The sequence below is a fragment of the Delphinapterus leucas genome, chromosome X (genome assembly GCF_059928025.1).
Source record: "Delphinapterus leucas isolate spDelLeu-1000000601 "Yukka" chromosome X, BTC_Dleu_Yukka2, whole genome shotgun sequence".
Classification (NCBI taxonomy): domain Eukaryota; kingdom Metazoa; phylum Chordata; class Mammalia; order Artiodactyla; family Monodontidae; genus Delphinapterus; species Delphinapterus leucas.
The window spans coordinates 1356650-1426757 of NC_143150.1; the positions used below are offsets into that span (position 1 = coordinate 1356650).

Below are 70108 nucleotides of genomic sequence, written 5' to 3' on the forward strand. Positions count from 1 at the left end.
GTTGTGGCCTCTCCCGTTGCGGAGCACACGCTCCGGACGCGCAGGCTCAGCGGCCATGGCTCACGGGCCTAGCCACTCTGCGGCATGTGGGATCCTCCCGGACCGGGGCACGAACCCGTGTTCCCTGCATCGGCAGGCGGACTCTCAACCACTGCGCCACCAGGGAAGCCCCTGTGTCTTAGTTTTTTAAGATTTGCTTTTTGGGACCAGAGCAGTTCTCACTGCAGGATTAATTTTTTTTAACATCTTTTTTGGAGGATAATTGCTTTACAATGCTGTGTTAGTTTCTGCTTTATAACAAAGTGAATCACTTATACATATACATATGTTCCCATATCTCTTCCCTCTTGCGTCCCCCTCCCTCCCACCCTCCCTATCCCACCCCTCTAGGTGGTCACAAAGCACTGAGCTGATCTCCCTGTGCTATGCGGCTGCTTCCCACTAGGTATCTGTTTTACGTTTGGTAGTGTATATATGTGCATGCCACTCTCTCACTTTGTCACAGCTTACCCTTCCCCCTTCCCATATCCTCAAGTCCATTCTCTAGTAGGTCTGAGTCCTTATTCCCGTGTTACCCCTAGGTTCTTCATGACCATTTTTTGTTTCTTAGATTCCATATTTATGTGTTAGCATACTGTATTTGTTTTTCTCTTTCTGACTTACTTCACTCTATATGACAGACTCTAGATCCATCCACCTCACTACAAATAACTCAGTTTCCTTTCTTGTTATGGCTGAGTAATATTCCACTGTATATATGTGCCACATCTTCTTTGGATTAATTTAATTAACTGAAATCTTCTGTGTTTGAGAAGGCTATAGTTCGAAACAAAGACTCATACACTATCAGAGTGGTGGTAGAATCTATCTGGACACTTGATTGGCATTTCCTCTTAAATATTGAGATATGCGTATCCTTTGACCCACCTTTGGGAATCTATCACAGAAAAACTCTTGTGTATGTGAACAAGGCAGCATTGACCACAGTGTTAATTACAGCATTGTTTGTCATTGTGAAAAATCGGTAGAATGTACATCAACAGGGGAAACGTTCAGTAAATCACAGCAAGTCCGTCCTGGTGGAGTACCATACGGCAGTCAGAGCAAAGTAGATAGCTGGGAACTAATATGGAAAGAGATGAAAGCAAATTGCAGAATTCTGGGAATGGCATATTCCTGTTTTTGAATACATTCTGACCATATGACCATGTGGGGAAAGGCAGAGTCACCAGCTGGAATGAGCCACCCTGCTTTCAATGTCATCACTGGGCATTAGGGAGGAAACCTTTCACTATTTAGATTTTAGATTTCCATGTTTTTTAAATATTTTCATAAGGAATTATTAGTTTTGAAATGTTTTTCTTTTGGAAAACATTAGTCTGCTCCATTCTTTTCCTTTTAAAAGCACTTACTTTACAAACTTTAATTCAGCAAAATTCTGTGTGGGAGGATTAGGCAGAGGACACCCCCTGAAACGGATGTGGAAGCCCAGAGTCAGGGGATGGGAGCTGATGGGAGGGCCTGTAACGGGGCACATGCTCTATTAGGAGAAGAATCTTTCATAGTCTTGGTTTTTTAAAACAACCATTAGAAATAGATTTTGAATTTGATGAAAAGTCTGCACCACTGTAGAGGACATCTGTGGGTTTTGTCACCCAGCATCCGTGTCCTTTCTCTTGGTACTGGTATCGTCATGTCACGCTAGAAATTCTCCCCTTTCCTTTTCTCTCGGCCATTATGGTTCTGATAGAGTTGACGTCACCTCTGATTCCAGGGCTGGGCATGTGGATCAGGCCTGGCCAATCGGAGGACTGCTTTCCTCCGGCCGTGGTGATCCCATCCAACCAGTGACACTTTTGGGGCTGCAGGAGGGCAGACTCGTAATGGACAGAGAGGAAGCTAGAGCAAGAAGACACATCTCAGAGAACCAAATCCTGGATCCAGCCATGCCTGAAGACAGGAACTACCTCTGTACCTTTCGGTTATACAGACCCAGAAATTCTCCCTTTCGCTTAAGCCAATGGGAATATTTTAGATTCTTTCTGTTCTACTTTTTTTCACTTGCAATAGCAAAGTCTTGACTATTAATGAATTGAGGGAATCATAATTTTACTTAATCATAAATCATAAATTTATTTATTTTCATAATTATATTTATTTATAATTGAGGGAATATTTTTGATTGTTTCTGTTCTACTTTTTTTCACTTGCAATAGCAAAGTCTTGACTATTAATGAATTGAGGGAATCATAATTTTATTTATTTAACTACTGTGGTCTGAGGACTTGGCCCTCGTTTATTACTTCAAGGGAGAAATAGGCCTCTTTTCTTGTTAAGGGATTAGCTCCTTGCTGATCAACTCATATTGTGGTAGAAAAGGAGACAGATGAGTCAAAGGAGGGGAGGGACTGCAAGGGGCAGCTGGAGGAAAGGGACAAGGAGAAGGACCTTCCCTTTCCAGACAGGGCACCCAAAATTGGCCCAGAAGTGGGCCACATAGTGGATATGGAGAAGCCTGTGCCTTCCCCATTATTTTCAATAGCTGTATACTATTCCACAGAATGCGTATACCATAGTTATTTTAACCAATCTCTTGTACATAGGCCTTTAGGCTACTTATAATTTTTCAGTATTATGAACCATGCTGAAATTAATACCCTGGTACATTTGTTTTTGTGTAACACATTATGTACAATAGGATTTTAGAAGGAGGCTTGTTGGGTCAAAGAGTAATCTCTTTTTAAAGTGCTTGATATGTATTACCAAGTTGCCCTCCAAAACATTTGCATCAATTTAACTCCAACCAACTGTGTATGAAAGTGTCCATTTTCTTACTTCCTACCCTCTATTTGTCAGCTTAGCCCGCCATAATAAAATAATAATAAAATACCACAGACTAGGTGTCTTAAACAGCAGAAATTTATTTTCTCATAGTTCTGGAGACTTGAAGTCCAAGATCAAGGTGCCAGCAGGTTGGTTTCTGGTGAGGCCTCCTCCTTGAGTTATAGACAGACACCTTCTCGCTGTGTCCTCACATGTCCTTTGTGTGTGTGTGTGTGTGTGTGTGTGTGTGTGTGTGTAGGGAGAGAAAGAGAGAGCTCTTTGGTGTCTTGTTCCTCTTCTTATAAGGACACCAGACCTATTGGATTAGGTACCCACACTTATGACCTGATAAATATAACCTTAATTACCTCTTTAAAGTCCCTATCGCCAAATACTGTCGCATTAGACAATAGGATTTCAACATACGAATTAAGGGGGGATACAATTCAACCCATAATGCACACCAAGCAGGACATTTTCAATCTTTTATATCTTTGCCCATAGTGTAACCAAAATCATATCTCAATATTGTTTCACTTTCTTTGATTTCTAAACTGGTTTAACAATATTCATATGACACCTGGCCACTGGTAACTCCTCTTCTGAGAACTGTCTATTCATATCCTTTTTTTCTATTTTTAATTGTAATAGTCATATTTCCCTTATTGATTTGAGAGTGCTCTTTATATGTTAAAAGTATCAAATCTTTGCTGTCATTTGAAAACGCTTTCCTTCCTCATTGCTTCATTTTAACTTTGGTCATAGTTCTTTTCTATATAGAAGGTTTTAAAAAACTTTTATAATGTATTTAAGTCATCGATCTTTTCATTATGATTTCTGTAGTTTATGTCCAATAGAAAGCCTTACCCACTGTAAAACTGTAAAATTTGTCACTCATAACATCTTCTAGTACTTTAAAATTTTAATCCACTAGGAATTTATTTGGGTACAAAAAGTGACATTGATCTGATTTTGTTTTGCCCCCAAAGGTTAGTCAGGTGTTGGAACGTTATTTATTTATTTATCTTTAGTTTTTGCAGTACGCGGGCCTCTCACTGCTGTGGCCTCCTCCGTTGCGGAGCACAGGCTCCGGTCGCCCAGGCTCAGCGGCCATGGCTCACGGGCCCAGCCTCTCCGCGGCATGTGGGATCTTCCCGGACCGGGGCACGAACCTGTATCCCCTGCATCGGCAGGCGGACTCTCAACCACTGCGCCACCAGGGAAGCCCTGGAACGTTATCTATTTATAACGTTTATAATCCATATTTCTCGACTGAGTTGAAATGTCATCATCACCAAAGTTTAACCCCCACCTTTGTTTATTCTTGCAATTTGTTCTTCTAGCTAATTTGGGTTGAGTGATCTGGGATGGCCTCTCTGAGGAAGTGACCTGAGGGATTCAGTACAGAAAGTTGGGATTGGGGAGGGAGAAGGAAGAGACAGAGAAAGACAGACAGACATTTGATTGGTTCAGCTTAAGTTGCCTTCCCAAGAATGCAGGGAATAACGTGAGGACTAGAAGGGGATGAGAGAGAGGAGATTAAAGCATCAATGGATTAGAGGAATGTTGAGTTGGGGATACTTGAACATTTGAGTTTTTCTATTTTTTACTATTATAAATAATGTTGTTCTGAATATTTTGTTTAAAAGGGTTGCATACACACATGTGCAAATATACACAGTCCGAGGTTTAGTGATGAGAGAGTTTTCAGGTGGAGTTCATAATTTTGCAAGAACTATGCATTCCCACATGACATATTTATCCATGTCTCTGTAATTATAGCATATTACCTGGTTAGGGAATGAAGGAACATTACTCTACCATGTAGTAGGGTGAAGGATAGGTGGAGAAAGGCCAAGATATGTGTCTGCAAAATTGACGTCCAAAATAAAAAACAAGTTCCATATTCTCACGGGAAGGTAGGGTTTATCAGCCAGGATGCCAGCAGTTGTGTCTAAGGGACCAAGCCAGAGATGTGACTGGAGAGAAAATGTAAAATTAAGTCAGAAGTCAGAGTGAAACCGAAATTGAAAGAGTACATTAAGAGCAATGGTGAAATTACTTGGATTACACAAGTCAGAAGAAAGCTGGTCTAGATTTTACTTTTTACAGAAAAATTAATTTCCAAAAGAATTAAACTTGAAATGGGAATAAATGAAAGCATACAATTAAATAGAAAATATGAAACCATAAAAATGAAAGGAGAAAACATTGATGAAGTCATTAATGCATGATACAAAACCCAGAAGCCATGCATGAGTAAATATGAATCAATGTCTGAACACAAAGAAATGTGAAACGTATTTATGGCAGAAAACACCGTGAAAGCATCAAACTGGGAATCAATTGGGATAATTCTTTATAAACGAGATAATAAAAAATGCAGGAGGGCTTCCCTGGTGGCGCAGCGGTTGAGAGTCCACCTGCTGATGCAGGGGACACAGGTTCGAGCCCTGGTCCGGGAAGATCCCCCATGCCGCTGGCAACTAGGCCCGTGAGCCAGAACTACTGCGCCTGTGCGTCTGGAGCTTGTGCTCCGCAACAAGAGAGGCCGTGATAGCGAGAGGCCCGCGCACTGCGATGAAGAGTGGCCCCTGCTTGCCACAACTAGAGAAAGCCCTCGCACAGAAACGAAGACGCAACACAGCAAAAAAATAAAATTAATTAATTAATAAACTCCTACACCCAACATCTTAAAAAAAATTTTTTTTAAATGCAGGATACAAAGTGCAGAAGGCAAAAAAATAAAATAAAATCGATGTCTAATTATACAAAAATGTTAAACTCTGTTATGAACAAAACACCATAAATAAGATGAAAAGACAAACGAGTTAGGAAAAAATCAGTGATACAAATAGTAAACTAAAGAAAATATCTTTAAAATGTGAAAAGAAACACCAAAACACTCTTAGAAATCAGTACATAAAAGACAAACAATCCAATAGGGAATTGTACAAATGACGAGAACATGGCATTCATGGAATAAGAATTATAAACAGCCAAATTGGTACTTGATATGATCTTATTAATGTAAAAAAATATTGTAAATGCAGGTTAGCATATCCTAGGAAAAAATCTGGACGAATACACATAAAACTGCTCATAGTGGTTAGTGCAGACACATTATGAGAAAAAAATGTATTTATTCATTCATTTATTTATTTATTTTTGGCTGCCTTTGGTCTTTGTTGCTGCACTTTGCGCAAGCAGGGACCACTCTTCGTCGCGGTGCACGGGCTTATTGTGGTGGCTTCTCTTGTTGCAGAGCATGGGCTCTAGGTGCGTGGGCTCAGTACTTGTGGCTCATGAGCTCTAGAGCGCAGGTTCAGCAGTTGTGGCACACGGGCTTAGTTGTTCCGCGGCTTGTGGGATCTTCCCATACCAGGACTCGAACCGGTGTCCCCTGCATTGGCAGGGGGACTCTCAACCACTGTGTCACCAGGGAAGCCCCCTATGAGAAATTTTAACTTTCTAAGAGTGCACCTTTCTGTAAAGCATAAATGATTTTATTTATTTTATTAAATTTTTTTTAACCATTTAAAAAATTGAAGTATAGTTCGTTTACAGTGTTAGTTTCAGGTGTATAGCAAAGTGATTCCATTACACACACACACACATATTGTGTTATATATATATATATACATATATATATAGTCTTTTTCAGATTCTTTTCCACTATAGGTTATTACAAGATATTGAATATAGTTCCCTGTGCTATAGAGTAGGTCCTTGTTGTTTATCTGTTTTATATATAGTAGTGTGTATATGTTAATCCCAAACTCCTAATTTATCTCTCCCCCTCTCCCTCTGCTATCCTCTTTGGTAACCGTAAGTTTGTTTTTTATGGCTGTGAGTCCATTTCCGTTTTCTAAATAAGTTCATTTATATCATATTTTTAAAGACTCCACATATAAGTGATATCATATGATATTTGTCTTTCTCTGTGTTACTTCACTTAGTATGCTAATCTGTAGGTCCTTTCATGTTGCTGCAAATGGCACTGTTTCATTTTTTATGGCTGAGCAATATTCCATTGTATATATTCCCACATCTTCTTTATCTGTTTATCTGTCAATGGGCATTTAGGTTGTTTCCATGTCTTGGCTACTGTGAACAGCGCTGCTCTGAACATAGGGGTGCGTTTATCTTATTGAAGTATACTTTTGCCTGGACATATGCCCAGGAGTGGGATTGCTGGATCATATAGTAGTTTGATTTTTAGTTTTTTAAGAAACCTCCATACTGTTCTCCATAGTGGCTGCACCAATTTACATGCCCACCAACAGTGTAGGAGGCTTCCTTTTTCTCCACACCCTCTCCAGCATTTATTATTTGTAGACTTTTTTTTTTTTTTTTTTTTTTTTTTTGCTGCATTGGGTCTCCATTGCCGTGCGTGGGCTTTCTCTAGTTGCACCTGTCGGGGTCCACTGTTCGTTGTGGTGTGCGGGCTTCTCATTGTGGTGGCTTCTCTTGTTGCGGAGCACGGGCTCTAGGCACACAGGCTTCAGTAGTTGTGGCGCGTGGGCTCAGTAGTTGTGGCACGCAGGCTCTAGAGCCCAGGCTCAGTAGTTGTGGCGCGTGGGCCCAGCTGCTCCACGGCCTGTGGGATCTTCCCGGACCAGGGCTCGAACCCGCGTCCCCTGCACTGGCAGGCGGATTCTTAACCACTGCGCCACCAGGGAAGTCCCCCCAGCAATGTTTTAACCAGTCCCGCCCCTGCCTTCTGGTGTCTCTGTTTGAGAGAACCACTGGCTTCAAGTACGACCTCTTCATTTCCTAGTGGCTTTCAACTCTTGCCCCAGAGCAGGAATGAGAGAAGCAGCAGACACAGACACAGACAGCTTTTCAGACGCTTCGTGACTGTAGGGTCCCAACATGAGAATGAGAGAGAAAGCGATTCACTCCAGTCCTAGGGAAAGAGGCTTTCCCCTCCCCCTCCTTGCTGGTCCCCAAGGCTGAAGTCACATCTCTGTCGTGTGACTCGCACTTTCACTTCCCACATGAGGGTTTTCGTGCCTTCATGCCGTTCGATTCTAAAAACAGTGCGGGGTCCTGGAAGCAGCGCCCACCTCTGCTCCTGTGAGGACATACGCTTGCTGTGCTCCGGTCACAGAGCAGACACACGAGAGGCCTGAGGCCACCTCCACCGAGGGCTTTGAAAGCCGCAGCCAAGGTCCTATCGACTCCAATCAGTGGACTCCAGACAATTTTGCTCACTTCCCTGCAAAAGAATTTTGTGAAACTATGACAGACACACACACACACACACACACACACACACACGCACACACATTTTTAAGCTAGCATCGGAAATTGTTCATAAGTTTAAATAGTGGCAAAGATGTGATTTCTGGCTTACTGTGAATATTCACAATTTAAAGCTACCCCTCCCTGCCTGTGCCTTGGGAAGCCTTCATTTACCCCTAGCAGGGTGCCTGCTTACCAGGGTTTGAACGGCAGTCATGAAGACCACGCAGCTTTTCAGAAGCCACTGATGGGCCTGGTTCCACAGGAAGCTGGCGCCGTGTGCTGGGGCGTGGAACGGGCTAGTCCTTACAGAAGGTGGTGGCTTCTCGCTGCCATCGGGGCTGACTCTGGCCTCATGGAGTGGCGCTGTGTGAGCAGATTGAGCCGTCTGGAGGACTAAGGAGAGCAGCCTCTACGCACGCAAAAGTATCCTGTACCATTGAGATACTGGCAACATCGTCCCCGGGGAAAAGGCCCCAACATGCTCTTCACTGAGAACTCCATAGATGGCATCTATTTCCAAAAACGGCATTGCAGCCCCCAGGGCATGAGATGGAATTGCCATGAACTGCCTTTGTGAGATGGGCTGAGCAGCTCAGTGATGGGAGTAGAGAACATCAGGAGGAGAGCCCCTTCCTGCTCTGCCTTTGAGCCAAACTTTGTTTTCCTGAGATTAAACCTGCTTTGGGATGAACACAGTGAGATTTTCACCAGCCCTCTCTTGTCAAATCGTAACCTGTTTGCCTGATTTCAACAGTGCTCTGGCCAACCACGATGTCTTCACTTACCTGAAGTTTGGATTTCTAGTTCAGCTGGGAAATGGAAAGAACTGTAGTCTCTGTTCTGTGCGTGCTTTCCTTTAGACGAAAGCCGGTAGGCTCAATCATCTGTGCCTTGAGGAGCTTGATAGTAAGGCGTTAAAACAGCCTTGAGGACCTAAGAGCTGTAGATATCAGGAGTCAATGGTAGGTCCTTCCGGGACAGGACGCTTGATCAGGAACGCCCTTGCACTTCTGCAGAGCAGGCACCGACCGCAGCAGAGAATGAACATGTGGGCAGAGGTGAGTCCTTCTTTCCCAGGGGTGTAGTCTAAATTTTCACTCTTTCCATAGCTGTCAACATTTCCTGACTAGTTGGTCCCCAGATTCTGAGGTCCACCTGGGACAGGGGCAAAGGACGTCCCTCTGGGCACAAACTTGCCAGGGACTCTGGAGTCCTCTGCCTCTGAGTTCCCTTGTAGCCTGTGGCCGGCCTCCCATTGCCCAGCGGCTCAGGGCTGCAGTGAAGTCAGCATAGGTCATAAGAAAGTCCCGTCCTCTTGCTTGGGACACACAAAGGACAAGCATACCTGGCACATCTTCAGCTAGACCCACCCTCTAGGGAGAGAGCGGCACGTCCCCGAGTCACATGGCTCACAGTACGGCTCAGGAAAGGAATCCCAACTTTCCGATCTGCAGTCCGGGTTGGGGGCCACCTGTGCTGGCCCTTGTTAAGCAGAGAGAGATTTAGGAAACACAAAAGGATCTTGGCAAGAGAACCTCAGGGGAAACAATTAGAGGTGTATGCCAACCACATTACTGACGTGAGCAGCCTCTGTGATCCTTGACCACACACCAGCATTAATAGACTGAGAGCCATCATTTGCTGTATACCTCCTCTGTGCCAGGGTGTATGGACGAATTTAGAAACTAATAGGGGACCAAACACAGACACGTGAAGCAGACAAGAGTCAAGCATTAGTCTGCTTACAGTGGAAACTGAGGCCAGACCTGACTGTGAGGTGGACCTGAGCTGGGGCCAGGCAGACCACCCGAGGCCCAACTCAACTCCACCCCTTCCCGGCTGGGTGGCTGCGGGGAAGCTAAGATGCTTCATCTCCCTCAGCTTTAGATTTGTCCTCTTCAACATGGAGCAAGTGATAGTGAGGGTGGTGAGGCCGGAGCCCAAGACGACTGCAGCACAGACGTTCTTTTTCTATCCTAGGGCAGTAGCCAGTCGGTCGGTTGGGCACAGTCCCCTCAGAAAGCCACTCCGTGGCAGTGCCCAGCTCTTGCCCTGACATCATCAGATGCGACCAGTATCAGGTGGACTTCTCCCCAGAAGGCTGCGTCCCCCTCCTCCGGCTGCCGAACCTCCAGCCCTGACCCTTCTCAGTCAGTGGGTGCAATTCCCCAAGGAGCTCTGCTCTCCTGCGCCCCTCGGCCCCCCATCATTTGTCGTTCCAGGAGAAATATGGACAGAGGACTTAGATCCATGTCAAGTCACGATTTGCCCAGAACGTCTAATTTTTCTGTGTTTTGTTGTATCGATGTTAAGATATCTTTATTAATCGTTCTGACCCAGAAGCCATACAGTTTCTCGATTCTGGGAAGGTGGCAGCAGAGGTGGTAACATCATTTTTGAATCTTCACAAAATCCTCATCTACTCTCCCAGCCCCGAAAGAGAAAGAGAAAGAGATACAGGAAACGATAGCAAACCCAAAAACCCAGGGTAACGTCCACAACAAAACTAGGTGACAAGGTATTCCCACAAACTCCAAAATCTGGGTTGGCTGAGACCAACCCATCCCGGCTCCAAGGTCTGTGGACGCTTATCCCCCGAGGGAAGGAAGCAGATGGGGGGAAATCAGGGGCACGGGGTGCCTGGTGGTCCTAGAAATCCGATGCTTACCTACCTACAGGTAATTTCAACTGTGGAACTCTTTGTGGTTGCCAAAATACAAGGCAGGAAAATAAAGAGAACCCATCAATCTGTCACTAAGAAGATTAAGAGGTACAAACTACTATGTACAAAATAAATAAGCTGCAAGGATATACTGTACAGTACAGGCAATGGAGCCAATATTTTATAATAACGATAGGTGGATTATAACCTTTAAAAACTGTGAATCACTATGCTGTGCACCTTGAAACTTATATAATACTGTACGTCAACTATACCTCAGTAAATCAAAACAACCATGAAGAGACTGTTAAGGGAAAAACAATCAACCAGATTGCTTCATCATCACGTCCTAACCGAATACAAGCACGTGGTTCCACGAAGAGGCCTAGTGTCCCGACCCACTGCCCGTAAGGTGAGGAAGCGGGAGCGGAGTTCCTTCCCTGAGAAATGAAGGGAATTCTGAGGCTCCCCACTCAGGACTGCATGCCTGCCTCCTTGGCAGCACAATTTCTAAGAAACTTAAATACAAATATGAGCACTTAAGTTGAGAATTTGGGGGAGTGAAGAAGGGCCAATAAATAGCATACCTCTTCCCTGCCGGAGTTCTGAACCACTTGAGAAATACAAGAAAAGTCCCAGCAGATGGGGAAGCAAAGCCTCTACACTGGTAAGGGCTGGTTTGTGAATACAGCTAATTCCCTATACCCCACACAGTTAGACTCAGAACAACCCATTGGAGGGAGTGGAAAGGGAAGGAGAAAGAGACCAAATACTCCACACTGAGAACCTCTGACAAACTCCCCCTGGTGAGGAAACGTGGACCTCTGGACGCTGCTCACCAACAGTGTATTTCACTGCATCTCCATGTGGCATCTCTTTCCTCGAGGAAACCAGGGGAGACACACAGAGTCTGTGATTGTGAGTGGTGTGGCAGCTGCGCTGACACTGCCTTAGAACATCTAGGAATTTGCAGAGGCGGCAGCCCCAGTTACTTAGGGCCCTTTTGACGTGCCTTTCTTCCAAAGTGCTGAATTTATGTTTAAAACCTCTTACTTGCCGTCCCTCCCTTCGGACCCCACGTGCCGGTAATGCTGGCACTAAGGTGGGCATGCGCATTAGCTGGAGGAAGACAGCATATCCTCAGCCCCGCGCTGCCGCCACATCAGGTCACTCATCGACGCTGGAGAGTTGCACGGTGCTTCTCTCCATTAGATGGCAGAAGAGCTTTTGTATTAGAAACTGGGGCCAAGAGGAGAAACAGGCCAGGGAGGAGGGAGAAGAAGGTGGAAAAGTGCCGTAGGCCCACCTTGGACTGTTGGCAGCCCCTCTGGGGTCATGATTAGAGGCAGAGACGACTGGAATGATTCAAGGGGAATTGTGTGTAATTCTGAGTACCCAGAGGGCTCTTGGGGGTCCTGTTTCCGGTTGCAGAGTGTGGCAGAATGCTGCGGGGCAGGCCTTGTCCCACTGCCGCCTGCAGGCCAGCACCGAGCTAGCCCTCCGAGGCTTTGGCCCGGGCAGGGCTATCCTCCAAAGGACGGCGGTGGAAAGGGGGTTTACTCTGAGCAAGCCTGTGGGCCGTGGAAGTGAAACCAAAGGAAGGCCCAGAGTGGCTGCAGGGGGAAGACTGGCTTTATGAATGTAGGCGAGACGTCGTTGGGGTCCTGCCTTACGAGGATGCGGGGCACAGTGCAGGTTGGACATCGGGCTGCACCTAGACCAGAACCGGGGAGATGAAAGTATTAGACAGAAGCCTGGGTCAGCTGAGTAGTAGCTTTCTCAAGCTTCCATAACCCTCAGTCCCCACTTCGTTCAATGAAGCTACTTTGATGACTCAGAGTTTGCAGATTAAAAATGGAATCCCTGATGGCCCTGATTAAGTCCCCTTGTAGACTCTCAGCTTTGGGGGCTGGGGGGCTTAGAAGCTCACCGATCTCGGGCTCCACTGCCCACTCTGCACTCCTCTCTAGCAAGGCCTGATGGCTTGATTCAAACCCAAGCAAACCTGTGCATTTCCTGCCTCTAAAATCAGCCTGAGGCCCATTCGCATACTGGTGACGGCACAGTGGGCCCGCAATTTCAGCAGATCTGAGTTAAACGACATTGTCAAGATCTAGACTGTTTTTTTTCTTTTTCTTTTTCTTTCTTTTTTTTTTTTTTGGCAAGGAAAACCTGAGTAATTGAGTTTGGGCTTGGGTTCAGCTGTGTGACCTAGGGAAGGGCCTCCCCTCGGTGGGGTGGACCACAGGGACGGCCTCCTTCCCCACCTCTCCTCTAGGGCCAACGTAGCAGCTCCTCTAAGGACACTCCCTTCCTTCCAGCCATCAGACAGTGCTTCCGAGGGCTCGGTCCCCGTGGTCCGGACAGGCGGGAAAGCCACCGGCCAGGCTGCGGGAAGCTGTGCCACCGGGTCCAGGCCACTCGGCGCTGCCGCTGCTTCCCTGAAGATGGGCTTTCCTCCTCCTCGGGCTTCTCCCCGGTTTTCCGCTTCACGCGCTGATCTGTGCCTCCCAGGTAACAAAACCACATCTCTTCTCCGGGGCCGTTCCAGGCACGCGAGAAAAGAGCAGGAAGGATGCACGAGCCGTACTCACGCGGGGCCGCTGCTCCGCGCTCCACTCGGGGCTATGCTTTGGACCGTGGCGTGTGGTAAGAAACAAATAGAAACCACTGCAACACCGAAGTAATGAAAGACTGATTCAAGTCTCAGTTATTTTAATTATGTTTTATTTACTTTTGTGTATAGGTTTTATCTGTTATCGTGTGTTTGTTGTATTATTTCATTATACTTAATGACATTACAGTGCATCCATACTGTAGAATGCGGCAGTTGAAAGACTGAAGTATGATTCCCTTTGTCATAAAGCAGAAACTAACACACCATTGTAAAGCAACTGTACTCCAATAAAGATGTTAAAAAAAAGAAAAAGAAAAAAAGATTGACGTAAACCAGCTACGTGCTGACTGAAAACCTCTCCCGGACACATTATGCGGTGAAAACACTAAGGGCAGTCAGTTTATATGTGTAATATGATCCCATTTCAGCTTTTTTAATGTGTGACTGTGGTGAATGTTTATATACATACACGTGTGAGTGTGGGAATATGTGCATATATGCGTGCAGGTGTGTGTGAATGTATGCGCGCAGGTGGGTACTGTGTGTGTCCATACACGTGTGCACTGTGTGTGTCCATACACGTGTGCAGATGTGTGCGTACATGTGATCGTGTTTATGCTTGCGTGTGTAAGGTGTGTGCATGCCTGTTTCTGTGTACACGTGTGGGAGTGTGTGTGCGTATGCCCATGCGTGTGAGTGTGTGCGTGAAGTGTTTGCGTTTGTACGCACCGGACAAAGCAGGGAAGGAAGTGAGCCCCCCCGGCTGAGAGCGATGCTCTCTGGGAGAGCAGGGGGAGAAAGTCACACTGACTTTCACTTCTCGCTTTTCAACCGTTTGGATCATGTGTCTTTGAAAGTCTTTGACTTTCATCTTTGTGTTTTCAGTATTTTCAAGGTTTAGGGCCCAAATGAAACAAAGCAATCCCCACATGTCCGCAGCCCCGTCATGGGAAAAAAGAGAGGAAGTGATCAGCTGTGGCCAAGCCAGAGCCGAGGGTCCGAGTCCAAGGAAGAGAAACAAGAACCCGGAAAGGATGGCCTCACTCAGACCGCTGGCAGAGCAGGGCACTTAGTGTGATTTCCAGGCGGAGCTGGTGGCAGGGCTGGGAGCAGGGAAGGCGTCATCCGGGGAAGACGTCGTGACCATCGGCTCTGCGGTAACGAGTGGGCAAACGGCCCTCCAGGGACCCGTGCTGCTCAGAGACTCTAGGCGCCCATTAGGTCAGTGAACACCCAAAGAATAGTCAGTGTGACATGCAAGGGGCTGGAAAACTGGAAGCACAAACTCCGTCTGGGCCAAGCAAAACCATCAGCAGAATGGGTTTTCAGGTTTCAGTGAACACACTTCGAGTCTCACACTTTGGCCCCGGTCCAAATGGTACCTAAGTGAGCTCCTGTCCTTGAGGTGACAACTCCATTTCCACGAGGCGCTGAAAATGAAGAGAACCCATCTCAGTGACCTCAACAGGTCACTCCTGTTGAGTCTCGATGTGTTAGATCTCTAGACTCTTTAGCAATCTTCTCCTCTCCTCTGCTGTGAGAAAGGGATGCACAGGAAGGAATCGAAGCCTAGGCATAAGGCCTCCTACTTGTATCTTTGGTCCTACCGGGGAAGAGAGAAGCAAACGTGTCCCCCAAAGTCTGGGAAGGTGCCGACTATGTCCTAGTTCTGTCCTGCTTCCTCCCACCCTGGACGATCATGACCTCAGCATCCCCAATACGTCAAAGGTTCCCTGCTTTCACTTAACCATTAACTCAAGCATACGTGTTGGGCGCCTACTCAACGTCTGACTCTGCCCTAACTGCAGAGGATGCAGAAACGAGCAACAGACTTTTAGTCAACAGATCTTCACCAATAATACTAATATGTACCAGCCACTGTTTGAGAGCCTAAATAAGAAATCATTCTTGCCATCAGGGAGCCCACAGGCTTTTGGGGTAGCCAGAGAGAGAATCCGCCTGACTCAGCCCAGGGCTCAGAAGAGGTGTCTAGAGCAGGGTGACACGTAAGCCGGGGTCTCCCTGCGACTCAGCGGAGCTGAAACAGGGGAGGCTGCAGGAACCCTGGGAGTTTGGTGGGGAGGGGCGGTGGCGAGGGAGGGACAACATAGCCAACGCACAGAGTCAAAGTGTCTTTAAGACCAACTCGCCGGACCTTCCATCCCACGGGAATTCCCCACGGCGTCAATGACCCCGCCGGCCCGGCCTCTGTTCCAACCTAAGTAACATCACGCTCAGCACCCAACCCCTACCCTGAGGCCGCTCTTCAAAACGTAGTCAGAAGGAGGACTTTCGTTAGGGTCTGTTAAAGACAACTTCACTCATCTCGGCTCGTTTCTGTAATAACTCAACAGGTGAACTAAAGTGACGTCACCATCAGAGCGAGCACTCCGCCGCTCTCACTGAACGGAAGGCAGAATTCAAAAGGCTCACAGAATGGGGACAATGGCCATCTGTGGAGAGGGCTCCAGGGTCTCCCATGACTTAGAGAATTGCTAGAAAGCTGCCTTTTCCGGCCCAGGAGCTCGACAGAGGAGAACGCAGGATGGCCCCACTGCAGAAGCAGCACACCTTGAGCTCTGAATTCATTGTCTTGGGCTTTGGGGACCTGGCTGAATTACAAATCTCCATGTTTGGACTGTTTCTAATCATGCATCTTGTCACCCTAGCAGGGCACACGACTCTTGCGCTCATCACCCTCTTTGACTCCGCGTATTTCCTCCTTCGCAACCTGTCCACCATTGAAATCGGCTATATATGGGCCATCGTCCCCAGCATGCTGGCCAGTTTCCTGTCCGGGAGCCAGCGGATGCCCTTCCTGGGCTGAGCCCTGCAAATGCATCTCTTCAGCGCCCTGGGCAGGGCAGAGTGTTTCCTCGTGGCTGCGATGGCCTACGACCGCTTTGTGGCCATCTGCAAGCCCCTGCATTACACAGTCATCATAGCCAGGACCCTGTGTCTGCAGATGCTGGCTCTGGCGTGAGTCAGCGGACTTGCGCTCTCCTTCACCCTCCCCACACTGATATCCCTCTTCCCCTTTGGTCAGTCTCATGAGATCAGTCACTTCTTCTGTGACATCCCCGCTGTGCTACTCCTGGCCTGCGCGGACGCACGCGGGCCAGTGAGGTCGCGGTCTTCCGCGTCTGCCTGCTCATCCTGTTGGTTCCCTTCCTGCTGACCCTGCTCTCCTGTGGGTTCATTATCGCTGCCGTCCTCAGAATCCACGTGGCTGAGGGCAGGAGCAAGGCCTTCTCCGCCTGTGCTGGGCACCTGCTGGTCTCCCTTCTGCACTACGGCTGCACGATATTCATCTACATTCGCCCCAAGTCATGCTACGCCCCAGAACAGGACAAAACTGTGTCCTTAATCTACACCAGTGTCACTCCCGTGCTCCACCCTATGATCTATAGTCTGAGGAGCAAGGAAGTCGAGGGGGCCCTCAAGAGACTCCTGGAGAGCCACGAGCAGACGAGGCCGGCGGTCCAATGCAAGGGGAGGGGGAAGAGGGGCTCCACGTGCCAGAGCCCAGTCGGTCATGTCCGTGCAGCCCTCGCAGCCCCACGCCTCCTCCTGAGGGCTGTGCTGTGGTTCTGCGGGCGCCTGGACCTTACCGGTAACCCCCTTTCCCGCCGTCACACGTGGAACAAACCCTGACGCTTTCCGAGATGGAGCAGCTCTGGGGGGGTCAGTGAACGTTTCACGGCCCCTTCACGGACGATGACACCCAGACCCTGGAGCACCGTCAGACACTTCTCCGGCCAAAGAGCTAGAAGTACAAGGAGCGAGCTCCCAAGTCCAAATGAGGTAAAGGCAAGGGGGCAAAGGCAGAGCCAGCCCAGGGGCTGTACCCCACTCCACCCTCCTCCTGCGCGCCCTCCTCTCCGCCGCGTTTCCCGACCTACCCCGCTTCCAGCCTCTGGGCCAGCTGGCCCCTCCTCATGGTGCCATGGGTTCAAGGGCCGCTCACTCCTGGCGGCCTTGGGGAGTGCCCGTGCGCTCACTCATTACCTAGGGCTGAAGTGCTTTGCTCTCTCCCTGACTGGCCGAGAGGCTCCTTGAAGGCAAGAACTGTGATTAACCTGCCGCCCCGGCACCGCGCACATAACAGGTGTTCAATCAGCACTAATTGGACGCTGACCCCCCCCCCGCCTCCCCCCCCCCCCCCCCGTGAGCTCTGGCATAGGAACAGCTTCAGACTCTGGCTGCTAATGGAAGGGAAGCCTTCAATATCCTGCTGAGCCTCCGAGATTCAGGGACTCAGGTCCGGCATTATGATCCCAAGGAAGTGTTTGCTGACCCCACGTCCACCCCACAGGCTGGGCGAGGTGCCCTGGATCCCTGCATCCTAGCACTTAGCAGCAAATAATTCTTGAATGAGTGAATGAGCACCTTGTGGGTACCAGGCACTGCCCATGGCACTGGGGATACGACAAAGCATAAGGCACAAAAGAGCTCACAAATGAGGCTGGCGAGTTGAGCACCTTATTTAAAAGACTAAAATAAAACGAATTATTTAGAAAATATACAATGGTTACGAGCTCTTCTTTCCTAGGCAGGAGTCATTCACCCAGCACCAAGCCTAGAACACCCACATGCTGTTTAAAAGGGTCAGGAAGGAAAGGGTCTGGGTCCTTGATGACCCTTCATTGGAAAACTCAACCACAACCATCATCACCTCCCTCTAGCCTTCGTGTTCGGTCAACAGTACACTTCCTCATAGTTTAAACCCCCGAAACCTTCCTCACCAAACCCCAACCTTGCCTACTCTCCTCAATTCATGTCTCCTACCACCTCCCTCATCATTCCTAGACGATGACCCCACCTCCTGCCACAGAGGGGCCCTCAGAGCCACCAGAGGGGCACTCCTCAATGGGAGTGGCAGATCTTGGAGGGCAGGAACCATGTGGGTAATTTTCCCTCGTGTCCAGCCCTACTTGCTCTCTGGCCTGCGCCCTCAGACCTAGGAAGGGGCAGAGCCTGGAGGGGCAGGAGGCGGTGCCATCATGAGGTCCTTGCAGGGAACCCAGATGGCGACTCCAGGTTGATCAAAGTGAAGGTGGGGTGATCGCTAGCTTCAGCGTATGTGGAGAGAGAACTGACGTGAAAGTCAGAGAGACAGCGGCCGAAACACCAGTAGCCGCTTGTTGCCGACCACATCCCGTTGCAACCCTACGCGGGCCCTGTGCTTCAGGGCCATGTGATACCCTTACGAGAGGGGTGCACGGGCACCCCTGTATTTGGACAAGCTTCGAGGGGTGCCTCTTCTTTTATCTCTTCAAGAGATATTATTTTCACTACTCTCACCCCTAAACCCTTCCTTATTTTCAAAATAAACTAGTGAAACGTTGACAAGTGTTGAAGCCGGGTGAAAGGTAGGCGGATTTTTAAAAACATTATCCTCTCTCCTTGTGCGTACATGTGAAATGTCCGCAATAAAGACGCTAGAAAAGTCAAGGTACTGACCGGTCTCCCACCCTCGCCATTTATCTAAACTTCGCTCTTCCTTTAAGGCACAGCTCAGATGCCTCTGAGCCCCCGACCCCTTTTTAATGACCGCCTCGGTCGAGTTCGCACTTAAGGCAAGGGAATGCTGCTGACAGGAGAGCAGCCTCGGGTTCCCATCCACCACGGCCTTGCCGTGTGTGCACAGCACCGACCCACGTGTTCCTGTGCACGTGTGCACCCACACAAACGTGCACACACACAAGGCCCTGGGTGGGCAGGGGTGCAGAGACAGGGGGGTCCATCACTCCCAGGAGGTGGGGTGGGAGTCTGGCGGCACAGGGGGCCCCAGGGAGGAGGGAGACCCTCTCCTGGGTGCCGTGGGACAGGACGTGGGTCTGTGTGGTTGGGGCGTGATCCTGGGTGACATGACGATAACCCACTGACCAGCCCAGGGAGGAGGGGTTCCCAGAGAGAAGGCACACAGCAGTCTGTCAGGTAAGAGATGACGCCCCCTTGGCTAAGAAATAGAGATCTATGTCTATACCCTATGTACTCACGCACACATGCACTCAAGCTCACACAACTGCTATTGGTGGCAATTGACTCAGGAACTGAAGGTTCCCTTGCTGGCTGGCTCTCTAAGCCTCTAGAGTAGGGACGGGGAGAGGGGTCTAGCCCAGCTGAAATATTCGCCTTGGTTCTGCTGCCCCCCCTCGCCTGCCCCCTCTGCTCTCCAGTCCCCCTGTTCCCCGAGCTGCCACTGCTGCCCCTGGGGTGAGGGGCCACCCAAGGGTGTGCTGGGCAGAGCCTGGAGAGAGGCAGGCAGGGCCTGGTGGGGTCAGGTGAGACGTGACGGTAGCGGGCACTGGAGGGCGGGCGGCAGGGCTTGGGAAGCAGCGTGGGCACCAGCTTGGTTAAGGGGGGTGGGGGAGGCATCTAGTTTTGGTGGGTTGTGATATTTTTGGCATTTTATTAAAAATGGAAAAAGTTATTTTAGTTATAAGCACTCTGCTGCTTCCTCCCCTCCCCCCCCAGGCAGACCCCCATAGGTGTCAGGGAAAGGCAAGCCCCCTGGGCGTGTGGGGGGCTAGAGCAGGGGCTGCTATGGCTACGAGAGGGTGAGCTGGTGATGTGAGCCGGGGCACCTGTCACATGACGCTCTCCACCACCACCACCTTGCTGCTCTCAGACACCGGGGTCAGGGTGGTCAGGCCCCTGACATCCGAGTCCTGAGCTCTGTACTCCAAGTGGTGGAGGCCCCAGACGGGCTGCGTCAGGTGCTGCCGGCGCTGCGGGAGAGAGGGACACGTTGGGTCCCTGGGGAGGGGCACCTGCTTGTCCCTGGCCTCTCTCCGCTTCCCGCCACCTGCCACCAACTTGGGGCCCGGGGCCGCGCCCCTCCTGACCAGGCCCCGCTCCCTACGCTAGGGAAATAGGGGTTCAGTGGAGGGCCGAGTGGCTGCTAGAACAGAGGCTAGGGACAGGCCTCTCCTCCGCCGCCACCACCTGAGCGAGGCCCTGGAGGGCCAACTCTCCTCCCGTACACCCCCCTCCGAGCTGGCCCAGAGGCTCCGGCACAACGGTCTGTCCCTCCCGGCGGGTGGGAGAAGGGGCAGGGCGCTCTGGACATCACGTCTCCACCCAACGGGAGGGAGGGATGGTGTGCGGGAGACGGGGCGCGGGGAACTGACCTCAGCCACGGTCCCCTTGGCCCTGAGGAGGCAGCCCAGGAGGTGGAGGGGCACACACAGCATGGAGGAGAGCGCGAAGCCCCAGCCCATGGCCTCGCCCCACCACGGGTACACGTAGGTGTTGTTGTAGACCAGCGGCTTGTAGTACACCGTGTGGAAGATGAAGACGCCCTGCGGGCGAGAAGCCTCGCGCTCAGCCGGCAGCCACCACTGCGAGCCCTCAGTGTCCCTCGCCCTGCCCAGCCTCTCCCGGCCCTTAACATGCACACCAGCGGGGTGAAGAAAGACCGGCACCATTTCATCCAGGGGCAAGGTCGGTACCCGATCATGCAGGCCACGTCGTGCATGAAGCGGTCGGCTCCTGGGGTCACGTGAGGCCGGAGGGCCAGGGCTAGGGACGCACCACCGCTGACCGCACCGCACCCCCGGCTTGCCTGTCGGCCCGGACCTACCGTACACCCAGGCGATCACCGCGCACTCCCAGAAGGCCTGCCAGAGCAGGGTGGTGCCGCTGGCTGAGTAGTAGTCAAACAGCTGGAAGACATACATCCCGCCCTGGGGATGGAGCCAGGTCAGGGAAGGTGGCAGCCGGCAGCCTGAGGCCAGGGGCATCCCTCACCCTGCCGCCACTCACATCGGTCACCATGGAGAGATCAGTGACAAAGCAGAGGGCGCAGCAGAGGGCCACGGAGATCTCTCTTTGGAAACGGAAGTAGTAGGAGGCCGGGAGGAGGTCCAGCAGGCCGGTGATGAAGCCTTCCACACCTACAAACTGTGGCCGGGCAACTCAGGCCGTGCCCCTCCCCACCCACCTGCCATCTCCCGTCGCCCAGTGTGCCCTCTGCTCGCCAGCCCCCCTCCGCCCCACCTCCCATCCCCCTCTCTTGCGTCCCCCCTCTCAAACCTGGCTGTCAAGGCCAAGCAGCAGCAGCATGAAGAAGAACAGAGCAGCCCAGAGCGGGGCCACAGGCATCAGCGTGACGGCCCGGGGATAGGCGATGAAAGCCAGGCCAGGCCCTGAGGGGGAAGGGGCAGGGTGTGGACACCTGGAGCACCCCACCCACATCCTGTCCCCCTCCACCCTGCACCACGGTACCAGAGGAGTGGACGATGCCAGGGCACCCTGTGGCCAAGGGCCTTTCGACTTCTGTCAAGACACTGCCGGGCCACTCGAGCCCTCGTGTGTGTGTGTGTGTGGGTGTGCGCGCCATACCAGGGGCTGGAAGGTTCCCGCAAGCCCTTGGTAGACCTGTACCAATAAGAGTGGCGTGTCTGGCTCAGCCTTCTGTGCCTGGGTTCCGGCAGCTACTGTGGTCGCAGATCACCACTGACCCAGAAAAGGCCGACCTTTCCCTCTACAACACTCAGGCAAGTGTGAGGACATACCCCGAGGCCTCTGGATACAGACGGATGGGGGCTCGGGGCTCCACGTGGCCTGGCCTGAGGTGGCTGGACAGCTGTGCCTCGCAGCTGCTCAGCCAGGCCTCCTGGCCCAGAGTGATGGGACAAATTGAGTTTGAATTGTTCTCATTTCTCAGAACGTCATTCTGTGTGCGTTCGCGTACACGGTCCGTTACGACAGCAGCTACCGCTGCTCCGGAGGCCGGGCTGGGGCTTGGGGCGTCTTTACCTGATTCCGCCACCTTGGAGATGTGCACGCCCTGCTCTGTGGCCATGAAGCCCAGGATGGAGAAGACCACGAAGCCAGCAAAGAAGCTGGTCCCGCTGTTTATGAGTGCGAGGATGATGGCATCCCTGGGGGCAGAGGGGACCGTGTGGGCTGGTGAGACTGCCTGCTGGCCACGGGCAGGCAGGGCAGGGGTGGCAGGGCTGTAGTGCCTACTTGTAGCAGTTGTTGTTGAAGCGATTGTAGCCGCCCAGGGCCGTGAGGGCCCCCAGGCCAATGGCGTAAGAAAAGAAAATCTGGGTCCCGGCATCTATCCATACCTGGAGATGAGCGAGGGGAGAGCAGGTGTGAGGAGCCACGGCGAGCACAGGTCAGCTGCAGAGGGAGGGAGAGGCAGGGCCCTCCCCTGGCGGGGAGCAAGGCCGCAGCCCGCAGGCAGGTCCCACGCCTCCCGTGCCGACTCCAGGTCCTGGTCTGCAGAGAGGCGGGGGTCCTTGGTGCCGGGGATTAGAACTCAGCTAGCCAGAGACACAGGCAAGATCAAGACGACAGCAAAGGCCTCTGCCTCCCACGCAAGCAGCGCCAAGCGGCTGCTCTGCGGACCCTGCCGGAACGCTCCCGCCCTCCAGAGACCTGGCCGTGTCCCGCGTGTCCCGCAACCACCGGCAGGCTGTCTTATTGTGTGTCTGTTGACACAGTTGTCCCCACAACCTGACAGGGAGCCCCTGAGGGAGGGATGGGTCCACGCTCCCCGCTGGGTCCCCGAGGGCAGACAGGCAGGTGAGAGAGACAGACCGAGAAGGTCAAAAGCTGACGCAGAGCCAGAACCGAGAGAAACTGGAAGGGAGGGAAGGCGAGCCAGGGAAGGCGAGCCACGGATGCCCCCCACCCCAGGGAAGGGGCAGCCGCTGCCGGGGCCACTCCACCTCCACTCGGGAGGGAAGGCTGCCGGGCCTGGAGGCGCAGGGTGGAGAGGACTCTCCAGTCAGGGGGTGGGGATCAAGTGGTCCGGACTGAAGTCCCTGCCCCTCCTCGGGCTCTGGCCCTGGTGCCGTCTCCTCCCGTGGCAGCAGTGGTCGCTGGCAGACACCGACACTCCACAGGCAGTGCTGTCCCCGGGCTTGCCGTCACCCCGGCTGTACCTTTTCTGATGACTTGACTCCTCTCAAGACAAAGACGTAGACCAGCACTCAGCAGGCCAGCAGACACAGGGTCTCCTCCCAGCTGAGGGTCCCCGGAACCTCTAGGCCCCCGGAGACCCTCAAGACTTTGTTCCTGGGGGAGGGAATGCCAATGAGGGCTGTGCCAGCAAAGGGCCAGGAGACTGCCGGTGGTCCTGGGGTGGCGCCCCCAGCCCCTCCTCCCCTCCCCTCCCACCTCCGCCCCCCCACCGCCGCAGCCCTTCCGGCCACCCGGTCTCCCCCATGCACCTGGCCAGCCCGGGCCAAGCTTGCAGCCTGAAGTCGCTGCAGTCTTTGGCCCCGGAGCCTTGGAGCCCCTGGCGGCCCGGCCCCACGCCGTCCCCAGCGGGCCCAGCAGCAGCCCCCCGCTTCCCTCCCCAGGCGGGCAGGCACCGCCCACTCTGCATCCCTGGCCTCATCCCCGCAGGGCTGGGCCCCGACTCACGCACGCGTGCACACGAACAGACATGCAGACACGAGCTACGTGTGGGAGGCCAGAGGGCTGGCTGGGCCTGGCCCAGAGGTGCCCGACTCCCTTCCAGAACTCGATGACAGGGACCTGCGCTCAGCACGCTGGTCACACGTGAAGTTGGCCAGGCTGGCACTGACACAGACTTCGAAGTGCACGGGGCTCGCCGTTCACAGAGGCCTTAGGAGATGGGGCGGGGATCTGTTTGCACATGCACCCTGGGAAGCTCCAGCCACACCACGGCGAGGAGCGTCACCCGGAGGCCTCATGGCTAAGCCGCTTACGGGGAGCCTGGGCCCGAGGTAGGCCGGTTAGAGGGACCGGAAGATGTGGGTTTCTGTCTGCGCAGGCTCATTGGGGTTACACAGCTCTCTGGGGTGTGGAGCTTCGTAAGGGGGCGACCATTGGCTGGAAAGCCTGCAGGCTCTGTCGGTGGGAACCAATCACGAGTCAGGAGGCGTTACCAAGGGTCTGTTTGCGCAGGCGCTCTAGGAATCCCCACCTGAGTGGCCGTTAGAAGGTTGGTTTTGTGAGGGATCGTTTTTTTCTTCCCCCGCTCGTCGGGAGGGTGGAAGCGGTTCTAGATGGAGTCTGAGGCAGATGGTGAAGGAGCCATGAGGGCAGCAGAGGAAGGCGCAGGTGCCGCGGCCGTTGCAGAGGGAGCAGCACGTGGTGGCCAGGGGGACCGCGGTAACCCGGTTGATCCTGTCAACCCTGGAGACACTGGCAACCCTGGCGTCGTTGGAGAGGCAGGTGGCGCATCCGGTGGCCTTGTGCAGATCCAGTGGGCAGCCCACGCAGCAGGGCCACGTGGAGACGCAGGACCCGGGGCCGGAGGTCCGGGTCCACAGGCGCTACAGTGGTATCCTTTTGCAGGAGCACCTGTGGGCCGGGCGGCCAGGGGCTGGGCTGGAGGTGGTTTGTGGGGAGGGGCTGCAGGCGGTGGGGCCTGAAGTGTAGAAGGAGGGAACTCTGAGCGGCTGGAGGGTATGGGCCAAGGGTGGTCTGGGCTGACGGGATGGTGGTGGGGCAAACCAACCTGAGGGAAACCAGAGGGTAGGGGTGGTGATGTCCAGGGTGGCCTCAGTGTATAGGTTGGGAGGTTGTGGGCGGCCTCAGGGGTGGTCTGGCGGGGAAGCCGGGATGTGTGGGGGTGAAGGCGGGTCTCAGTGAGGAGGAAGCCTGAGGCACGGGCGAAATCAGTAGTGTGGGTGGTGCCTTAACCATATCTCCTCCAGCACCCTTACTGTGCATTTCCCATCGCCCATGGACGCGGAGATCGCCCACCAGTGGCTGAGTGTATACTTTGTAGTCCCAGAGCCCATTCAGAAGGAGCTCATTGTGGAGGGCAACGTCCTGGTCATGTGGGTTTTAGAGGGGTCTAGGGAGGGGCTGGTGGCAGGTGGCCAGAGCCAGGCTCAGGCCAGGTGGAGCTGTAAGGGAGGGTTAAGCCTAAAGAAGAAGTGTGCTGCTCTGGGATTGTCGGTGTGGGTGGACAGGGAGGGACGTGCTTCTCCCCCGAACTTGAATTTTATTTTTCCCTCCCTTTTAGCCGATTGACTGCTGAAGACTTTGGCCAACTCCGAAGTTACATCATGTTCTGTGTGGACCAGCTTTCCTCGGTGGTTCACGTTTTGCAGGACATTGTTACCCAGTTTTTCGTTTAGCGTCAGCAGGCCCCAGGGCGCTAACCCTAACTTATGTGTCGTGTCCTTGGCGTCCTTCCCTAGAGCATTGCTTTCTTCAGTGGTCACCACTTGTTGCGACCTCCTGTTTTGCCTGTACTGGCCCTTGGGCGCTCAGGGTCCACGTATTTTGTTTGGTGATTAAATGTTAACTGCAGAAAATACAACTGACCTGCTGTTCTGTGTCTGAGTTTAGTTTTAGCTTCTGCACCTCCTAATATTCTTGCATTTGTGCTCAGGTTGGAGGGGAGGTCTGGGATTCAGCTATTCAAGTAGCGCACCTAATTGAAGACAATGTCAGAAGTGGAACAAAAAGAAAATTGTGTCCTGCCATTCAGTGTTAATTTTGGAATATTTTCTTAGTTCTATAGTTACATTTTTATATTAACGTATAATGCCAGAATACTAAGTAAGAGTTTGTGGCTTACCGACCTTGTTTCAGGTCTGCAAAGAAAAGTGCTGGGGCAGTTGGTTAAGTGTTTGGGGTGAGGTGATAAGCTCCCTCTAAAACAGCTTGTATTCTGCAACCTTGCTAAACTCACTAGTTGATAGTAAAAGCTCTTTTTATAAATGCCATGGGCCTTTCTACATATACAGTCATTTTGTCTGTAAATAAAGGCACATTTACTTCTTCCTTCCCAATCGATGCATTTTAACTGATTTCTGTCATAACGGTTTGGATGTTCCTGCTTCTTTGCATGCCCGGTAAGTTTAGATTGGATGCTAGGCATTATAAGATTTCCCTTGGGTGCTGGATGTGTTTCTATTCCTGAACTTATTCTTAAGCTTTGTTCTGGGATCCTATTAAGTGACTTGGAAACAGTTTGAACCGCTTGAGTCTTAGTTTTTTGTTTTCTTGTTTGTTTGTTTTTTTGCGTTACCCGGGCCTCTCACTGTTGTGGCCTCTCCCGTTGCGGAGCACACGCTCCGGACGCGCAGGCTCAGCGGCCATGGCTCACGGGCCTAGCCACTCTGCGGCATGTGGGATCCTCCCGGACCGGGGCACGAACCCGTGTTCCCTGCATCGGCAGGCGGACTCTCAACCACTGCGCCACCAGGGAAGCCCCTGTGTCTTAGTTTTTTAAGATTTGCTTTTTGGGACCAGAGCAGTTCTCACTGCAGGATTAATTTTTTTTAACATCTTTTTTGGAGGATAATTGCTTTACAATGCTGTGTTAGTTTCTGCTTTATAACAAAGTGAATCACTTATACATATACATATGTTCCCATATCTCTTCCCTCTTGCGTCCCCCTCCCTCCCACCCTCCCTATCCCACCCCTCTAGGTGGTCACAAAGCACTGAGCTGATCTCCCTGTGCTATGCGGCTGCTTCCCACTAGGTATCTGTTTTACGTTTGGTAGTGTATATATGTGCATGCCACTCTCTCACTTTGTCACAGCTTACCCTTCCCCCTTCCCATATCCTCAAGTCCATTCTCTAGTAGGTCTGAGTCCTTATTCCCGTGTTACCCCTAGGTTCTTCATGACCATTTTTTGTTTCTTAGATTCCATATTTATGTGTTAGCATACTGTATTTGTTTTTCTCTTTCTGACTTACTTCACTCTATATGACAGACTCTAGATCCATCCACCTCACTACAAATAACTCAGTTTCCTTTCTTGTTATGGCTGAGTAATATTCCACTGTATATATGTGCCACATCTTCTTTGGATTAATTTAATTAACTGAAATCTTCTGTGTTTGAGAAGGCTATAGTTCGAAACAAAGACTCATACACTATCAGAGTGGTGGTAGAATCTATCTGGACACTTGATTGGCATTTCCTCTTAAATATTGAGATATGCGTATCCTTTGACCCACCTTTGGGAATCTATCACAGAAAAACTCTTGTGTATGTGAACAAGGCAGCATTGACCACAGTGTTAATTACAGCATTGTTTGTCATTGTGAAAAATCGGTAGAATGTACATCAACAGGGGAAACGTTCAGTAAATCACAGCAAGTCCGTCCTGGTGGAGTACCATACGGCAGTCAGAGCAAAGTAGATAGCTGGGAACTAATATGGAAAGAGATGAAAGCAAATTGCAGAATTCTGGGAATGGCATATTCCTGTTTTTGAATACATTCTGACCATATGACCATGTGGGGAAAGGCAGAGTCACCAGCTGGAATGAGCCACCCTGCTTTCAATGTCATCACTGGGCATTAGGGAGGAAACCTTTCACTATTTAGATTTTAGATTTCCATGTTTTTTAAATATTTTCATAAGGAATTATTAGTTTTGAAATGTTTTTCTTTTGGAAAACATTAGTCTGCTCCATTCTTTTCCTTTTAAAAGCACTTACTTTACAAACTTTAATTCAGCAAAATTCTGTGTGGGAGGATTAGGCAGAGGACACCCCCTGAAACGGATGTGGAAGCCCAGAGTCAGGGGATGGGAGCTGATGGGAGGGCCTGTAACGGGGCACATGCTCTATTAGGAGAAGAATCTTTCATAGTCTTGGTTTTTTAAAACAACCATTAGAAATAGATTTTGAATTTGATGAAAAGTCTGCACCACTGTAGAGGACATCTGTGGGTTTTGTCACCCAGCATCCGTGTCCTTTCTCTTGGTACTGGTATCGTCATGTCACGCTAGAAATTCTCCCCTTTCCTTTTCTCTCGGCCATTATGGTTCTGATAGAGTTGACGTCACCTCTGATTCCAGGGCTGGGCATGTGGATCAGGCCTGGCCAATCGGAGGACTGCTTTCCTCCGGCCGTGGTGATCCCATCCAACCAGTGACACTTTTGGGGCTGCAGGAGGGCAGACTCGTAATGGACAGAGAGGAAGCTAGAGCAAGAAGACACATCTCAGAGAACCAAATCCTGGATCCAGCCATGCCTGAAGACAGGAACTACCTCTGTACCTTTCGGTTATACAGACCCAGAAATTCTCCCTTTCGCTTAAGCCAATGGGAATATTTTAGATTCTTTCTGTTCTACTTTTTTTCACTTGCAATAGCAAAGTCTTGACTATTAATGAATTGAGGGAATCATAATTTTACTTAATCATAAATCATAAATTTATTTATTTTCATAATTATATTTATTTATAATTGAGGGAATATTTTTGATTGTTTCTGTTCTACTTTTTTTCACTTGCAATAGCAAAGTCTTGACTATTAATGAATTGAGGGAATCATAATTTTATTTATTTAACTACTGTGGTCTGAGGACTTGGCCCTCGTTTATTACTTCAAGGGAGAAATAGGCCTCTTTTCTTGTTAAGGGATTAGCTCCTTGCTGATCAACTCATATTGTGGTAGAAAAGGAGACAGATGAGTCAAAGGAGGGGAGGGACTGCAAGGGGCAGCTGGAGGAAAGGGACAAGGAGAAGGACCTTCCCTTTCCAGACAGGGCACCCAAAATTGGCCCAGAAGTGGGCCACATAGTGGATATGGAGAAGCCTGTGCCTTCCCCATTATTTTCAATAGCTGTATACTATTCCACAGAATGCGTATACCATAGTTATTTTAACCAATCTCTTGTACATAGGCCTTTAGGCTACTTATAATTTTTCAGTATTATGAACCATGCTGAAATTAATACCCTGGTACATTTGTTTTTGTGTAACACATTATGTACAATAGGATTTTAGAAGGAGGCTTGTTGGGTCAAAGAGTAATCTCTTTTTAAAGTGCTTGATATGTATTACCAAGTTGCCCTCCAAAACATTTGCATCAATTTAACTCCAACCAACTGTGTATGAAAGTGTCCATTTTCTTACTTCCTACCCTCTATTTGTCAGCTTAGCCCGCCATAATAAAATAATAATAAAATACCACAGACTAGGTGTCTTAAACAGCAGAAATTTATTTTCTCATAGTTCTGGAGACTTGAAGTCCAAGATCAAGGTGCCAGCAGGTTGGTTTCTGGTGAGGCCTCCTCCTTGAGTTATAGACAGACACCTTCTCGCTGTGTCCTCACATGTCCTTTGTGTGTGTGTGTGTGTGTGTGTGTGTGTGTGTGTGTAGGGAGAGAAAGAGAGAGCTCTTTGGTGTCTTGTTCCTCTTCTTATAAGGACACCAGACCTATTGGATTAGGTACCCACACTTATGACCTGATAAATATAACCTTAATTACCTCTTTAAAGTCCCTATCGCCAAATACTGTCGCATTAGACAATAGGATTTCAACATACGAATTAAGGGGGGATACAATTCAACCCATAATGCACACCAAGCAGGACATTTTCAATCTTTTATATCTTTGCCCATAGTGTAACCAAAATCATATCTCAATATTGTTTCACTTTCTTTGATTTCTAAACTGGTTTAACAATATTCATATGACACCTGGCCACTGGTAACTCCTCTTCTGAGAACTGTCTATTCATATCCTTTTTTTCTATTTTTAATTGTAATAGTCATATTTCCCTTATTGATTTGAGAGTGCTCTTTATATGTTAAAAGTATCAAATCTTTGCTGTCATTTGAAAACGCTTTCCTTCCTCATTGCTTCATTTTAACTTTGGTCATAGTTCTTTTCTATATAGAAGGTTTTAAAAAACTTTTATAATGTATTTAAGTCATCGATCTTTTCATTATGATTTCTGTAGTTTATGTCCAATAGAAAGCCTTACCCACTGTAAAACTGTAAAATTTGTCACTCATAACATCTTCTAGTACTTTAAAATTTTAATCCACTAGGAATTTATTTGGGTACAAAAAGTGACATTGATCTGATTTTGTTTTGCCCCCAAAGGTTAGTCAGGTGTTGGAACGTTATTTATTTATTTATCTTTAGTTTTTGCAGTACGCGGGCCTCTCACTGCTGTGGCCTCCTCCGTTGCGGAGCACAGGCTCCGGTCGCCCAGGCTCAGCGGCCATGGCTCACGGGCCCAGCCTCTCCGCGGCATGTGGGATCTTCCCGGACCGGGGCACGAACCTGTATCCCCTGCATCGGCAGGCGGACTCTCAACCACTGCGCCACCAGGGAAGCCCTGGAACGTTATCTATTTATAACGTTTATAATCCATATTTCTCGACTGAGTTGAAATGTCATCATCACCAAAGTTTAACCCCCACCTTTGTTTATTCTTGCAATTTGTTCTTCTAGCTAATTTGGGTTGAGTGATCTGGGATGGCCTCTCTGAGGAAGTGACCTGAGGGATTCAGTACAGAAAGTTGGGATTGGGGAGGGAGAAGGAAGAGACAGAGAAAGACAGACAGACATTTGATTGGTTCAGCTTAAGTTGCCTTCCCAAGAATGCAGGGAATAACGTGAGGACTAGAAGGGGATGAGAGAGAGGAGATTAAAGCATCAATGGATTAGAGGAATGTTGAGTTGGGGATACTTGAACATTTGAGTTTTTCTATTTTTTACTATTATAAATAATGTTGTTCTGAATATTTTGTTTAAAAGGGTTGCATACACACATGTGCAAATATACACAGTCCGAGGTTTAGTGATGAGAGAGTTTTCAGGTGGAGTTCATAATTTTGCAAGAACTATGCATTCCCACATGACATATTTATCCATGTCTCTGTAATTATAGCATATTACCTGGTTAGGGAATGAAGGAACATTACTCTACCATGTAGTAGGGTGAAGGATAGGTGGAGAAAGGCCAAGATATGTGTCTGCAAAATTGACGTCCAAAATAAAAAACAAGTTCCATATTCTCACGGGAAGGTAGGGTTTATCAGCCAGGATGCCAGCAGTTGTGTCTAAGGGACCAAGCCAGAGATGTGACTGGAGAGAAAATGTAAAATTAAGTCAGAAGTCAGAGTGAAACCGAAATTGAAAGAGTACATTAAGAGCAATGGTGAAATTACTTGGATTACACAAGTCAGAAGAAAGCTGGTCTAGATTTTACTTTTTACAGAAAAATTAATTTCCAAAAGAATTAAACTTGAAATGGGAATAAATGAAAGCATACAATTAAATAGAAAATATGAAACCATAAAAATGAAAGGAGAAAACATTGATGAAGTCATTAATGCATGATACAAAACCCAGAAGCCATGCATGAGTAAATATGAATCAATGTCTGAACACAAAGAAATGTGAAACGTATTTATGGCAGAAAACACCGTGAAAGCATCAAACTGGGAATCAATTGGGATAATTCTTTATAAACGAGATAATAAAAAATGCAGGAGGGCTTCCCTGGTGGCGCAGCGGTTGAGAGTCCACCTGCTGATGCAGGGGACACAGGTTCGAGCCCTGGTCCGGGAAGATCCCCCATGCCGCTGGCAACTAGGCCCGTGAGCCAGAACTACTGCGCCTGTGCGTCTGGAGCTTGTGCTCCGCAACAAGAGAGGCCGTGATAGCGAGAGGCCCGCGCACTGCGATGAAGAGTGGCCCCTGCTTGCCACAACTAGAGAAAGCCCTCGCACAGAAACGAAGACGCAACACAGCAAAAAAATAAAATTAATTAATTAATAAACTCCTACACCCAACATCTTAAAAAAAATTTTTTTTAAATGCAGGATACAAAGTGCAGAAGGCAAAAAAATAAAATAAAATCGATGTCTAATTATACAAAAATGTTAAACTCTGTTATGAACAAAACACCATAAATAAGATGAAAAGACAAACGAGTTAGGAAAAAATCAGTGATACAAATAGTAAACTAAAGAAAATATCTTTAAAATGTGAAAAGAAACACCAAAACACTCTTAGAAATCAGTACATAAAAGACAAACAATCCAATAGGGAATTGTACAAATGACGAGAACATGGCATTCATGGAATAAGAATTATAAACAGCCAAATTGGTACTTGATATGATCTTATTAATGTAAAAAAATATTGTAAATGCAGGTTAGCATATCCTAGGAAAAAATCTGGACGAATACACATAAAACTGCTCATAGTGGTTAGTGCAGACACATTATGAGAAAAAAATGTATTTATTCATTCATTTATTTATTTATTTTTGGCTGCCTTTGGTCTTTGTTGCTGCACTTTGCGCAAGCAGGGACCACTCTTCGTCGCGGTGCACGGGCTTATTGTGGTGGCTTCTCTTGTTGCAGAGCATGGGCTCTAGGTGCGTGGGCTCAGTACTTGTGGCTCATGAGCTCTAGAGCGCAGGTTCAGCAGTTGTGGCACACGGGCTTAGTTGTTCCGCGGCTTGTGGGATCTTCCCATACCAGGACTCGAACCGGTGTCCCCTGCATTGGCAGGGGGACTCTCAACCACTGTGTCACCAGGGAAGCCCCCTATGAGAAATTTTAACTTTCTAAGAGTGCACCTTTCTGTAAAGCATAAATGATTTTATTTATTTTATTAAATTTTTTTTAACCATTTAAAAAATTGAAGTATAGTTCGTTTACAGTGTTAGTTTCAGGTGTATAGCAAAGTGATTCCATTACACACACACACACATATTGTGTTATATATATATATATATATATATATATAGTCTTTTTCAGATTCTTTTCCACTATAGGTTATTACAAGATATTGAATATAGTTCCCTGTGCTATAGAGTAGGTCCTTGTTGTTTATCTGTTTTATATATAGTAGTGTGTATATGTTAATCCCAAACTCCTAATTTATCTCTCCCCCTCTCCCTCTGCTATCCTCTTTGGTAACCGTAAGTTTGTTTTTTATGGCTGTGAGTCCATTTCCGTTTTCTAAATAAGTTCATTTATATCATATTTTTAAAGACTCCACATATAAGTGATATCATATGATATTTGTCTTTCTCTGTGTTACTTCACTTAGTATGCTAATCTGTAGGTCCTTTCATGTTGCTGCAAATGGCACTGTTTCATTTTTTATGGCTGAGCAATATTCCATTGTATATATTCCCACATCTTCTTTATCTGTTTATCTGTCAATGGGCATTTAGGTTGTTTCCATGTCTTGGCTACTGTGAACAGCGCTGCTCTGAACATAGGGGTGCGTTTATCTTATTGAAGTATACTTTTGCCTGGACATATGCCCAGGAGTGGGATTGCTGGATCATATAGTAGTTTGATTTTTAGTTTTTTAAGAAACCTCCATACTGTTCTCCATAGTGGCTGCACCAATTTACATGCCCACCAACAGTGTAGGAGGCTTCCTTTTTCTCCACACCCTCTCCAGCATTTATTATTTGTAGACTTTTTTTTTTTTTTTTTTTTTTTTTGCTGCATTGGGTCTCCATTGCCGTGCGTGGGCTTTCTCTAGTTGCACCTGTCGGGGTCCACTGTTCGTTGTGGTGTGCGGGCTTCTCATTGTGGTGGCTTCTCTTGTTGCGGAGCACGGGCTCTAGGCACACAGGCTTCAGTAGTTGTGGCGCGTGGGCTCAGTAGTTGTGGCACGCAGGCTCTAGAGCCCAGGCTCAGTAGTTGTGGCGCGTGGGCCCAGCTGCTCCACGGCCTGTGGGATCTTCCCGGACCAGGGCTCGAACCCGCGTCCCCTGCACTGGCAGGCGGATTCTTAACCACTGCGCCACCAGGGAAGTCCCCCCAGCAATGTTTTAACCAGTCCCGCCCCTGCCTTCTGGTGTCTCTGTTTGAGAGAACCACTGGCTTCAAGTACGACCTCTTCATTTCCTAGTGGCTTTCAACTCTTGCCCCAGAGCAGGAATGAGAGAAGCAGCAGACACAGACACAGACAGCTTTTCAGACGCTTCGTGACTGTAGGGTCCCAACATGAGAATGAGAGAGAAAGCGATTCACTCCAGTCCTAGGGAAAGAGGCTTTCCCCTCCCCCTCCTTGCTGGTCCCCAAGGCTGAAGTCACATCTCTGTCGTGTGACTCGCACTTTCACTTCCCACATGAGGGTTTTCGTGCCTTCATGCCGTTCGATTCTAAAAACAGTGCGGGGTCCTGGAAGCAGCGCCCACCTCTGCTCCTGTGAGGACATACGCTTGCTGTGCTCCGGTCACAGAGCAGACACACGAGAGGCCTGAGGCCACCTCCACCGAGGGCTTTGAAAGCCGCAGCCAAGGTCCTATCGACTCCAATCAGTGGACTCCAGACAATTTTGCTCACTTCCCTGCAAAAGAATTTTGTGAAACTATGACAGACACACACACACACACACACACACACACACACGCACACACATTTTTAAGCTAGCATCGGAAATTGTTCATAAGTTTAAATAGTGGCAAAGATGTGATTTCTGGCTTACTGTGAATATTCACAATTTAAAGCTACCCCTCCCTGCCTGTGCCTGGGGAAGCCTTCATTTACCCCTAGCAGGGTGCCTGCTTACCAGGGTTTGAACGGCAGTCATGAAGACCACGCAGCTTTTCAGAAGCCACTGATGGGCCTGGTTCCACAGGAAGCTGGCGCCGTGTGCTGGGGCGTGGAACGGGCTAGTCCTTACAGAAGGTGGTGGCTTCTCGCTGCCATCGGGGCTGACTCTGGCCTCATGGAGTGGCGCTGTGTGAGCAGATTGAGCCGTCTGGAGGACTAAGGAGAGCAGCCTCTACGCACGCAAAAGTATCCTGTACCATTGAGATACTGGCAACATCGTCCCCGGGGAAAAGGCCCCAACATGCTCTTCACTGAGAACTCCATAGATGGCATCTATTTCCAAAAACGGCATTGCAGCCCCCAGGGCATGAGATGGAATTGCCATGAACTGCCTTTGTGAGATGGGCTGAGCAGCTCAGTGATGGGAGTAGAGAACATCAGGAGGAGAGCCCCTTCCTGCTCTGCCTTTGAGCCAAACTTTGTTTTCCTGAGATTAAACCTGCTTTGGGATGAACACAGTGAGATTTTCACCAGCCCTCTCTTGTCAAATCGTAACCTGTTTGCCTGATTTCAACAGTGCTCTGGCCAACCACGATGTCTTCACTTACCTGAAGTTTGGATTTCTAGTTCAGCTGGGAAATGGAAAGAACTGTAGTCTCTGTTCTGTGCGTGCTTTCCTTTAGACGAAAGCCGGTAGGCTCAATCATCTGTGCCTTGAGGAGCTTGATAGTAAGGCGTTAAAACAGCCTTGAGGACCTAAGAGCTGTAGATATCAGGAGTCAATGGTAGGTCCTTCCGGGACAGGACGCTTGATCAGGAACGCCCTTGCACTTCTGCAGAGCAGGCACCGACCGCAGCAGAGAATGAACATGTGGGCAGAGGTGAGTCCTTCTTTCCCAGGGGTGTAGTCTAAATTTTCACTCTTTCCATAGCTGTCAACATTTCCTGACTAGTTGGTCCCCAGATTCTGAGGTCCACCTGGGACAGGGGCAAAGGACGTCCCTCTGGGCACAAACTTGCCAGGGACTCTGGAGTCCTCTGCCTCTGAGTTCCCTTGTAGCCTGTGGCCGGCCTCCCATTGCCCAGCGGCTCAGGGCTGCAGTGAAGTCAGCATAGGTCATAAGAAAGTCCCGTCCTCTTGCTTGGGACACACAAAGGACAAGCATACCTGGCACATCTTCAGCTAGACCCACCCTCTAGGGAGAGAGCGGCACGTCCCCGAGTCACATGGCTCACAGTACGGCTCAGGAAAGGAATCCCAACTTTCCGATCTGCAGTCCGGGTTGGGGGCCACCTGTGCTGGCCCTTGTTAAGCAGAGAGAGATTTAGGAAACACAAAAGGATCTTGGCAAGAGAACCTCAGGGGAAACAATTAGAGGTGTATGCCAACCACATTACTGACGTGAGCAGCCTCTGTGATCCTTGACCACACACCAGCATTAATAGACTGAGAGCCATCATTTGCTGTATACCTCCTCTGTGCCAGGGTGTATGGACGAATTTAGAAACTAATAGGGGACCAAACACAGACACGTGAAGCAGACAAGAGTCAAGCATTAGTCTGCTTACAGTGGAAACTGAGGCCAGACCTGACTGTGAGGTGGACCTGAGCTGGGGCCAGGCAGACCACCCGAGGCCCAACTCAACTCCACCCCTTCCCGGCTGGGTGGCTGCGGGGAAGCTAAGATGCTTCATCTCCCTCAGCTTTAGATTTGTCCTCTTCAACATGGAGCAAGTGATAGTGAGGGTGGTGAGGCCGGAGCCCAAGACGACTGCAGCACAGACGTTCTTTTTCTATCCTAGGGCAGTAGCCAGTCGGTCGGTTGGGCACAGTCCCCTCAGAAAGCCACTCCGTGGCAGTGCCCAGCTCTTGCCCTGACATCATCAGATGCGACCAGTATCAGGTGGACTTCTCCCCAGAAGGCTGCGTCCCCCTCCTCCGGCTGCCGAACCTCCAGCCCTGACCCTTCTCAGTCAGTGGGTGCAATTCCCCAAGGAGCTCTGCTCTCCTGCGCCCCTCGGCCCCCCATCATTTGTCGTTCCAGGAGAAATATGGACAGAGGACTTAGATCCATGTCAAGTCACGATTTGCCCAGAACGTCTAATTTTTCTGTGTTTTGTTGTATCGATGTTAAGATATCTTTATTAATCGTTCTGACCCAGAAGCCATACAGTTTCTCGATTCTGGGAAGGTGGCAGCAGAGGTGGTAACATCATTTTTGAATCTTCACAAAATCCTCATCTACTCTCCCAGCCCCGAAAGAGAAAGAGAAAGAGATACAGGAAACGATAGCAAACCCAAAAACCCAGGGTAACGTCCACAACAAAACTAGGTGACAAGGTATTCCCACAAACTCCAAAATCTGGGTTGGCTGAGACCAACCCATCCCGGCTCCAAGGTCTGTGGACGCTTATCCCCCGAGGGAAGGAAGCAGATGGGGGGAAATCAGGGGCACGGGGTGCCTGGTGGTCCTAGAAATCCGATGCTTACCTACCTACAGGTAATTTCAACTGTGGAACTCTTTGTGGTTGCCAAAATACAAGGCAGGAAAATAAAGAGAACCCATCAATCTGTCACTAAGAAGATTAAGAGGTACAAACTACTATGTACAAAATAAATAAGCTGCAAGGATATACTGTACAGTACAGGCAATGGAGCCAATATTTTATAATAACGATAGGTGGATTATAACCTTTAAAAACTGTGAATCACTATGCTGTGCACCTTGAAACTTATATAATACTGTACGTCAACTATACCTCAGTAAATCAAAACAACCATGAAGAGACTGTTAAGGGAAAAACAATCAACCAGATTGCTTCATCATCACGTCCTAACCGAATACAAGCACGTGGTTCCACGAAGAGGCCTAGTGTCCCGACCCACTGCCCGTAAGGTGAGGAAGCGGGAGCGGAGTTCCTTCCCTGAGAAATGAAGGGAATTCTGAGGCTCCCCACTCAGGACTGCATGCCTGCCTCCTTGGCAGCACAATTTCTAAGAAACTTAAATACAAATATGAGCACTTAAGTTGAGAATTTGGGGGAGTGAAGAAGGGCCAATAAATAGCATACCTCTTCCCTGCCGGAGTTCTGAACCACTTGAGAAATACAAGAAAAGTCCCAGCAGATGGGGAAGCAAAGCCTCTACACTGGTAAGGGCTGGTTTGTGAATACAGCTAATTCCCTATACCCCACACAGTTAGACTCAGAACAACCCATTGGAGGGAGTGGAAAGGGAAGGAGAAAGAGACCAAATACTCCACACTGAGAACCTCTGACAAACTCCCCCTGGTGAGGAAACGTGGACCTCTGGACGCTGCTCACCAACAGTGTATTTCACTGCATCTCCATGTGGCATCTCTTTCCTCGAGGAAACCAGGGGAGACACACAGAGTCTGTGATTGTGAGTGGTGTGGCAGCTGCGCTGACACTGCCTTAGAACATCTAGGAATTTGCAGAGGCGGCAGCCCCAGTTACTTAGGGCCCTTTTGACGTGCCTTTCTTCCAAAGTGCTGAATTTATGTTTAAAACCTCTTACTTGCCGTCCCTCCCTTCGGACCCCACGTGCCGGTAATGCTGGCACTAAGGTGGGCATGCGCATTAGCTGGAGGAAGACAGCATATCCTCAGCCCCGCGCTGCCGCCACATCAGGTCACTCATCGACGCTGGAGAGTTGCACGGTGCTTCTCTCCATTAGATGGCAGAAGAGCTTTTGTATTAGAAACTGGGGCCAAGAGGAGAAACAGGCCAGGGAGGAGGGAGAAGAAGGTGGAAAAGTGCCGTAGGCCCACCTTGGACTGTTGGCAGCCCCTCTGGGGTCATGATTAGAGGCAGAGACGACTGGAATGATTCAAGGGGAATTGTGTGTAATTCTGAGTACCCAGAGGGCTCTTGGGGGTCCTGTTTCCGGTTGCAGAGTGTGGCAGAATGCTGCGGGGCAGGCCTTGTCCCACTGCCGCCTGCAGGCCAGCACCGAGCTAGCCCTCCGAGGCTTTGGCCCGGGCAGGGCTATCCTCCAAAGGACGGCGGTGGAAAGGGGGTTTACTCTGAGCAAGCCTGTGGGCCGTGGAAGTGAAACCAAAGGAAGGCCCAGAGTGGCTGCAGGGGGAAGACTGGCTTTATGAATGTAGGCGAGACGTCGTTGGGGTCCTGCCTTACGAGGATGCGGGGCACAGTGCAGGTTGGACATCGGGCTGCACCTAGACCAGAACCGGGGAGATGAAAGTATTAGACAGAAGCCTGGGTCAGCTGAGTAGTAGCTTTCTCAAGCTTCCATAACCCTCAGTCCCCACTTCGTTCAATGAAGCTACTTTGATGACTCAGAGTTTGCAGATTAAAAATGGAATCCCTGATGGCCCTGATTAAGTCCCCTTGTAGACTCTCAGCTTTGGGGGCTGGGGGGCTTAGAAGCTCACCGATCTCGGGCTCCACTGCCCACTCTGCACTCCTCTCTAGCAAGGCCTGATGGCTTGATTCAAACCCAAGCAAACCTGTGCATTTCCTGCCTCTAAAATCAGCCTGAGGCCCATTCGCATACTGGTGACGGCACAGTGGGCCCGCAATTTCAGCAGATCTGAGTTAAACGACATTGTCAAGATCTAGACTGTTTTTTTTCTTTTTCTTTTTCTTTCTTTTTTTTTTTTTTGGCAAGGAAAACCTGAGTAATTGAGTTTGGGCTTGGGTTCAGCTGTGTGACCTAGGGAAGGGCCTCCCCTCGGTGGGGTGGACCACAGGGACGGCCTCCTTCCCCACCTCTCCTCTAGGGCCAACGTAGCAGCTCCTCTAAGGACACTCCCTTCCTTCCAGCCATCAGACAGTGCTTCCGAGGGCTCGGTCCCCGTGGTCCGGACAGGCGGGAAAGCCACCGGCCAGGCTGCGGGAAGCTGTGCCACCGGGTCCAGGCCACTCGGCGCTGCCGCTGCTTCCCTGAAGATGGGCTTTCCTCCTCCTCGGGCTTCTCCCCGGTTTTCCGCTTCACGCGCTGATCTGTGCCTCCCAGGTAACAAAACCACATCTCTTCTCCGGGGCCGTTCCAGGCACGCGAGAAAAGAGCAGGAAGGATGCACGAGCCGTACTCACGCGGGGCCGCTGCTCCGCGCTCCACTCGGGGCTATGCTTTGGACCGTGGCGTGTGGTAAGAAACAAATAGAAACCACTGCAACACCGAAGTAATGAAAGACTGATTCAAGTCTCAGTTATTTTAATTATGTTTTATTTACTTTTGTGTATAGGTTTTATCTGTTATCGTGTGTTTGTTGTATTATTTCATTATACTTAATGACATTACAGTGCATCCATACTGTAGAATGCGGCAGTTGAAAGACTGAAGTATGATTCCCTTTGTCATAAAGCAGAAACTAACACACCATTGTAAAGCAACTGTACTCCAATAAAGATGTTAAAAAAAAGAAAAAGAAAAAAAGATTGACGTAAACCAGCTACGTGCTGACTGAAAACCTCTCCCGGACACATTATGCGGTGAAAACACTAAGGGCAGTCAGTTTATATGTGTAATATGATCCCATTTCAGCTTTTTTAATGTGTGACTGTGGTGAATGTTTATATACATACACGTGTGAGTGTGGGAATATGTGCATATATGCGTGCAGGTGTGTGTGAATGTATGCGCGCAGGTGGGTACTGTGTGTGTCCATACACGTGTGCACTGTGTGTGTCCATACACGTGTGCAGATGTGTGCGTACATGTGATCGTGTTTATGCTTGCGTGTGTAAGGTGTGTGCATGCCTGTTTCTGTGTACACGTGTGGGAGTGTGTGTGCGTATGCCCATGCGTGTGAGTGTGTGCGTGAAGTGTTTGCGTTTGTACGCACCGGACAAAGCAGGGAAGGAAGTGAGCCCCCCCGGCTGAGAGCGATGCTCTCTGGGAGAGCAGGGGGAGAAAGTCACACTGACTTTCACTTCTCGCTTTTCAACCGTTTGGATCATGTGTCTTTGAAAGTCTTTGACTTTCATCTTTGTGTTTTCAGTATTTTCAAGGTTTAGGGCCCAAATGAAACAAAGCAATCCCCACATGTCCGCAGCCCCGTCATGGGAAAAAAGAGAGGAAGTGATCAGCTGTGGCCAAGCCAGAGCCGAGGGTCCGAGTCCAAGGAAGAGAAACAAGAACCCGGAAAGGATGGCCTCACTCAGACCGCTGGCAGAGCAGGGCACTTAGTGTGATTTCCAGGCGGAGCTGGTGGCAGGGCTGGGAGCAGGGAAGGCGTCATCCGGGGAAGACGTCGTGACCATCGGCTCTGCGGTAACGAGTGGGCAAACGGCCCTCCAGGGACCCGTGCTGCTCAGAGACTCTAGGCGCCCATTAGGTCAGTGAACACCCAAAGAATAGTCAGTGTGACATGCAAGGGGCTGGAAAACTGGAAGCACAAACTCCGTCTGGGCCAAGCAAAACCATCAGCAGAATGGGTTTTCAGGTTTCAGTGAACACACTTCGAGTCTCACACTTTGGCCCCGGTCCAAATGGTACCTAAGTGAGCTCCTGTCCTTGAGGTGACAACTCCATTTCCACGAGGCGCTGAAAATGAAGAGAACCCATCTCAGTGACCTCAACAGGTCACTCCTGTTGAGTCTCGATGTGTTAGATCTCTAGACTCTTTAGCAATCTTCTCCTCTCCTCTGCTGTGAGAAAGGGATGCACAGGAAGGAATCGAAGCCTAGGCATAAGGCCTCCTACTTGTATCTTTGGTCCTACCGGGGAAGAGAGAAGCAAACGTGTCCCCCAAAGTCTGGGAAGGTGCCGACTATGTCCTAGTTCTGTCCTGCTTCCTCCCACCCTGGACGATCATGACCTCAGCATCCCCAATACGTCAAAGGTTCCCTGCTTTCACTTAACCATTAACTCAAGCATACGTGTTGGGCGCCTACTCAACGTCTGACTCTGCCCTAACTGCAGAGGATGCAGAAACGAGCAACAGACTTTTAGTCAACAGATCTTCACCAATAATACTAATATGTACCAGCCACTGTTTGAGAGCCTAAATAAGAAATCATTCTTGCCATCAGGGAGCCCACAGGCTTTTGGGGTAGCCAGAGAGAGAATCCGCCTGACTCAGCCCAGGGCTCAGAAGAGGTGTCTAGAGCAGGGTGACACGTAAGCCGGGGTCTCCCTGCGACTCAGCGGAGCTGAAACAGGGGAGGCTGCAGGAACCCTGGGAGTTTGGTGGGGAGGGGCGGTGGCGAGGGAGGGACAACATAGCCAACGCACAGAGTCAAAGTGTCTTTAAGACCAACTCGCCGGACCTTCCATCCCACGGGAATTCCCCACGGCGTCAATGACCCCGCCGGCCCGGCCTCTGTTCCAACCTAAGTAACATCACGCTCAGCACCCAACCCCTACCCTGAGGCCGCTCTTCAAAACGTAGTCAGAAGGAGGACTTTCGTTAGGGTCTGTTAAAGACAACTTCACTCATCTCGGCTCGTTTCTGTAATAACTCAACAGGTGAACTAAAGTGACGTCACCATCAGAGCGAGCACTCCGCCGCTCTCACTGAACAGAAGGCAGAATTCAAAAGGCTCACAGAATGGGGACAATGGCCATCTGTGGAGAGGGCTCCAGGGTCTCCCATGACTTAGAGAATTGCTAGAAAGCTGCCTTTTCCGGCCCAGGAGCTCGACAGAGGAGAACGCAGGATGGCCCCACTGCAGAAGCAGCACACCTTGAGCTCTGAATTCATTGTCTTGGGCTTTGGGGACCTGGCTGAATTACAAATCTCCCTGTTTGGACTGTTTCTAATCATGCATCTTGTCACCCTAGCAGGGCACACGACTCTTGCGCTCATCACCCTCTTTGACTCCGCATATTTCCTCCTTCGCAACCTGTCCACCATTGAAATCGGCTATATATGGGCCATCGTCCCCAGCATGCTGGCCAGTTTCCTGTCCGGGAGCCAGCGGATGCCCTTCCTGGGCTGAGCCCTGCAAATGCATCTCTTCAGCGCCCTGGGCAGGGCAGAGTGTTTCCTCGTGGCTGCGATGGCCTACGACCGCTTTGTGGCCGTCTGCAAGCCCCTGCATTACACAGTCATCATAGCCAGGACCCTGTGTCTGCAGATGCTGGATCTGGCGTGAGTCAGCGGACTTGCGCTCTCCTTCACCCTCCCCACACTGATATCCCTCTTCCCCTTTGGTCAGTCTCATGAGATCAGTCATTTCTTCTGTGACATCCCCGCTGTGCTACTCCTGGCCTGCGCGGACGCACGCGGGCCAGTGAGGTCGCGGTCTTCCGCGTCTGCCTGCTCATCCTGTTGGTTCCCTTCCTGCTGACCCTGCTCTCCTGCGGGTTCATTATCGCTGCCGTCCTCAGAATCCACGTGGCTGAGGGCAGGAGCAAGGCCTTCTCCGCCTGTGCTGGGCACCTGCTGGTCTCCCTTCTGCACTACGGCTGCACGATATTCATCTACATTCGCCCCAAGTCATGCTACGCCCCAGAACAGGACAAAACTGTGTCCTTAATCTACACCAGTGTCACTCCCGTGCTCCACCCTATGATCTATAGTCTGAGGAGCAAGGAAGTCGAGGGGGCCCTCAAGAGACTCCTGGAGAGCCACGAGCAGACGAGGCCGGCGGTCCAATGCAAGGGGAGGGGGAAGAGGGGCTCCACGTGCCAGAGCCCAGTCGGTCATGTCCGTGCAGCCCTCGCAGCCCCACGCCTCCTCCTGAGGGCTGTGCTGTGGTTCTGCGGGCGCCTGGACCTTACCGGTAACCCCCTTTCCCGCCGTCACTCGTGGAACAAACCCTGACGCTTTCCAAGATGGAGCAGCTCTGGGGGGGTCAGTGAACGTTTCACGGCCCCTTCACGGACGATGACACCCAGACCCTGGAGCACCGTCAGACACTTCTCCGGCCAAAGAGCTAGAAGTACAAGGAGCGAGCTCCCAAGTCCAAATGAGGTAAAGGCAAGGGGGCAAAGGCAGAGCCAGCCCAGGGGCTGTACCCCACTCCACCCTCCTCCTGCACGCCCTCCTTTCGGCCGCGTTTCCCGACCTACCCCGCTTCCAGCCTCTGGGCCAGCTGGCCCCTCCTCATGGTGCCATGGGTTCAAGGGCCGCTCACTCCTGGCGGCCTTGGGGAGTGCCCGTGCGCTCACTCATTACCTAGGGCTGAAGTGCTTTGCTCTCTCCCTGACTGGCCGAGAGGCTCCTTGAAGGCAAGAACTGTGATTAACCTGCCGCCCCGGCACCACGCACATAACAGGTGTTCAATCAGCACTAATTGGACGCTGACCCCCCCCCGCCTCCCCCCCCCCCGCCCGTGAGCTCTGGCATAGGAACAGCTTCAGACTCTGGCTGCTAATGGAAGGGAAGCCTTCAATATCCTGCTGAGCCTCCGAGATTCAGGGACTCAGGTCCGGCATTATGATCCCAAGGAAGTGTTTGCTGACCCCACGTCCACCCCACAGGCTGGGCGAGGTGCCCTGGATCCCTGCATCCTAGCACTTAGCAGCAAATAATTCTTGAATGAGTGAATGAGCACCTTGTGGGTACCAGGCACTGCCCATGGCACTGGGGATACGACAAAGCATAAGGCACAAAAGAGCTCACAAATGAGGCTGGCGAGTTGAGCACCTTATTTAAAAGACTAAAATAAAACGAATTATTTAGAAAATATGCAATGGTTACGAGCTCTTCTTTCCTAGGCAGGAGTCATTCACCCAGCACCAAGCCTAGAACACCCACATGCTGTTTAAAAGGGTCAGGAAGGAAAGGGTCTGGGTCCTTGATGACCCTTCATTGGAAAACTCAACCACAACCATCATCACCTCCCTCTAGCCTTCGTGTTCGGTCAACAGTACACTTCCTCATAGTTTAAACCCCCGAAACCTTCCTCACCAAACCCCAACCTTGCCTACTCTCCTCAATTCATGTCTCCTACCACCTCCCTCATCATACCTAGACGATGACCCCACCTCCTGCCACAGAGGGGCCCTCAGAGCCACCAGAGGGGCACTCCTCAATGGGAGTGGCAGATCTTGGAGGGCAGGAACCATGTGGGTAATTTTCCCTCGTGTCCAGCCCTACTTGCTCTCTGGCCTGCGCCCTCAGACCTAGGAAAGGGCAGAGCCTGGAGGGGCAGGAGGCGGTGCCATCATGAGGTCCTTGCAGGGAACCCAGATGGCGACTCCAGGTTGATCAAAGTGAAGGTGGGGTGATCGCTAGCTTCAGCGTATGTGGAGAGAGAACTGACGTGAAAGTCAGAGAGACAGCGGCCAAAACACCAGTAGCCGCTTGTTGCCGACCACATCCCGTTGCAACCCTACGCGGGCCCTGTGCTTCAGGGCCATGTGATACCCTTACGAGAGGGGTGCACGGGCACCCCTGTATTTGGACAAGCTTCGAGGGGTGCCTCTTCTTTTATCTCTTCAAGAGATATTATTTTCACTACTCTCACCCCTAAACCCTTCCTTATTTTCAAAATAAACTAGTGAAACGTTGACAAGTGTTGAAGCCGGGTGAAAGGTAGGCGGATTTTTAAAAACACTATCCTCTCTCCTTGTGCGTACATGTGAAATGTCCGCAATAAAGACGCTAGAAAAGTCAAGGTACTGACCGGTCTCCCACCCTCGCCATTTATCTAAACTTCGCTCTTCCATTAAGGCACAGCTCAGATGCCTCTGAGCCCCCGACCCCTTTTTAATGACCGCCTCGGTCGAGTTCGCACTTAAGGCAAGGGAATGCTGCTGACAGGAGAGCAGCCTCGGGTTCCCATCCACCACGGCCTTGCCGTGTGTGCACAGCACCGACCCACGTGTTCCTGTGCACGTGTGCACCCACACAAACGTGCACACACACAAGGCCCTGGGTGGGCAGGGGTGCAGAGACAGGGGGGTCCATCACTCCCAGGCAGTGGGGTGGGAGTCTGGCGGCACAGGGGGCCCCAGGGAGGAGGGAGACCCTCTCCTGGGTGCCGTGGGACAGGACGTGGGTCTGTGTGGTTGGGGCGTGATCCTGGGTGACATGACGATAACCCACTGACCCGCCCAGGGAGGAGGGGTTCCCAGAGAGCAGGCGCACAGCAGTCCGTCAGGTAAGAGATGACGCCCCCTTGGCTAAGAAATAGAGATCTATGTCTATACCCTATGTACTCACGCACACATGCACTCAAGCTCACACAACTGCTATTGGTGGCAATTGGCTCAGGAACTGAAGGTTCCCTTGCTGGCTGGCTCTCTAAGCTTCTAGAGTAGGGACAGGGAGAGGGGTCTAGCCCAGCTGAAATATTCGCCTTGGTTCCGCTGCCCCCCTCGCCTGCCCCCTCTGCTCTCCAGTCCCCCTATTCCCCGAGCTGCCACTGCTGCCCCTGGGGTGAGGGGCCACCCAAGGGTGTGCTGGGCAGATCCTGGAGAGAGGCAGGCAGGGCCTGGTGGGGTCAGGTGAGACGTGACGGTAGCGGGCACTGGAGGGCGGGCGGCAGGGCTTGGGAAGCAGCGTGGGCACCAGCTTGGTTAAGGGGGGTGGGGGAGGCATCTAGTTTTGGTGGGTTGTGATATTTTTGGCATTTTATTAAAAATGGAAAAAGTTATTTTAGTTATAAGCACTCTGCTGCTTCCTCCCCTCCCCCCCCAGGCAGACCTCCATAGGTGTCAGGGAAAGGCAAGCCCCCTGGGGGGTGGGGGCTAGAGCAGGGGCTGCTATGGCTACGAGAGGGTGAGCTGGTGATGTGAGCCGGGGCACCTGTCACATGACGCTCTCCACCACCACCACCTTGCTGCTCTCAGACACCGGGGTCAGGGTGGTCAGGCCCCTGACATCCGAGTCCTGAGCTCTGTACTCCAAGTGGTGGAGGCCCCAGACGGGCTGCGTCAGGTGCTGCCGGCGCTGCGGGAGAGAGGGACACGTTGGGTCCCTGGGGAGGGGCACCTGCTTGTCCCTGGCCTCTCTCCGCTTCCCGCCACCTGCCACCAACTTGGGGCCCGGGGCCGCGCCCCTCCTGACCAGGCCCCGCTCCCTACGCTAGGGAAATAGGGGTTCAGTGGAGGGCCGAGTGGCTGCTAGAACAGAGGCTAGGGACAGGCCTCTCCTCCGCCGCCACCACCTGAGCGAGGCCCTGGAGGGCCAACTCTCCTCCCGTACACCCCGCTCCGAGCTGGCCAAGAGGCTCCGGCACAACGGTCTGTCCCTCCCGGCGGGTGGGAGAAGGGGCAGGGCGCTCTGGACATCACGTCTCCACCCAACGGGAGGGAGGGATGGTGTGCGGGAGACGGGGCGCGGGGAACTGACCTCAGCCACGGTGCCCTTGGCCCTGAGGAGGCAGCCCAGGAGGTTGAGGGGCACACACAGCATGAAGGAGAGCGCGAAGCCCCAGCCCATGGCCTCGCCCCACCACGGGTACACGTAGGTGTTGTTGTAGACCAGCGGCTTGTAGTACACCGTGTGGAAGATGAAGACGCCCTGCAGGCGAGAAGCCTCGCGCTCAGCCGGCAGCCACCACTGCGAGCCCTCAGTGTCCCTCGCCCTGCCCAGCCTCTCCCGGCCCTTACCATGCACACCAGTGGGGTGAAGAAAGACCGGCACCATTTCATCCAGGGGCAAGGTCGGTACCCGATCATGCAGGCCACGTCGTTCATGAAGCGGTCGGCTCCTGGGGTCACGTGAGGCCGGAGGGCCAGGGCTAGAGACGCACCACCCCTGACCGCACCGCACCCCCGGCTTGCCTGTCGGCCCGGACCTACCGTACACCCAGGCGATCACCGCGCACTCCCAGAAGGCCTGCCAGAGCAGGGTGGTGCCGCTGGCTGAGTAGTAGTCAAACAGCTGGAAGACATACATCCCGCCCTGGGGATGGAGCCAGGTCAGGGAAGGTGGCAGCCGGCAGCCTGAGGCCAGGGGCATGCCTCACCATGCCGCCACTCACATCGGTCACCATGGAGAGATCAATGACAAAGCAGAGGGCGCAGCAGAGGGCCTCAGAGATATCTCTTTGGAAACGGAAGTAGTAGGAGGCCGGGAGGAGGTCCAGCAGGCCGGTGATGAAGCCTTCCACACCTACAAACTGTGGCCGGGCAACTCAGGCCGTGCCCCTCCCCACCCACCTGCCATCTCCCGTCGCCCAGTGTGCCCTCTGCTCGCCAGCCCCCCTCCCCCCTACCTCCCAGCCCCCTCTCTTGCGTCCCCCCTCTCAAACCTGGCTGTCAAGGCCAAGCAGCAGCAGCATGAAGAAGAACAGAGCAGCCCAGAGCGGGGCCACAGGCATCAGCGTGACGGCCCGGGGATAGGCGATGAAAGCCAGGCCAGGCCCTGAGGGGGAAGGGGCAGGGTGTGGACACCTGGAGCACCCCACCCACATCCTGTCCCCCTCCACACTGCACCACGGTACCAGAGGAGTGGACGATGCCAGGGCACCCTGTGGCCAAGGGCCTTTCGACTTCTGTCAAGACACTGCCGGGCCACTCGAGCCCTCGTGTGTGTGTGTGTGTGGGTGTGCGCGCCATACCAGGGGCTGGAAGGTTCCCGCAAGCCCTTGGTAGACCTGTACCCATAAGAGTGGCGTGTCTGCCTCAGCCTTCTGTGCCTGGGTTCTGGCAGCTACTGTGGTCGCAGATCACCACTGACCCAGAAAAGGCCGACCTTTCCCTCTACAACACTCAGGCAAGTGTGAGGACATACCCCGAGGCCCCTGGATACAGACGGATGGGGGCTCGGGGCTCCACGTGGCCTGGCCTGAGGTGGCTGGACAGCTGTGCCTCGCAGCTGCTCAGCCAGGCCTCCTGGCCCAGAGTGATGGGACAAATTGAGTTTGAATTGTTCTCATTTCTCAGAACGTCATTCTGTGTGCGTTCGCGTACACGGTCCGTTACGACAGCAGCTACCGCTGCTCCGGAGGCCGGGCTGGGGCTTGGGGCGTCTTTACCTGATTCCGCCACCTTGGAGATGTGCACGCCCTGCTCTGTGGCCATGAAGCCCAGGATGGAGAAGACCACGAAGCCAGCAAAGAAGCTGGTCCCGCTGTTTATGAGTGCGAGGATGATGGCATCCCTGGGGGCAGAGGGGACCGTGTGGGCTGGTGAGACTGCCTGCTGGCCACGGGCAGGCAGGGCAGGGGTGGCAGGGCTGTAGTGCCTACTTGTAGCAGTTGTTGTTGAAGCGATTGTAGCCGCCCAGGGCCGTGAGGGCCCCCAGGCCAATGGCGTAAGAAAAGAAAATCTGGGTCCCGGCATCTATCCATACCTGGAGATGAGCGAGGGGAGAGCAGGTGTGAGGAGCCACGGCGAGCACAGGTCAGCTGCAGAGGGAGGGAGAGGCAGGGCCCTCCCCTGGCGGGGAGCAAGGCCGCAGCCCGCAGGCAGGTCCCACGCCTCCCGTGCCGACTCCAGGTCCTGGTCTGCAGAGAGGCGGGGGTCCTTGGTGCCGGGGATTAGAACTCAGCTAGCCAGAGACACAGGCAAGATCAAGACGACAGCAAAGGCCTCTGCCTCCCACGCAAGCAGCGCCAAGCGGCTGCTCTGCGGACCCTGCCGGAACGCTCCCGCCCTCCAGAGACCTGGCCGTGTCCCGCGTGTCCCGCAACCACCGGCAGGCTGTCTTATTGTGTGTCTGTTGACACAGTTGTCCCCACAACCTGACAGGGAGCCCCTGAGGGAGGGATGGGTCCACGCTCCCCGCTGGGTCCCCGAGGGCAGACAGGCAGGTGAGAGAGACAGACTGAGAAGGTCAAAAGCTGACGCAGAGCCAGAACCGAGAGAAACTGGAAGGGAGGGAAATCGAGCCAGGGAAGGCGAGCCACGGATGCCCCCCACCCCAGGGAAGGGGCAGCCGCTGCCGGGGCCACTCCACCTCCACTCGGGAGGGAAGGCTGCCGGGCCTGGAGGCGCAGGGTGGAGAGGACTCTCCAGTCAGGGGGTGGGGATCAAGTGGTCCGGACTGAAGTCCCTGCCCCTCCTCGGGCTCTGGCCCTGGTGCCATCTCCTCCCGTGGCAGCAGTGGTCGCTGGCAGACACCCACACCCCACAGGCAGTGCTGTCCCCGGGCTTGCCGTCACCCCGACTGTACCTTTTCTGTTGACTTGACTCCTCTCAAGACAAAGACGAAGACCAGCACTCAGCAGGCCAGCAGACACAGGGTCTCCTCCCAGCTGATGGTCCCCGGAACCTCTAGGCCCCCGGAGACCCTCAAGACTTTGTTCCTGGGGGAGGGAATGCCAATGAGGGCTGTGCCAGCAAAGGACCAGGAGACTGCCGGTGGTCCTGGGGTGGCGCCCCCAGCCCTTCCTCCCCTCCCCTCCCACCTCCGCCCCCCCACCGCCACAGCCCTTCCGGCCACCCGGTCTCCCCCATGCACCTGGCCAGCCCGGGCCAAGCTTGCAGCCTGAAGTCGCTGCAGTCTTTGGCCCCGGAGCCCTGGAGCCCCTGGCGGCCCGGCACCACGCCGACCCCAGCGGGCCCAGCAATAGCCCCCTGCTTCCCTCCCCTGACGGGCAGGCACCGCCCGCTCTGCTACCCTGGCCTCATCCCCGCAGGGCCGGGCCCCGACACACGCACGCGTGCACACGAACAGACATGCAGACTCGAGCTACGTGTGGGAGACCAGAGGGCTGGCCGGGCCTGGCCCAGAGGTGCCCGACTCCCTTCCAGAACTCGATGACAGGGACCTGCACTCAGCAGGCTGGTCACACGTGAAGTTGGCCAGGCTGGCACTGACACAGACTTCGAAGTGCACGGGGTTCGCCTGGGGTTTGCAGGCTTGGCAGGGAAACTTCCTTTCTCAGAGGCCTTAGGAGTTGGGGCGGGGCTCTGTTTGCACATGCGCACTGGGGAGCTCCAGCCACACTACTGGGAGGAGCGTCACCCGGAGGCCTCATGGCTAAGCCGCTTACGGGGAGCCAGGGGCCGAGGTAGGGCAGTTAGAGGGACCGGAAAATGTGGGTTTCTGTCTGCGCAGGCTCATTGGGGTTACACAGCTCTCTGGGGTGTGGAGCTTCGAAAGGGGGCGACCATTGGCTGGAAAGCCTGCAGGCTCTGTCGGTGGGAACCAATCACGAGTCAGGAGGCGTTACCAGGGGTCTGTTTGCACAGGCGCTTAGGAATCCCCACCTGAGTGGCCGTTAGAAGGTTGGTTTCATGAGGGACCGTTTTCTTCTTCCCCCGCTCATAGGGAGGGTGGAAGTTGTCCTAGATGGAGTCTGAGGCAGATGGTGAAGGAGCCATGAGGGCACCAGGCGAAGGCGCAGGTGCCGCGGCCATTGCAGTGGGAGCAGCACGTGGTGGACAGGGTGACCCCGGTGACCCGGTTGATCCGGGCAACCCTGGAGATGCAGGCAACCCTGGCGTCGCAGGAGAGGCAGGTGGCGCAGCCGGTGGCCTTGTGCAGATCCAGTGGGCAGCCCACGCAGCAGGGCCACATGGAGACGCAGCACCCGGTGCCGGAGGTCCGGGTCCACAGGCGCTACAGTGGTATCCTTTTGCAGGAGCCCCCGTGGGCCGTGCGGCCAGGGGCTGGGCTGGAGGTGGTTTGTGGGGAGGGGCTACAGGCGGTGGGGCCTGAAGTGTAGAAGGAGGGAACTCTGGGCGGCTGGAGGGTATGGGCCAAGGGTGGTCTGGGCTGACGGGATGGTGGGGGGGCAAACCAACCTGAGGGAAACCAGAGGGTAGGGGTGGTGATGTCCAGGGTGGCCTCAGTGTATAGGGTGGGAGGTTGTGGACAGCCTAAGGGGTGGTCTGGCGGGGAAGACGGGGTGTGGGGGGGTGAAGGCGGGTCTCAGTGAGGAGGAAGCCTGAGGCACAGGCGAAATCAGTAGTGTGGGTGGTGCCTTAACCATATCTCCTCCAGCACCCTTACTGTGCATTTCCCATCGCCCATGGACGCGGAGGTCGCCCACCAGTTGCTCAGTGTATACTTTCTAGTCCCAGAGCCCATTCAGAAGGAGCTCATTGTGGAGGGCCACGTCCTGGTCATGTGGGTTCTAGAGGGGTCTAGGGAGGGGCTGGTGGCAGGTGGCCAGAGCCAGGCTCAGGCCACGTGGAGCTGTAAGGGAGGGTTAAGCCTAAAGAAGAAGTGTGCTGCTCTGGGATTGTCGGTGTGGGGGGACAGTGAGGGACGTGTTCCTCCCCAAACTTGAATTTTATTTTTCCCTCCCTTTTAGCCGATTGACTGCTGAAGACTTTGGCCAACTCCGAAGTTCCATCATCGTCTGTGTGGACCAGCTTTCCTCGGTGGTTCACATCTTGCAGGACATTTTCACCCGCTATTTCGTTTAGCGTCAGCAGGCCCCTGGGCGCTAACCCTAACTTATGTGTTGTGTCCTTCGCGTCCTTCCCTAGAGCATTGCTTTCTTCAATGGTCACCACTTGTTGCGGCCTCGTGTTTTGCCTGTACTGGCCCTTGGGCGCTCAGGGTCCACGTATTTTGTTTGGTGATTAAATGTTAACTGCAGAAAATACAACTGACCTGCTGTTCTGTGTCTGAGTTTAGTTTTAGCTTCTGCACCTCCTAATATTCTTGCATTTGTGCTCAGGTTGGAGGGGAGGTCTGGGATTCAGCTATTCAAGTAGCACGCCTAATTGAAGACAATGTCAGAAGTGGAACAAAAAGAAAATTGTGTCCTGCCATTCAGTGTTAATTTTGGAATATTTTCTTAGTTCTGTAGTTACATTTTTATATTAACGTATAACGCCAGAATACTAAGTAAGAGTTTGTGGCTTACAGACCTTGTTTCAGGTCTGCAAAGAAAAGTGCTGGGGTAGTTGTTTAAGTGTTTGGGGTGAGGTGATAAGCCCCCTCTAAAACAGCTTGTATTCTGCAACCTTGCTAAACTCACTAGTTGATAGTAAAAGCTCTTTTTATAAATCCCATGGGCCTTTCTACATATACAGTCATTTTGTCTGTAAATAAAGGCACATTTACTTCTTCCTTCCCAATCGATGCATTTTAACTGATTTCTGTCATAACGGTTTGGATGTTCCTGCTTCTTTGCATGCCCGGTAAGTTTAGATTGGATGCTAGGCATTATAAGATTTCCCTTGGGTGCTGGATGTGTTTCTATTCCTGAACTTATTCTTAAGCTTTGTTCTGGGATCCTATTAAGTGACTTGGAAACAGTTTGAACCTCTTGAGTCTTAGTTTTTTGTTTTTTCTGTTTGTTTGTTTTTTTGCGTTACGCAGGCCTCTCACTGTTGTGGCCTCTCCCGTTGCGGAGCACACGCTCCGGACGCGCAGGCTCAGCGGCCATGGCTCACGGGCCTAGCCGCTCTGCGGCATGTGGGATCCTCCCGGACCGGGGCACGAACCCGTGTCCCCTGCATCGGCAGGCGGACTCTCAACCACTGCGCCACCAGGGAAGCCCCTGTGTCTTAGTTTTTTAAGATTTGGTTTTTCGGACCAGAGCAGGTCTCACTGTAGGATTTTTTTTTTGTAACATCTTTATTGGGGTATAATTGCTTTACAATGGTGTGTTAGTTTCTGCTTTATAACAAAGTGAATCAGTTATACATATACATATGTTCCCATATCTCTTCCCTCTTGCGTCCCCCTCCCTCCCACCCTCCCTATCCCACCCCTCTAGGTGGTCACAAAGCACTGAGCTGATCTCCCTGTTCTATGCGGCTGCTTCCCACTAGGTATCTGTTTTACGTTTGGTAGTGTATATATGTGCATGCCACTCTATCTCTTTGTCACAGCTTACCCTTCCCCCTTACCATATCCGCAAGTCCATTCTCTAGTAGGTCTGTGTCTTTATTCCCGTGTTACCCCTAGGTTCTTCATGACCATTTTTTGTTTCTTAGATTCCATATTTATGTGTTAGCATACTGTATTTGTTTTTCTCTTTCTGACTTACTTCACTCCGTATGACAGACTCTAGATCCATCCACCTCACTACAAATAACTCAGTTTCGTTTCTTGTTATGGCTGAGTAATATTCCATTGTATATATGTGCCACATCTTCTTTGGATTAATTTAATTAACTGAAATCTTCTGTGTTTGAGAAGGCTATAGTTCGAAACAAAGACTTATAAACTATCAGGGTGGTGGTAAAATCTATCTGGACACTTGATTGGCATTTCCTCTTAAATATTGAGATATGCATATCCTTTGACCCACCTTTGGGAATCTATCACAGAAAAACTCTTGTGTATGTGAACAAGGCAGCACTGGCCACAGTGTTATTTACAGCATTGTTTGTCATTGTGAAAAATCGGGAGAATGTACATCAACAGGGGAAACGTTCAGTAGATCACAGCAAGTCCGTCCTGGTGGAGTACCATACGGCAGTCAGAGCAAAGTAGATAGCTGGGAACTACTATGGAAAGAGATGAAAGCAAATTGCAGAATTCTGGGTATGGCATATTCCTGTTTTTGAATACATTCTGACCATATGACCATGTGGGGAAAGGCAGAGTCACCACCTGGAATGAGCCACCCCTGCTTTCAATGTCATCACTGGGCATTAGGGAAGAAAGCTTTCACTATTAAATTTTAGGTTTCCATGTTGTTTAAATATTTTCCTAAGGAATTATTAGTTTTGAAATGATTTTCCTTTGGAAAACAATAATCTGCTCCATTTTATTCCCTTTAAAACCACTTACTTTACAAACTTTAGTTCAGCAAAGGGCTGTGTGGAGAGTGTCTGTGTCTGCTGCTTCTCTCATTCCTGCTCTGGGGCAAGAGTTTAAACCACTAGGAAATGAATAGGTCGTACTTGAAGCCAGTGGTTTTCTCAAACAAAGACACAAGAAGGCAGGGGCGGGACTGTTTAAAACATTGCTGGGGGAACTTCCCTGTGGGCGCAGTGGTTAAGAATCCGCCTGCCAGTGCAGGGGACGCGGGTTCGAGGCCTGGTCTGGGAATATCCCACAGGCCGTGGAGCAGCTGGGCCCACGCACCACAACTACTGAGCCTGGGCTCTAGAACCTGCGAGCCACAACTACTGGGCCCACGCGCCACAACTACTAAAGCCTGTGCGCTTAGAGCCCATGCTCCTCAACAAGAGAAGCCACCAAAATGAGAAGCCTGCACACCGCAACGAAGAATAGCCCCTGACAGCCGCAACTAGAGAAAGCCCGCGCACATCAATGGAGACGCAACGCAGCAAAAGAAACAAAAGTCTACAAATAATAAATGCTGGAGAGGGTGTGGAGAAAAAGGAAGCCTCCTACACTGTTGGTGGGCATGTAAATTGGTACAGCCACTATGCAGAACAGTATGGAGGTTCCTTAAAAAACTAAAAATCGAACTACCATATGATCCAGCAATCCCACTCCTGGGCATATGTCCAGGCAAAACTATGATTCAATAAGATACATGCACCCCTATGTTCAGAGCAGCGCTGTTCACAGTAGCCAAGATATGGAAACAACCTAAATGCCCATTGACAGATAAACAGATAAAGAAGATGTGGGAATATATACAATGGAATATTACTCAGCCATAAAAAATGAAACAGCACCATTTGCAGCAACATGGAAGGACCTACAGATTAGCATACTAAGTGAAGTAACACAGAGAAAGACAAATATCATATGATATCACTTATATGTGGAGTCTTTAAAAATATGATATAAATGAACTTATTTAGAAAACGGAAATGGACTCACAGCCATAAAAAACAAACTTACGGTTACCAAAGAGGATAGCAGAGGGAGAGGGGGAGAGATAAATTAGGAGTTTGGGATTAACATATACACACTACTATATATAAAACAGATAAACAACAAGGACCTACTCTATAGCACAGGGAACTATATTCAATATCTTGTAATAACCTATAGTGGAAAAGAATCTGAAAAAGACTATATATATATATATATATATATATATATATATATATATAAAACAATATGTGTGTGTGTGTAATGGAATCACTTTGCTATACACCTGAAACTAACACTGTAAACGAACTATACTTCAATTTTTTAAATGGTTAAAAAAAATTTAATAAAATAAATAAAATCATTTATGCTTTACAGAAAGGTGCACTCTTAGAAAGTTAAAATTTCTCATAGGGGGCTTCCCTGGTGACACAGTGGTTGAGAGTCCCCCTGCCAATGCAGGGGACACCGGTTCGAGTCCTGGTATGGGAAGATCCCACAAGCCGCGGAACAACTAAGCCCGTGTGCCACAACTACTGAGCCTGCGCTCTAGAGCCCACGAGCCACAAGTACTGAGCCCACGCACCTAGAGCCCATGCTCTGCAACAAGAGAAGCCACCGCAATAAGCCCGTGAACCGCAAAGAAGAGTGGTCCCTGCTTGCACAAAGTGCAGCAACAAAGACCAAAATACCAGATTTTTTCCTAGGATATGCTAACCTGCATTTACAATATTTTTTTACATAAATAAGATCATATCAAGTACCAATTTGGCTGTTTATATTTCTTATTCCATGAATGCCATGTTCTTGTCATTTGTACAATTCCCTATTGGATTGTTTGTCTTTTATGTACTGATTTCTCAGAGTTTTTTGGGTTTTTTTCACATTTTAAAGATATTTTCTTTAGTTTACTATTTCTGTCGCTGATTTTTTCCTAACTCATTTGTCTTTTCATCTTATTTATGGTGTATGGTTCATAACAGAGTTTAACATTTTTTTATAATTAGACATTGATTTTATTTTATTGCCTTCTGCACTTTGTATCCTGCCTTTTTAAAAAAATTTTTTTAACATGTTGGGTGTATGAGTTTATTAATTTAATTAATTTTAATTTTTTGCTGTGTTGGGAATTCGTTTCTGTGCAAGGCCTTTCTCTAGTTGTGGCAAGCGGGGGCCACTCTTCATCACAGTGCGCGGGCCTCTCACTATCACAGCCTCTCTTGTTGCGGAGCACAAGCTCCAGACGCACAGGCGCAGTAGTTCTGGCTCACGGGCCTAGTTGCTCCGCGGCATGTGGGATCTTCCCGGACCAGGGCTGGAAACTGTGTCCCCTGTATCGGCAGGTGGACTCTCAACTGCTGCGCCACCAGGGAAGCCCTCCTGCATATTTTACTCTCTGGTTTATAAAGAATTATCCCAATTGATTCCCAATTTGATGCTTTCACGGTGTTTTCTGCCATAAATACGTTTCACATTTCTTTGTGTTCAGACATTGATTCATATTTACTCATGCATGGCTTCTGGGTTTTGTATCATGCATAAATGTCTTCATCAATGTTTTCTCCTTTCATTTTTATGGTTTCATATTTTCTATTTAATTGTATGCTTTCATTTATTCCCATTTCAAGTTTAATTCTTTTGGAAATTAATTTTTCTGTAAAAAGTAAAATCTAGACCAGCTTTCTTCTGACTTGTGTAATCCAAGTAATTTCACCATTGCTCTTAATGTACTCTTTCAATTTCGGTTTCACTCTGACTTCTGACTTAATTTTACATTTTCTCTCCAGTCACATCTCTGGCTTGGTCCCTTAGACACAACTGCTGGCATCCTGGCTGATAAACCCTACCTTCCCGTGAGAATATGGAACTTGTTTTTTATTTTGGACGTCAATTTTGCAGACACATATCTTGGCCTTTCTCCACCTATCCTTCACCCTACTACATGGGAGAGTAATGTTCCCTCATTCCCTAACCAGGTAATATGCTATAATTACAGAGACCTGGATAAATATGTCATGTGGGAATGCATAGTTCTTGCAAAATTATGAACTCCACCTGAAAACTCTCTCATCACTAAACCTCGGACTGTGTATATTTACACATGTGTGTATGCAACCCTTTTAAACAAAATATTCACAACAACATTATTTATAATAGTAAAAAATAGAAAAACTCAAATGTTCAAGTATCCCCAACTCAACAGTCCTCTAATCCATTGATGCTTTAATCTCCTCTCTCTCATCCCCTTCTTGTCCTCACGTTATTCCCTGCATTCTTGGGAAGGCAACTTAAGCTGAACCAATCAAATGTCTGTCTTTCTCTGTCTCTTTCTTCTCCCTCTCCAATCCCAACTTTCTGTACTGAACCCTTCAGGGCACTTCTTGAGAGAGGCCATCCCAGATCACTCAACCCAAATTAGCTAGAAGAACAAATTGCAAGAATAAACAAAGGTGGGGGTTAAACTTTGGTTACGATGACATTTCAACTCAGTCGAGAAATACGGAATATAAACGTTATAAATAGATAACGTTCCAGGGCTTCCCTGGTGGCGCATTGGTGGAGAGTCCGCCCGCCAATGCAGGGGACACGGGTTCGTGCCCCGGTCCGGGAAGATCCCACATGCCGTGGAGAGGCTGGGCCCGTGAGCCATGGCTGCTGACCCTGGGCGACCGGAGCCTGTGCTCCGCAATGGAGGAGGCCACAGCAGTGACAGGCCCGCATACTGCAAAAACTAAAAATAAATAAATAAATAACGTTCCAACACCTGACTAACCTTTGGGGGCAAAACAAAATTAGATCAATGTCATTTTTTGCACCCAAATAAATTCCTAGTGGATTAAAATTTTAATGTACTAGAAGACGTTATGAGTGACAAATTTTAGTTTTACAGTGGGTAAGGCTTTCTATTGGACATAAACTACAGAAATCATAATGAAAAGATCGATGACTTAAATACATTTTAAAAGTTTTTAAAAACCTTCTACATAGAAAAGAACTATGACCAAAGATAACATGAAGCAATGAGGAAGGAAAGCGTTTTCAAATTACAGCAAAGATTTGATATCTTTAACATATAAAGAGCACTCTCAAATCAATAAGTGAAATATGACTATTACAATTAAAAAATAGAAAAAAAGGATATGAAAAGACAGGTCACAGAAGAGGAGTTACCAGTGGCCAGGTGTCATATGAATATTGTTAAACCAGTTTAGAAATCAAAAGAAAGTGAAACACTATTGAGATATGATTTTGGTTACTCTATGGGCAAAGATTTAAAAGATTGAAAATGTCCTGCTTGGTGTGCATTATGGGCTGAATTGTATCCCCCCTTAATTCGTATGTTGAAATCCTATTGTCTAATGTGACAGTATTTGGCGATAGGGACTTTAAAGAGCTAATTAAGGTTATATTTATCAGGTCATAAGTGTGGGTACCTAATCCAATAGGTCTGGTGTCCTGATAAGAAGAGGAACAAGACACCAAAGAGCTCTCTCTTTCTCTCCCTACACACACACACACACACACACACACACACACACACACACACACACACAAAGGACATGTGAGGACACAGCGAGAAGGTGTCTGTCTATAACTCAAGGAGGAGGCCTCACCAGAAACCAACCTGCTGGCACCTTGATCTTGGACTTCAAGTCTCCAGAACTATGAGAAAATAAATTTCTGCTGTTTAAGACACCTAGTCTGTGGTATTTTATTATTATTTTATTATGGCGGGCTAAGCTGACAAATAGAGGGTAGGAAGTAAGAAAACGGACACTTTCATACACAGTTGGTTGGAGTTAAATTGATGCAAACGTTTTGGAGGGCAACTTGGTAATACATATCAAACACTTTAAAAAGAGATTACTCTTTGACCCAACAAGCCTCCTTCTAAAATCCTATTGTACATAATGTGTTACACAAAAACAAATGTACCAGGGTATTAATTTCAGCATGGTTCATAATACTGAAAAAGTATAAGTAGCCTAAAGGCCTATGTACAAGAGATTGGTTAAAATAACTATGGTATACACATTCTGTGGAATATTATACAGCTATTGAAAATAATGGGGAAGGCACAGGCTTCTCCATATCCACTATGTGGCCCACTTCTGGGCCAATTTTGGGTGCCCTGTCTGGAAAGGGAAGGTCCTTCTCCTTGTCCCTTTCCTCCAGCTGCCCCTTGCAGTCCCTCCCCTCCTTTGACTCATCTGTCTCCTTTTCCACCACAATATGAGTTGATCAGCAAGGAGCTAATCCCTTAACAAGGAAAGAGGCCTATTTCTCCCTTGAAGTAATAAAGGAGGGCCAAGTCCTCAGACCACAGTAGTTAAATAAATAAAATTATGATTCCCTCAATTCATTAATAGTCAAGACTTTGCTATTGCAAGTGAAAAAAAGTAGAACAGAAACAATCTAAAATATTCCCATTGGCTTAAGCGAAAGGGAGAATTTCTGGGTCTGTATAACCGAAAGGTACAGAGGTAGTTCCTGTCTTCAGGCATGGCTGGATCCAGGATTTGGTTCTCTGAGATGTGTCTTCTTCTTGCTCTAGCTTCCCCTCTGTCCATTACCAGTCTGCCCTCCTGCAGCCCCCAAAGTGTCACTGGTTGGATGGGATCACCACGGCCGGAGGAAAGCAGTCCTCCGATTGGCCAGGCCTGACCCACATGCCCAGCCCTGGAATCAGAGGTGACGTCAACTCTATCAGAACCGTAATGGCCGAGAGAAAAGGAAAGGGGAGAATCTCTAGCGTGACATGACGATACCAGTACCAAGAGAACGGACACGGATGCTGGGTGACAAAACCCATAGATGTCCTCTACAGTGGTGCAGACTTTTCATCAAATTCAAAATCAATGTCCAATGTTTTAAAGGAACAAGACTAGGAAAGATTATTCCTTAATCTAACAGAACAGTATTTGTACTTTCCCAAAATAAAAATACTTATGTCAGAAGGAATACATACGTGATGAAAATATTTAAACAATACGTACGTGTGAAACTTACCAGGTGGAGTTTCTTTCCCTAATGCTAATGTCTGGAGATGAGCATTCCTGATGGTGGAGGTGGCTCACTCTAGGTAGTTACTATGCATATCCCCACACATTCACATGGTGGCAGCACAGTGTGACAACAGAACATACCGTACAGAGAACACAGCATATACCACGCAGAGATTCTCAACTTGTTTTAATCTTTCTTAGTACCCAGCTATCTACCTTGCTCTTTCTCTAACTGCCACACGGTTTTCCACTAGGATGGGCTTACTGTAATTTACTGAATCTTTACTCAGTTGAAGCTTTTTTACTCAATGCTGTAATTAACATTCTGGTTAATTCTGCCTTGTTTGCATATGCAAGAGTTTCTCTCTGAAAGATTCCCAAAGGTAGGCCAAAGGGTAAGAACAGCTTAAACTTCAATATAAAATGCCAAATAAACGTCCCGATAGCTTTACTAACACTCCAACTGATAAGGTATAAAAGTCTTTGTTTGTAACAAATATTGGAGGTTGTTAATTAGTTAAATTATTCCTACACTAAAACCTGCCCTGTTCTCACCCAAAGGAAGACTTGAAAGGCTCAAATTGTTCCCAAGTAACTTAAGAGAGTCCCAGAAAAAAGCTCAAGAATATGTTTGGGAACACCAATATCCAGCATCCAAGGTAAAATTTCACAATGTCTGGCATCCAATACAAAATCACCAGGCACGAAAAGCAGCAGGAAAATCCAGTCCCATTAGGAGAGAAATCAATCACAAAGAGGCATCCCAAGTGGAACGGAAAAAGTAAAACTACCTTATCTGCAGACCACCTGATCATGTACGTAGAAAATATGATGTAATTCACAGAAGAGCTACGAAAACTATAAGGGAATTTAGCGAGGTTGCAGGAAACACTATACATTAGAGGGGGCTAACTCCTTCCCCAAAGACTTAACTAATTGTCCCAAAACTTTTCTTCACTCGTCTGAAACAAGGTCAGTCGACCACAAAGTTCCAGTTCCAGTGTTTCTGGGTTGTTTGATCTTCTGCAAACTAAGCTTTTTATTTTGGCAGGAATCAGACCTACTGGTACGAGGTGGTGGGCAAACTAGAATTCTGGTGGGAGGGCACACTTTCTGAGCAGCAACCATGTACTGTACACCAACAGCCTTAAAAAATCAATAGAAAAGTGAATTTTTACCTCAGCAATTCTACCCTTTGGAATCTACCTTGAGGACATAACCAGTCAGGCAAATACTTACACAGAAGAATTCCACTGACTCGTTTCTTATAATAGGGAAAAATGGAAACGTATTAAATGTTAACGCTTATAGTACCTCTTTTATGCAACCAAGTACGCGTTTTTGAAGACATTTTAGGGGGAAAAGAAGCTCATACGTTAAATGAAAATAATTCAGGAAAAAAATTAACCATGAACTTGCAAAAATTACACTATCTTCTTGCTATATATAAATGAAAGTATAAAACTAAGAAAATATTCCAAAATACTGATAGTAGCTAACGCTGAATGACACGACATAATGCATTTTACTTTTCTTCCATCTCCTACACCGTCTTCAATTACCTTGTACTACTAGAATACCTGAAGCCCAGAACCTTCCCTTGAAACCAAGGACAAAGCAAGAAACCGTGGAGGCGCAGTACCTGAAAATATACTCAGACACGGAGTAGTAGTTCAGTTTTATTTTCTGCCGTAACAAACGTTTCGGCACCTCCTCCTCCAGCAACAGGGAAACAACAGGGCCAAGCGGGCGCAAGACCAATGCAAGCAAACAATTAGGGCCCCAGAATAAAGTGGCAACTAGTGTAGGAATCAACGCACTGGGGAGGGACGCCCTGCCTAGGAAGAGAGGCTAGGTTAGTCCTACGCCCCCTTTCCTGGCCCGGGCTTCGTGAAAACATGGAGCACAAAGCGCTGCATGGTCCGCAGCAACAGAGAAGGCTGGTTGAGACCGGAGGTGATGGAAATCTGGAGTCAGCCCGGGTCCTCAGCACTCACTGGGCTAAAAGGGAGAGCAAGAGAAAACCCAGTGAAATGTGGTAACCGTGAGCCTAATGCTCTGCCCCCTCAGCGCGCGGCAGGCTCGGCGCGCAGGTCTACGTCCTCAGACCCCGCCTCTGGGGGTCTCCAATTCACGCTTAGAACCAGCCCGGCCACCTGCCACCGCCCCCCACCGGGGCCCCTCGGAGAACTAACACGGCTAGGGTGCTGCCGCACACCGCGAGCTCCTTCCACACCGCCCCTCGGTGGCGCTGGGCATGTGGCGCCGGGGGCTGGCAGGCCCTCTCTGCCTCCACGGGCCATCGGAGGGGCACCGGGAAGGAGCCGGTGGCGGCACGGCCAAGGAACCGGCTCCCGACCTGGCCTGTGCCGCAGGCCTGCGTGCCCTCAGGCCGCTCTCACTTGTCTCGGCCCCCTCCAGGTCTGCTCCGCCCCCTTCTGGTCCCTCAGGCCGTCTCCCCCCGCGGCCCCCCCCCACCCGGCCGCCTCTCCCCGGCCCCGCTGACCCCTCCCCCACGAGGCCAGCGCCTCCAACGGTCTTGCTCCCCCTTCCCCCACCCCTCCACATCCCCGGGCTGACCCCCTTCTCCCCCTTCCACTGGCTCCCGAAGGCGCATCCCTCGGCCTCTCCTCAAACAGAATGTAACTGGAGCAGTTGGCTTCCGGATCCTCTGCCCACGGGCCCGACAAACCCACCCAGCCCTGAGGCGGCGTGTCCACCTGGTCCCGGCGCGGCATGTCCACCTGGTCCCGGCGCGGCGTGTCCAGCTGGTCGCTGCTCAGCGTGTCCACCTGGTCCCGGCGCGGCGTGTCCACCTGGTCCCGGCACGGCTTGTCCACCTGGGTGCGGTGCGGGTTGGCCACCAGGCCGTGGGACGGCGTGGGGACGGAGACGCCATATTCGGCGTCTGCCCGCCCCGGGCAAACCATCTCCTCTTGGCCCAGGAGCAGGCGGCAGCTGCAAGGCCTGTGGACCTCCGACCTCTTGTGCGACACCTCTGGCTCCATCTGGCTCGCCCTGGCCTTCACCACCTGTCGCCACGCCGCCGCCATCGCCTTGGTCTGCGGCCTCCATGCTGCCACACGCTTCGCTTCTGTCCTCCACGCCCAGCACGAGCTTCTGAGGGAACGAGGCCCCCACAGGAAGCTCCGCCCCTCGGCGGCTGACGTCACTGGGGCTCCCAGGGCGCCTGCGCAAACAGGCCCCGCCGCCATTCCCCGGATGTCACGCTCGCGAGGCCTCTGGGCACGTGACTGCTTGCCAGCGAACCGGCAAACCCCAGACGAGCCGCATGCAACTCAAAGGCTGGGCTGGGGCCAGCTGAGCCACCCTCACGTGTGACCAGCCTGCTGAACGCAGGCCCCTGTCATCGAGTTCTGGAAGGGAGTCGGGCACCTCTGGGCCAGGCCCGGCCAGCCCTCTGGTCTCCCACACGTAGCTCGAGTCTGCATGTGTGTGCGTGGGCACGAGTGCGTGTGTCGGGGCCCGGCCCTGGGGGGAAGGTGCCAGGGATGCGTAGCAGGCGGTGCCTGCCCGCCTGGGGAGGGAAGCGGGGGGCTGCTGCTGGGTCCGCTGGGGACGGCATGGGGCCGGGCCGCCAGGGCCTCCAAGGCTCCGGGGACACAGACTGCAGCGGCTCCAGGCTGCAGGCTTGGCCCGGGCCAGCCAGGTGCATGGGGGAGACCGGCTGGCCGCAAGGGCTGCGGCAGCGGGGGGGTGGGGGTGGGGGGAGGGGCGGCGGGCGGGTGGCACCACCCCAGAACCACCTCCAGTCTCCTGGCCGTTTGGTGGCACAGCCCTCATGGGCTTTCCCTCCCCCAGGAACAAAGTCTTGCAGCTCTCCGGGGGCCTGGAGATTCCGGGGGCCCTCAGGTGGGAGGTGACCCTGTGTCTGCTGGCCTGCTGGGTGATGGTCTACTTCTGTGTCTGGAAGGGGGTCAAGACAACAGGAAAGGTACAGCCGGGGTGACGGCAGGGCTGGGGGCAGCACTGCCTGGGGTGGTGTAGCTGTCTGCCAGCGACCACTGCTGCCACGGGAGGAGACGGCACCAGGGCCAGAGCCCGAGGAGGGGCAGGGACTTCAGTCTGGGCCACTTGATCCCTACCCCCTGGCTGGAGAGTCCTCCCCACCCTGCGCCTCCAGGCCCGGCAGTCTTCCCTCCCGAGTGGAGGTGGAGTGGCCCCGGCAGCGGCTGCCCCTTCCCTGGGGTGGGGGGCATCCCTGGCTCGCCTTCCCTCCCTTCCAGTTCCTCTCGGTTCTGGCTCTGAGTCAGCTTTTGACCTTCTCGGTCTGTCTCTCTCACCTGCCTGTCTGCCCTCGGGGACCCAGCGGGGAGCCTGGACACACCCCTCGCTCAGGGGCTCCCTGTCAGGTTGTGGGGACAACTGTGTGAACAGACACACAATAAGACAGCGTGCCGGCGGGAGGGAGGGAGACACAAGAGGGAAGAGATATGGGAACATATGTATATGTATAACTGATTCACTTTGTTATACAGCAGAAACTAACACACCATTGTAAAGCAATTATACTCCAATAAGATGTAAAACAAAAATACGCAAGGGGAAAGGGGAAGGGGAAGGGACGAAGCCAGAGAGGATTCAGGCTGGATCACGTAGGACTTTTCAGGCCACCGTAAGGCTTTGTTTTCAACTCTGACAGGGAGCCCCTTGGAGGGTTTGGAACCGAGTTGAACAGAAACAATCAAAAATATCCACATTGGCTTAAGCCAAAGGGAGAATTTCTGGGTCTGTGTAACTGAAATGTACAGAGGTAGTTCCTGTCTTCGGGCATGGCTGGATCCAGGACTCGGTTCTCTGAGATCTGTCTTCTTGCTCTAGCTTCCCCTCTGTCCATTGCCAGCCTGCCTCCCCTGCAGCCCCAAAAGTGTCACTGGTTGGATGGGATCACCGCGGCCGGAGGAAAGCAGTGCTCCGATTGGCCAGGCCTGAGCCACATGCCCACCCTTGGAATCAGAGGTGACGTCAACTCTATCAGAAGCATAATGGCCGGGAGAAAAAGAAAGGGGAGATTTTCTAGGGTGACATGAGGATACCAGTACCAAGAGAAGGGACACGGTTGCTGGGTGACAAAACCCATAGATGTCCTCTACAGTGGTGCAGACTTTTCATCAAATTGAAAATCCATTTCTAATGGTTTTTTTTAAAAAAAAACCAAGACTACAAAACATTCTTCTCGTAATAGAGCATGTGCCCTGTTACTGGCCCTCCCATCAGCTCCCATCCCCTGACTCTGGGCTTCCACATCCACTTCAGGGGGGTGTCCTCTGCCTAATCCTCCCACACAGACCTTTGCTGAACTTAAGTTTGTTAAGTAAGTGCTTTTATAGGGAAACGAATGGAGCAGACTATTGTTTTCCAAAGGAAAAACATTTCAAAACTAATAATTCCTTAGGAAAATATTTAAACAACATGGAAATCTAAAATCTAAATAGTGAAAGCTTTCTTCCCTAATGCCCAGTGATGACATTGAAAGCAGGGTGGCTCATTCCAGGTGGTGACTCTGCCTTTCCCCACATGGTCATATGGTCAGAATGTATTCAAAAACAGGAATATGCCATTCCCAGAATTCTGCAATTTGCTTTCATCTCTTTCCATATTAGTTCCCAGCTATCTACTTTGCTCTGACTGCCGTATGGTACTCCACCAGGACGGACTTGCTGTGATCTACTGAACGTTTCCCCTGTTGATGTACATTCTACCGATTTTTCACAATGACACACAATGCTGTAATTAACACTGTGGTCAATGCTGCCTTGTTCACATACACAAGAGTTTTTCTGTGATAGATTCCCAAAGGTGGGTCAAAGGATATGCATATCTCAATATTTAAGAGGAAATGCCAATCAAGTGTCCAGATAGATTCTACCACCACTCTGATAGTGTATGAGTCTTTGTTTCTAACTATAGCCTTCTCAAACACAGAAGATTTCAGTTAATTAAATTAATCCAAAGAAGATGTGGCACATATATACAATGGAATACTACTCAGCCATAAAAAGAAAGGAAACTGAGTTATTTGTAGTGAGGTGGATGGATCTAGAGTCTGTCATGTAGAGTGAAGTAAGTCAGAAAGAGAAAAACAAATACAGTATGCTAACACATAAGTATGGAATCTAAGAAAAAAAAAATTGTCATGAAGAACCTAGGGGTAACACGGGAATAAAGACACAGACCTACTAGAGAATGGACTTGAGGATATGGGGAGGGGGAAGGATAAGATGTGACAAAGTGAGATAGTGGCATGCACATATATACACTACCAAACGTAAAACAGATACCTAGTGGGAAGCAGCCGCATAGCAGAGGGAGATCAGCTCAGTGCATTGTGACCACCTAGAGGGGTGGGATAGGGAGGGTGGGAGGGAGGGGGACGCAAGAGGGAAGAGGTATGGTAACATATGTATATGTATAAATGATTCACTTGGTTATAAAGCAGAAACTAACACACCATTGTAAAGCAATTATACTTCAAAAAAGATGATAAAATGCATTAATCCTACAGTGAGGCCTGCTCTGGTCCCAAAAAGCAAATCTTATAAAACTAAGACCCCGGGGCTTCCCTGGTGGTGCAGTGGTTGAGAGTCCGCCTGCCGATGCAGGGGACACGGGTTCGTGCCCCGGTATGGGAAGATCACACATGCCGCGGAGCGGCTGGCCCCGTGAGCCATGGCCGCTGAGCCTGCGCGTCCGGAGCGTGTGCTCCACAACGGGAGAGGCCACAACAGTGACAGGCCCGCGTAACGCAAAACAAACAAACAAACAAAAAACTAAGACTCAAGAGGTTCAAAGTGTTTCCAAGTCACTTAATAGGATCCCAGAACAAAGCTTAAGAATAAGTTCAGGAATAGAAACACATCCAGCACCCAAGGGAAATCTTATAATGCCTAGCACCCAATCTAAACTTACCGGGCATGCAAAGAAGCAGGAACATCCAAACGGTTATGACAGAAATCAGTTAAAATGCATCGATTGGAAAGGAAGAAGTAAATGTGCCTTTATTTACAGACAAAACGACTGTATATGTAGAAAGGCCCATGGGATTTATAAAAAGAGCTATTACTATCAACTAGTGAGTTTAGCAAGGTTGCAGAATACAAGCTGTTTTAGAGGGAGCTTACCACCTCACCCCAAACACTTAACCAACTGCCCCAGCACTTTCCTTTGCAGACCTGAAACAAGGTCGGTAAGCCACAATCTCTTACTTAGTATTCTGGCCTTATACGTTAATATAAAAATGTAACTACAGAACTAAGAAAATATTCCAAAATTAACACTGAATGGCAGGACACAATTTTCTTTTTGTTCCACTTCTGACATTGTCTTCAATTAGGTGTGCTACTTGAATAGCTGAATCCCAGACCTCCCCTCCAATCTGAGCATAAATGCAAGAATATTAGGAGGTGCAGAAGCTAAAAGTAAACTCAGACACAGAACAGCAGCTCAGTTGTATTTTCTGCAGTTAACATTTAATCAGCAAACAAATTACGTGGACCCTGAGCGCCCAAGGGCCAGTACAGGCAAAACACGAGGCCGCAACAAGTGGTGACCACTGAAGAAAGCAATGCTCTAGGGAAGGACGCCAAGGACACAGCACATAAGTTAGGGTTAGCGCCCTGGGGCCTGCTGACGCTAAACGAAAAAGCGGGTAAAAATGTACTGCAAGATGTGAACCACCGAGGAAAGCTGGTTCACACAGAAGACGATGGAACTTCGGAGTTGGCCAAAGTCTTCAGCGGTCAATCGGCTAAAAGGGAGGGAAAAATAAAATTCAAGTTCGGGGGAGAAGCACGTCCCTCCCTGTCCCCCCACACCGACAATCCCAGAGCAGCACACTTCTTCTTTAGGCTTAACCCTCCCTTACAGCTCCACGTGGCCTGAGCCTGGCTCTGGCCACCTGCCACCAGCCCCTCCCTAGACCCCTCTAGAACCCACATGACCAGGACGCGGCCCTCCACATTGAGCTCCTTCTGAATGGGCTCTGGGACTAGAAAGTATACACTCAGCAACTGCTGGGCGACCTCCGCGTCCATGGGCGATGGGAAATGCACAGTAAGGGTGCTGAAAGAGATATGGTTAAGGCACCACCCACAGTACTGATTTCGCCTGTGCCTCAGGCTTCCTCCTCACTGAGACCCGCCTTCACCCCCCCACCCACCGGCTTCCCCGCCAGACCACCCCTTAGGCCGTCCACAACCTCCCACCCTATACACTGAGGCCACCCTGGACATCACCACCCCTACCCTCTGGTTTCCCTCAGGTTGGTTTGCCCCACCACCATCCCGTCAGCCCAGACCACCCTTGGCCCATACCCTCCAGCCGCCCAGAGTTCCCTCCTTCTACACTTCAGGCCCCACCGCCTGCAGCCCCTCCCCACAAACCACCTCCAGCCCAGCCCCTGGCCGCCGGGCCCACGGGGCCTCCTGCAAAAGGATAGCACTGTAGCGCCTACGGACCCGGACCTCCGGCCCCGGGTCCTGCGTCTCTACGTGGCCCTGCTGCGTGGGCTGCCCACTGGATCTGCACAAGGCCACCGGCTGCGCCACCTGCCTCTCCAGCGACGCCAGGGTTGCCAGGGTTTCCAGGGTCGCCAGGATCAACCGGGTCACCGGGGTCACCCTGGCCACCACGTGCTGCTCCCTCTGCAACGGCCGCGGCACCTGCGCCTTCGTGTGCTGCCCTCACGGCTCCTTCACCATCTGCCTCAGACTCCATCTAGAACCGCTTCCACCCTCCCTACGAGCGGGGGAAGGAAAAAACGGTCCCTCACAAAACCAACCGTCTAACGGCCCCTGAGGTGGGGATTCCCAGAGCGCCTGCGCAAACAGACCCCTGGTAACGCCTCCTGACTCGTGATTGGTTCCCACCGACAGAGCCTGCAGGCTCTCCAGCCAATGGTCGCCCCCTTATGAAGCTCCACACCGCGGAGCGCTGTGTAACCCCGATGAGCCTGCGCAAACAGACACCCACATCTTCCGGTCCCTCTAACCGGCCTACCTCGGGCCCAGGCTCCCCGTAAGCGGCTTAGCCATGAGGCCTCCAGGTGACGCTCCTCCCAGTAGTGTGGCTGGAGCTCCCCAGTGCGCGTGTGCAAACAGAGCCCCGCCCCACCTCCTAAGGCCTCTGAGAATGTAAGTTTCCCTGCCAAGCCTGCAAATCCCAGGCGAGCCCCGTGCACTTCGAAGTCTGTGTCAGTGCCAGCCTGGCCGACTTCACGTGTGACCAGCCTGCTGAGCGCAGGTCCCTGTCATCGAGTTCTGAAGTCCCTGCAGTCTGTGTCCCTGGAGCCTTGGAGCCCCTGGCGGCCCGGCCCCATGCCGTCCTCAGCGGGCCCAGCAGCAGCCCCCTGCTTCCCTCCCCAGGCGGGCAGGCACCGCCCGCTCTGCATCCCTGGCCTCATCCCCGCAGGGCCGGGTCCCGACACACGCACACGTGCACACGAACACACATGCAGACTCGAGCTTCGTGTGGGAGACCAGAGGGATGGCCGGGCGTGGCCCACAGGTGCCCAACTCCCTTCCAGAACTTAAGAAATTAATTAATTAATTTTATTTTTTTGCTGTGTTGGGTCGTTTCTGTGTGAGGGCTTTCTCTAGTTGTGGCAAGCAGGGGCCACTCTTCATCGCAGTGCGCGGGCCTCTCGCTATCACGGCCTCTCTTGTTGCGGGGCATAGGCTCCAGACGCACAGGCGCAGTAGTTCTGGCTCACGGGCCTAGTTGCTAGCGGCATGGGGGATCTTCCCGGACCAGGGCTCGAACCTGTGTCCCCTGCATCGGCAGGTGGACTCTCAACCGCTGCGCCACCAGGGAAGCCCTCCTGCATTTTTTATTATCCGGTTTATAAAGAATTATCCCAATTGATTCCCAATTTGATGCTTTCACGGTGTTTTCTGCCATAAATACGTTTCACATTTCTTTGTGTTCAGACATTGATTCATATTTACTCATGCATGG

The 70108-nt window shown here is 50.8% G+C and overlaps 3 protein-coding genes and 2 pseudogenes across 3 annotated transcripts; 3 read left to right on the forward strand and 2 right to left on the reverse strand.

The window, feature by feature from the left end:
- The first annotated feature begins 7211 nt into the window (after positions 1-7211).
- On the forward strand, positions 7212-17491 carry LOC149744112 (olfactory receptor 10V1-like; annotated as a pseudogene).
- Positions 17492-19851: 2360 nt separating this feature from the next.
- On the reverse strand, positions 19852-23715 carry LOC149744113 (sodium- and chloride-dependent creatine transporter 1-like). Its single transcript, XM_089903908.1, has 7 exons — positions 23546-23715; positions 22332-22481; positions 22119-22243; positions 21393-21505; positions 21123-21260; positions 20941-21043; positions 19852-20849 (listed from the first exon to the last, which is right to left on the reverse strand). The coding sequence occupies exons 1-7, from the start codon at positions 23713-23715 to the stop codon at positions 20272-20274; spliced, it is 1377 nt and encodes a 458-aa protein (XP_089760034.1). The 3' UTR covers positions 19852-20271.
- Positions 23716-34580: 10865 nt separating this feature from the next.
- Positions 34581-43811, forward strand: LOC149744114 (olfactory receptor 10V1-like; annotated as a pseudogene).
- A 2397-nt stretch (positions 43812-46208) lies between these two features.
- On the reverse strand, positions 46209-50103 carry LOC149744115 (sodium- and chloride-dependent creatine transporter 1-like). The gene is made up of 8 exons (XM_089903909.1): positions 50080-50103; positions 48670-48773; positions 48457-48581; positions 47731-47843; positions 47461-47598; positions 47279-47381; positions 47087-47187; positions 46209-46997 (listed from the first exon to the last, which is right to left on the reverse strand). Exons 1-8 carry the CDS (start codon positions 50101-50103, stop codon positions 46560-46562), a joined length of 1146 nt encoding a protein of 381 aa, XP_089760035.1. The 3' UTR covers positions 46209-46559.
- A 424-nt stretch (positions 50104-50527) lies between these two features.
- Positions 50528-52521, forward strand: LOC149744116 (EKC/KEOPS complex subunit LAGE3-like). The gene is made up of 3 exons (XM_089903838.1): positions 50528-50995; positions 51372-51497; positions 51685-52521. Exons 1-3 carry the CDS (start codon positions 50718-50720, stop codon positions 51797-51799), a joined length of 519 nt encoding a protein of 172 aa, XP_089759964.1. The 5' UTR covers positions 50528-50717; the 3' UTR covers positions 51800-52521.
- The last annotated feature ends 17587 nt before the right edge of the window (positions 52522-70108 follow it).

Coding starts and splice junctions, on each gene's coding strand:
- LOC149744113 (XM_089903908.1), bottom strand. CDS start 23,715: ATGAGGCCAGGGATGCAGAGTGGGCGGTGCCTGCCCGCCTGGGGAGGG. Junction 22,244..22,331: donor TTCAACAACAACTGCTACAA/GTAGGCACTACA, acceptor CTCTGCCCCCAG/GGATGCCATCATCCTCGCAC. Junction 21,506..22,118: donor CTCCAAGGTGGCGGAATCAG/GTAAAGACGCCC, acceptor CTTCCCCCTCAG/GGCCTGGCCTGGCTTTCATC.
- LOC149744115 (XM_089903909.1), bottom strand. CDS start 50,103: ATGTCTGTTCGTGTGCACGCGTGC. Junction 47,844..48,456: donor CTCCAAGGTGGCGGAATCAG/GTAAAGACGCCC, acceptor CTTCCCCCTCAG/GGCCTGGCCTGGCTTTCATC. Junction 47,599..47,730: donor TGCTTGGCCTTGACAGCCAG/GTTTGAGAGGGG, acceptor GCCCGGCCACAG/TTTGTAGGTGTGGAAGGCTT.
- LOC149744116 (XM_089903838.1), top strand. CDS start 50,718: ATGGAGTCTGAGGCAGATGGTGAAGGAGCCATGAGGGCACCAGGCGAA. Junction 50,996..51,371: donor GGTCCACAGGCGCTACAGTG/GTATCCTTTTGC, acceptor TATCTCCTCCAG/CACCCTTACTGTGCATTTCC. Junction 51,498..51,684: donor GAGGGCCACGTCCTGGTCAT/GTGGGTTCTAGA, acceptor CCTCCCTTTTAG/CCGATTGACTGCTGAAGACT.